Below are 55,387 nucleotides of genomic sequence, written 5' to 3' on the forward strand. Positions count from 1 at the left end.
ATTTACTCTTTTTACTCAAGTTTCCAGTGAAGATCAAGCACTACTTTATTGCTTTTGTCTGCAAAGTTTCAAGAAACGATAAACATGTGAAGAAGATATAAAAGAGAAATTTTTATTATCTGAATTACAATTACAACTAACTAGCTAAAAAACAAACTCAAACTATACATATATATGCACGCTAACGCGGCCGTATATGTACATACAATTACACCCGTATAAGAACATACACAAGCGTATATGTATATAATATACGCCCACATTGTCTTACTTGTTATTTTAATTTAGGTTTTATGAATTCTTTATTCAGTTATGACATAAATGAAATGTGAAATTCTTACGTAGTCTATTCCCTCTCGAATGACGAATCCTGTAATTTTAATTAAAGAGAGTATCTTAAAATTCATAAGAAATTTGCTTGTTTATGTGCCATTTCATTCTATGCTCATTTATACTCCAATAATCATGTGATACCAATTAAATTTTAAATGTACACCAACAAATTTTGAGTATACAATTTTATATGCAGTTATTACTATATAATAAACAGGCAAATTTTTAGAAAAGTTAAGAATACATTTAGTCCTTCGCTTGTGTAAGGTACTAATTAAACGCTTAAAAAAAACACAAGACATAATGTCATAACCCCTATTTTAGATACATGGGCTATAAAAGTTGACTTAATTTAGCTGGCTCAAGAGCCGGTCTAAATAAGAACACCTGTAAATAAAAATAAGTAAAAAGTGGGATATGATATGCATACTTCAACTAAGCATTTGATAAAAACAAATACAAACTTGTATTTTAATTAACAAGTTTTATTATGTTTTTATAAGATTTTCTTAAGGAAAAAAGTATGTGAAGTAGGTGGTGGGGTTCCATATATCCAAACCAAGAATACATCCTTCCGACAGACTCATACCCACGATTGGGTTGTCGTGAAATATAATACCACTATGGCAATAATAAGGTTAAAATGTCATCGTACCTTTTAAGCTAATCCAATACTAATCGAGTGTAGATCCTGCATTCATACATCATGTTGCGGTTGTTGTTGCCTTATCATATACACAGTAAATTTTTTATTCATAATCGGTTAATTATTATGTTAAGTATTTATAAATGCGCGTCACAAATATATCACTTATGGAAATAGTTATCTTTGCGTAGGGTAGTTCACATGGGTGGATTCACAATTTTCTTCTATTGGTGTTATTCTTTTTCATTTCAATAATATCTATCAACTTAACGTATAAATTCTCAGGTTGGTTGTTCGACACTTTAAACTTGTATAGTATGCTAATCTAAAAATATTTACTTATAACCTCAAGTCGGTTACTTTAAATATTTATATAGCATTTATAAAATATATTCAATATATACGTGTGTAAGAAACTAAGATAGGCAAGTGTAATTAAAAACATATATAAAATATGTGCCGAAGAATGCTTGAACTCATGACCTACCACTAATAGAGAGACAAGTGAATGAGTCGAGTAACTAACTACTAGGTCAAGAATAGTGAATGTGTACGTTAAGTTATGATAGCCATCTATTACATGTATGGGGTTGTCGAAATATATAATGTCACTCGAATTTCGAATGCAAAAAAGTAAACATGAACTTTTTTTTACCGGATCAATATGCCACCGATACCTAAAGGGTATGCCCATCCGTGGTTGTCCGTTGTTCACAGACTACAGTGGACCGAAACTAATAAAACAAAAGGTAACGGGGATCTACTACCCAGTTAATACACATTTTTTGGAACAACACTAATGCACATCTAAATATCTAATAACCTATTGATACACAATTGACAATTCATCATGGAGGTGTACATGAGCCAACTTGTGTATAGCTGGCCCATGGTTCAAACCGTCAGGAGTCAAGACACACTCATAGGGACCATTTTAGATTCTTCGTTTTTATTACTAAAAAGTTATTGCACACACCTTCAAAATCAACTGTTGTTTTCACCAATTTGTCCAAAACTATGATCCATCAATTCACGGACTCTTATTTTGTAGACAACAATTTTAAGTGCACATTCACGGATCTTAATTCCACTAAGGGCATATAGGTTTCAAGCACCTCTAGCTATACCGGGGCAGATCCAGTGTTTGGTCAGGGGAAGCGTTTACACACACTCAAGTCCATAGTTTATTTTATAAATTTGTATATATTAGGTCCAAAACCCAAGTGACCCATCCAAAAAAAATTTAGTGACCCATCCAAAAACAATTTAGTGACCCATTCAAAAGATTTTTTGAATGCTTGTGTAATTTGTAGCGTTGAAAAAGAAGCACTTTTAAGTGTTACGAATGAAACTGGACCGTTTTCAAAAGATGAAATCGCGTAGAGGTCAGTTGTAATATGTATTTTGTTTATCTTTAATGAAATTTATTGTTTACATTTCTATACGTAGTTTGTTTAATGTAAATTTTTTACTCGACCCGTTTCTGTTTGACCCGACCCATTTTTGTTTGACTTTTTTTAGTTAGAATTGACGAGTTCTAGGTTGAACCTTTTTTTGCACCCACTGGCTAAATTTTCTGAATCCGCCACTGTAGCTATACCTTTTGCGAAATGTGTATGTTATGTATACTACGGATATATATTTATATTGACATTGTACTTTTTCAAACGTCAACCCTGTGATACTTGAATTAAAGGGAAATAAACCATGATCAAACTTTGTGTCATTCCACGTGGAATGCATGATGAAACCTATTATTGTATACTATTGCTAAACCGTAAGATATTATTTATTATTAATCAACTATATTTATGAGTGCAAATGAAAATAATAACAAAGTAACATAACAAAATCATCTCCCTTAAAAACTGTAAATATTATTCCAATCAACCATAACTAATAGTCTAACACGATCCATTTGCTATATTCATTCCACGTTGATTCACATTCACATATTAATAGATGAGTATGCTTGATGAAAAGGAGTTTGCTGATATAAGTTTAAGGAGAAACTTCAATTATATCATGAAGAAAAACTTCAACTAAACCTTTTAATTTATCTCACATTGATTTTACACTTTTACTTCGACTTTATAGACATCATAGTACTAACGCGGCCCTAAAACTTTTACGTGTAATTGATAGACATCATAGCTCTTAAAAAGTAACCGAAGTAGTCAAAATAAACCTTGAATCCACCCCTATCAGTAACAACCATATCAATATCTATAACTATAAGAGGTTGCTTGGAAATCTCGGACTGAATTATTGAAAGGCCGCACTGATTAAGAGATAGCTTTTGAATCATTGGGATGTCTTTGAAACTTAACTATTAAGAGATTTCATAAACCATAAATTAAAGAAAAATTTCTCAAAATGACCCTTTTTAAGAGAGAGTGTGGAAAATAGCCATAAATTTCAATATATTCCTAAAATGGCCCGTCAAATTTGGACTGAGGAGACGAGATCTGGAAAAATCCTTAGGCCAATAAAATTTTGACAAGCGGATTTTTAAAAATATTGGGGGACCAGTCCATATTTTTCATTAAAAGTTTTTCTTAAAATACAGTCTTTTCCGACGGTCTTTTAATGTTTCCTAAAGGGTCCCCTCAACTTCCAAAAACATGGGAAATTGTGCAATCAAATCCAATCTTTCAAGATGCATTTAGGGTGAATTTGTATCAAGAAAACGAGTTAGTAGTTTATTTCCTATGTGTTGAAATCTAGTCCACACCTTCAAAATTTATTACTAATCCGTCTACACCGACAATATATTATGCGATTCCGTCTATTTCGACATGATCGTCCAAATAATATACATGAGTTATCTTCATCATCTTCCCATTAATACAACGTGCGGAACTGAACAATGCACTCGTTGCCGAACGTTGAGATTATGTTGCCGTCGTAATAGGATCCAACGAACCCGGGACCCATACCCATAACCTCCACTTGATCACCCCTCTTAAACTTCATGATTTGATTCAAGATTAGAGTTTGATGAAAATATGTGAATGGATTATTGAGGATTGAGGAAGATGATAGATATAATGTAAATATGGACGGACAAGTAAGAATATCCTACATACTCGTCTCCTTCGTACAAATTTTAAAGATTCGTGTCTTGAAAGACAAATTTGTAATTCCATGAGTTCAAAATTTGGACGGTCGAGATAAGAATCTTTAATAAACCGTCTAGCAAGACAACTTTTAAATATTAAGATTTCGTGAAGAATATGGACGGGTACCTCAATCTTTTTAAAAATATGATCCCCTTAGTTCAAATTTATCAAGTAAGTGTCTTGAAAGACAAAATGAAATGACACATTTTTTCATGTCTTTAAATGTGTAGGGGTTAGATAAGAAATTTAAATAATACGTCTGGGAAGAAAGCTTTGGAAAATAAATTTTAGTCCAAAAATATAGACGGGTCCCTCAATATTTATAAATCTATGGTCTTATTGGTACAAATTCACCCTACATGCGTCTTGAAAGACTGAATTTGATTGCACAATTCCCCATGTTTTTGGAAGTTGAGGGACCCTTTAGGAAACATTAAAAGATCGTCGGAAAAGACTGTATTTTAAAAAGAACTTTTAATGGAAAATATGGACTGGTCCCCCAATATTTTTAAAAAATCCATCGGATTTTTACACTTGTCAGAATTTTATTAGCCTAAGGATTTTTCCAGATCTCGTCTTCTCAGTCCAAATTTGATGGGCCATTTTAGGAATATGTTGAAATTTAGGGCATATTCCACACTCTCTTGAGAATTTTCCCTAAATTAAAAGGTGTTTTTTTATATAAACCAAACACACTATATTACCTCTTAATAAAAATACTATCAAACAATCCATAACTCTAGTAATAAAATATAGCTTTAAAACTCTAGTTGTTTGACTTGTTGAGTTGTTTCTATCACTTTTCCTTGAAAACCGTTTTAAGATTTTAAGATAGTGATTTGTCAGGCCCATATTCAGAATAATTAATTTGGCCCAAAAATTGTTGTGTTGAATGTTGATATTCAGCCCATGAGAAGACGTAAATTGCAAACCTACCTACCTAGCTCTATTCATGAGGGCCCATCATTGATTATATATTCTGCAATTATTTCAAAAGATATGGCAAAGCACTATAAAATCTTTGTATGTTTAATGCATCACTGTTGAGATATATATGTATGTGTTGGTAAGCTGAAGAAATCAATGAACGTATGATGTGGACGAGTCATGTTCAGATGATAGTAGTAGATTTTAAATTAATATTTATTTAATGAGATTTTCCATGAGAAATAATGAGGTATGAATGTTCAGAGGGAAGGAGTGGTTATGCTGGTAAGGATGTATGGTCAAAAAATGGGATGGTTGAAATCTCATCATATGATTCGAACTTGAGTAACGGTGTTTAGTGAGCCAAAGGCTTATCACATATCCAAACACCATTTTAAAAAACAATAGACATCATAGGGACGTGTTCGTGACATGAGCTTAACATTCGCTACGGACACCCACATTTGTAGTGAAGAACGGGACCGGACATGGTGGTTGGGCCATGGTTGGGATGTTTTATTTTTTCTTCTCAAGTTTCAAGAATTTAAAATAATTTACTTCGATATATAAATGTTTGTATTATTATATTAAACTTGTTAAATTATAAATTATAATACTCAAGTTCGAATCATATGATGAGAATTGATTGTTTTTGCAACAAAAATAAGTATACAAGTTTGTGAGTTTGTGAAATAGAATATTTTTGTGAAGGATGAAAGATTGATTAAGAAAAAGACTTTTAAAAATACAGATATATCACTAATTTGACTTCACATCATCCAAAACGCGCGCGCTCTCTCTTTCTCACGGGTTACCTTTCCCTTCTCTCGCTATTTCTTTACTTAGACCAATAATCCAACCTTGCATAGCTCCTCACTTTCTTCTCTCTTCACTCCCTCAACACAACCATTTTTGGCGTTCTGTAGCGATGGACTTTTGCTTGTCGCTATTCCCATCCTTCACCCCTCTCTTGCACAATGCAGTCATCGCCGGTGTCAGAGTGGTGAAATCCTCAACAATCATGTGTTTAAAGAACTACCAATAAGTATGGCATGCTAAAAAGTTATAAGGTCGTTGTAAGTATGATAACACTACAATGCAAATTGCTTCGATGGATCAAACAAAAATAAAGCAAAAACTAGTTTTAAAATTTTGGCGGTGATTAGTTAACGATCACCAATGAATTACCATCAATGGAACAATGTAGCAAAAGAGCCTTGTTCATTTGGACTCGGCATCAACATATGTCTCTGACCATTGACCAGCATGCCAATGCGAAACCACCACCAGTCCACCTTGCGTAGCTCACACGTCCCGACCACTATGGATAGCATTTTGAGGCCATGGCGAGAAACGAAAAGGGAAATAGAATACAACACTTAATCCAGTCTTGAGTACTACTACTATACAACAATAACCTATAGTTACAACAATGGAGTTTCTTATTCCCATATCTATCCATCTATATTCACCACTGCAGGTGCATAATATTATTCCTAATCATCCCAACATATTTCAAGTTTCACCTTCTTCCCCTCCACATATCATTTACAGAAACAAGACATGCTTATGCCTAGACTCATTTTACAGCTTCTGTTTATGTGCACATGTGCATTTTGCATGATTCTCTGTAAGTGTCTGAAAAATGTTTAAAAAACAATACATAAATAGTCGTATTTGCAAATGATCAAAATAGTTATGAGTGTTTTATTCATATGTCATACCTGGGCTTCTTTCTTAAGCTCTTTTATATAGTCAACAGCTAAATCCAACATGTCTGCCGTGTTTGTTTGCTGCAAGTACCACATTTGCAGGCTTTAATTATATGCATACAATGACGATAACAATAATAACATTAAAATTAACTTTTATAAAACTTTAATCTTACCTTGTCCATATTTGGGACAAGCTCTTGTAATTTCCTCATTCTTTCACTTATTCGGGTCCGTCTTACCTGAAAAGATCCAAAAAGAGCATTCAATTGTACGTTCACAGCATATGAATGACAACAAACATTTTACATACTTATGACATGATAAAAATTTCTCAGTTTGACACGAACCCATTTGACCCGTTACTCAACCCACCCGACCCGCCATTTTTCAAACATATTTATTTACCCTCTCGGCAATGCTTCTCGGGTGAGTAGCACAACCCCGCTTTGCTCGGCTCCTTAAGGGCACAGTATCCTGAAATTGCATTAATTTATCCAACTCAGCAGTTCTTGCAGGCAAACTCAAGTGATGAACAAGTGAAGTAGGAGGACGAATTCTCGCCACATCATTATGCTGCGTAGGAAAACTTATAATCAGGTTGAAAAAAAGCTAAAACAATCATCTACCATACAATTTTTAACCATCAAATACCTGATTTTCAGAAGAATTTAAACTTGACAGCTTACTATGATCACTTTCTCCAAACTCTTTCAAGAAACTATCCGATAAAATATCACTATCATCCCAAGAACTCGAACCAAAACCTCCATCATTAAGTTCACCTTTCATTTCCATAACTTTCGCCTCGTTTTCAGGGATACGAGGCAGCAAACCAGACGAAAAACCCGCGTCATTCTTCAACCTCTTTGTTATATTCCCCGCACGAGGTCCAAAATCATCCATCGATCTCATCACCGGGTAACCTATGAATAACATAATTAATTTCGAATCTTGATAAAGTTCTTGTAAACTGTTCATTAACAACAAACAAGAGGCAAGTTGAGCCTAAAAAAATTCAAATATATATATAAATTATATATACTCATATAGTTATATACCATCCACTTGCAGTAAGTAATAAACATCTAAAATCAAGATAATTGCTTTTGTTGGAAAGTACATGTATTTATCCTTTTTTATCTACAAAATCTTACCTAATTTAGGGTTCTATCAATTATCAAACAACTGTTCATACCAAATTCAAGACTCAAATAATTTTCCCCAAATAGTTTATTCAAGAGTATAATAATTGACTGTCCTGCTACTCAAAATAAAACAAACATACAGACAAATTCAATTATTGCAAATATGTAACAGAGAGAAAGTACCATTGTCGAGATCTAAGTGAGAGAAAAATCCAGCCGGTGAGCTACTCTGACGAAGAAGATTATTATTAATATTATTATTATTAGTATTAATATTATTATTATGATCCGATTGAGGTTGAAATTGAGTTTGATTTTGATAAACAACCGGCTGCTGCTGTTGCTGTGACTGTGAATCTGAATAAACCTCCTGCTTTACAGAATCCATTAACTGTTTCTCAAAACCCCCAAATTGGCTCATAATCGGGTCCGTTTCGGCGTTAGAAACCCTAGAATTGAAAAACGGGTCGGTATCGTCGTCTCCATACAACCCGCTGTTAATCAAATCGGAGAAGTAAGAGCTCGGTGCGGATCTGTATCGGGTCAACCCGGAGTTCATACCCGATTGTTGATTGTGGAGATTTGGATCCATTGGAAGTGAATTGAAGTGAAATTGAGTAGTATTTAAGAGATTGAAATGAAGGTGCTAGAAAGAAAGCAAAGGTAGGCTGACTTTAATGGTTGAATATGCAAAAATAGAAAGTTGCTAAAAATAGCATAGGGGTGATGATAATAAGAAGAAGAAGAAGAAGAAGAAGAAGAAGTAAGAGTGGGTGATGAATAATATTATGAAATGGTGTGAGTGCGAATGAGAAGTGAGTATTGAAGGGTGTAGAGAGGAGGAGGAGATTCAGGTGAGATTTGTGCACGCATGTGAATAGTGTTGGGAACTGAGGGTAAATAATAATAATACTATTATTATTATTATTATTATGATATAGTAAATCTATTGATGTTACTGTTTTACCGTTAAACCGTACTCGGTAAGGTTTAATATATAGTTTTTGTGGGTACTCGAGTACAAACTGACAAATAATGTTCACGTGACAGAAATTCGTTTTAAAAGGAGGATTCCTATACACATGTTTACATCAATCTGATAGGGTACCATCAGTTAAATAGACGGATTCTTCAAACGGTAGTTTAAAGGGTAGGATGTCAGATTATAATAGGCTGCTTTTCTAATGACCGTTTGAAGGTTCGTCAAACGATCATTTGAAAAGGCCCTTTATGCTATAGTAGTATAACTGTTTGTCTCCATATGGTACCCGTCGCCTCTCGTCACTCCACGCTGACTCTTTTAGAGAGAAGGTTGTAAATGTAATCACTGACTTAATTAGCATGATACTTGTTAGTAAAATATATATTCTTGATGGATAGCAATGAGTGAATGCATGGTGGTTTAGTTAACGCTCACAAAAACAACTATAAATCTTTCTTGTGTTGCTTTCTCTTTATCTTTCAACTTGTTTACTTATTGTTTTAACCTATAAGTTTTTCAAGAAATTAGTTGTGAATAAGCGGATATATTAAAAGATTGTCATTAAAATTAAAAATAACTTATTTAACCCTTCTAGGACTACAAGATTTTCACCACTTTAAGGTATCCTAGTTTCTTCCCAATTGAATGGTATGCATCATTCTCATCTTCATGATCTAATGATACTAACTTTTATAAAGTTGGTTCTCATGAGCATATCTCTTTATTGCTTTTCGATTTTCGAAGCTCTAACTAAAGTTATTAACACCCTAGAAAGCATAGGAAATAACTTTCTATGATCCATTGTACAAGTCTAATGATTAAGTAGAGTCCGGAGTGGGAAGTTTGAAATTAATCAACTTCACTTTTCTTGCTAAGTGGATGAGGAGGATGAAAGTAGAGGAAGAATCTCTTTAGTTTAATTGTATCCGAGTAATCCATAACATCTCTAATAGGGATTACATTAGAATGGCTAAGAAACATTATCCGTTACTTGGTCTAAGATTGTAAATGTTAAGAAGTTGTGTGAGTGCGTATGCCGTGTTTTATTTCAAGGATGTTTTCAAGAGAAAGGTTAGAACAAGTTTCAACATCGGATTCCAGAAAGGTACTAGGACTGGAAGTTTTCTTTTAAAGCTTTCTTTCCTAATTTGTATGAAGTGATGAAGTGATGTAATAGGAAATGGGCTTAGAGTGGCTTGGATTTGTTCTCAGTGAAACCTATAACATCGACGCCTATGTATGTTACATCTTTTGTGCCTTTGGTGGTGACTTTCATTTGGCTGAAGTGAGTGCCAATCAAAAGTTTCATGTGACATGTATAGACTTTTGCAAAGTCATCCCCTCAGGCTGAATCTTCATTATGGAAGTGTAAATATTTAATCTTTAGATTGTTGGTTCTATAGTACTGTTGAAGAATCGACCAACCATGTTTTTTCTTTATTAAAAAATGAAAGCAGATAAAAAGACAGTTTTAGTGTGGACAGCTTTGATTTCTCTGGTACAATCTCTACTAGGCAATAATTTGATGTGTTATATATTAGTCATATACATGCCGAAATGGAGGAGGAAAGTCCTACTAGCTCTTTGTTATTCTACTTGTTGGTTTCTGAGGAAGTCTAGAAACGAGTTGGTCTTTTAACAGTTCATCACAGCAAAGGTATTGAAAATACGTTAAGGTTTAAGCGCTCTCATGGATCAACACATGTGAAAGTGGAGCCATGGGGGTTCTACTGCAAGAACAAGCAAAAATCGTTGATTGTTGAACCATAAGTGGAGCCACGGGGTTGGCCGTTGGGTGTCTTATTTATTAAAATAGTTTTTTATCATTTAATATATATGTTATAGTTACTATTTTTGACATTTTTAATTACTTTAAGTGTAAACTTTTCAACAACCTTTCTAAATTTTAAACTTTAAAACAAATAAACAACTATATTTTATATAATTAAAAATTGAATATAAAATGTGGTGATTATGTTTTAACATATTTAGATGCTTTTGTCTTGTTAAAAGTTTTCTATTTTCTAAATGACATGTGTTTTCCTTTCATTCATTAAAAGGTAAATTAAAAGGTTTTTGATTTACCAGGTCATTAGAAAAAAAAATATCACTTTCAATTATTTTCTCAAGTGAAGAAATTATAGAATTGGTTTTTCTCATGAAGCGGGTCATTGTTTCAAACGAACGTGACTCATGGACAATTGGACATGAGTTCAAGACGTTACGAATGAAGATTGAGACTCTTAAATCTCCTATCATTCAGATTATTTTAGTTGGTACCATTGGATTTCGTTGTAATTAAACATTTTTTGTTGGAGAGCTAACCTAGATACAATACCGACTTTGGTAGCTATATCCCTTAGATGGGTTCAAATTAGCTCAACCTCATGCTATATTTGTGAAGAAGGTTTTCGTCTTGTAGGCTAGCTCACGAAGTTTGAATTGGAAATCGGCATGGCTACATGGTGTAAGTTAGTTCCTCTTTATGTTTTTCTTTGTCAATTGTCATGATATTTTGGTTATTATAAATACCTCCCACTCTCCCATATAGCCTTGTTATCAAGAAAAAAGATTCTATACACATGTTGGAGACTGGAGTCTTTGAAAAGGTTGAAATGAAAGAGTCTTCAAATGGTAAGGCTCTCACCCCACACAAGATCATCGAAGACAGTATCATTTCGATGGATGAAGAATAGAAGTAATTTGTATTCACTACTTGTAATATCTTTTTTGGGTTGCCTCTAGCAGCTTCTTAATTACTAGACTCATCCCTTTTCTAATACATACCACCCAACAATCTAAAAAGAATATATTTTCTCATGCTTTCGTATTAGAAAGCTCTTATAAATTATTGCCATGGTTTATACATAATCTTCTTTTGACATTTTTTTACAAATCATATTATACACCCTTCATCATCTCCTACTTCTTATTTCACTCCATTTAATTACATTCATCTAATTCTCTAAAATAAAAAATATAAAAATAAAAACTGTGAATATGGATCGATCAAGTTCACAGGAAAGTCAAACCGTACCCGAAGACAGAAGGCGTGGCCGGTTCAGCGACAGCTGGGTCGTCTCGGTTGAAGGTTTAATAAACAATCCAAAAGCTGAAGAATGGACTGCTGACATGTTCCTGATAGGTGATATCGTGGACGAGATCAAAATCAGTCATCACATATACACTATGGCGCCTTATAAGAACAGGGTCCAAAAGATTCAAAATAACTCGTACCTAAGGAGACGTGGTTCGAGTACCAATCAGGCCCAAGGACCATGGGCTTCGTTGACCAGCCGGAGCCGAATTGGGTCCTTTTACTATTCGTTTCTTCTACATATTTATTTTTTTCTTGTGTTTTGTCATGTTATTGTATAATTTTTCATGTTACAGTGAAGGATTAATATTTTCCTCACAGTTTTATTTTGCAGATTACAATAAAATGCACTGAGATTTTTTATAATACAAAACAAAATGCACAATACAAGTTAAAGAAAACTATAATGTTATATATATATTTAACAGATTTTTAAATAAAGTTAGCATTATACACTAAAGATGTGAGAAAATGTCAAATATAGATTTCAAAAATACAACCTTGTATAATTTGACTATGTGTAATGTGTTGCCAATTTGTCATTGTCTAACCACAAGTAGTATTTACACAATTAACTCTGATAATAAGAGTTATTTACACAAATAGTCCCTCTAATTAAAAAATAATTATATCTTTGAGGTCTAACGTTAATATATTATAAAACGCTAAGAATTTTAAGTTAACATAGCTCGTTTTTTATTTTTTTTCCATTTTTTTCTTTCTGAAAGGCCCGTTTTGCATAATTTGATCTTAAGTTTGTCTTTGCGTCCATAAAAAACACGTCACATAGAGTGACATTTGATACATGACCAACAGATTGGTGCTTAAACCATGTTACAGTATGTAACATCCAAATTTACATGTCCATAAGATATCTAATGTTAACTTTACAAGTGAATATCAAGGGTTGGGAACACACAGATGCACGCTTACAAAATGCTTGACAAGCGACTCTTTCTTATTATAAAACAAAAAACTCAAGACATACAAATAACTTTAAAATATAACTTGGGTTATATAGCCAACCCTTTACTTGGTCCCTACGAAACAACTACACCAATTGTATTCTATTACAACTACTAACAAATATAAGTTCCAAACCATGACTCAATAAAACTTAAATGATTAAAACAAACTGATAAAATTCAAATAAATAGATAATGATAATAATTAAATTAATTATTATCTTGATCTCCTCCAAGCCACCCCATGAGATCATACTCGAACCGCCCTACGTATTCTGGTGTTGCTCAAGTTTGACATCTAATACATACAAAGTAATATTTTATTTTATCCAAACTGAGACTTGACACCAACCCTTCAAAATGGGGCGGTGCCTGAAGTTATACATGTTACACCCATTAGTATGACTTTATGTTAACTACACCCTCAACTTTTAGTCATATTCAAACAGGAGTGTATGAGTATCATATTGGCGCTTATGGCTCTGCAGAGCTAATGATGAATTGTATACATTCATATAACCTTGGGTTGGCATATGGCCAGGGTATCACCATAGTGTTTATTTGAATAGTGTTCAACACGCCTGAGCAGACATATTGTACATATATGTAATATGTTGCCTTTGTTATGCAGGCTTGTACCCAAAACCATGCCAGTTTTCCAGTTTGTCAAATCTTGATCAATTGCAATCCAGCAATATTCAAGCTAGTTTATGGTTTATTCTTGACGCGTATAAACTGTTCAAACAACACAATACAAATTAGCATAAAGTCAACCTACGGTACAATCATCTTATGCAAGTTACAACTTTCTTTGAAATTCAATACTTACACCAAATTCCATTGAGGATCATATCCTTGCAGTAATATCCCTTGAAACCTTTATCGATTGTAGTCTCAGATTTTATCAAAAGAAGAAACTAAAGGGGTGTTTGAGATTGCATATTTTCATCAACTTGTAACTTACCAACTTTTTTAAAAGTAATAATGTAAGAGAGAAAAGTTAATAAATAACATTTTTGTAACTTATTAACTTATTGAAAAATTAAAAATAGTTTTCATAACAAATCCCAAACACCCCTAACAAAATTTCCGATGGGATTAGATATCTAAATACACAAATATTAAACTATTTCAATGTTCATCACAATTAACAAATAATAAACAAAGAATCACATAAATCAACCATTTATACAATTGACGTTCTGACGATTTAAAATCCATATTCCTTCAAATTTGAGCTTGATACATTGACATAGATTCAGTTCAATTAAAGGTCACTTTTCAATTTTACGTTTGAGAATGTTCTGCTAGACCTAATTACTTATCAGATTACATCAATATAATTCAATCCTGGCTTGATTAACCTTCTTTTTTCTAATCACAACTATGGGTTTGTAATAAAATAAATTGAGCCCAACATTTTGAACACGTTACTTTGTACAGATGCATCAATTTTAAAAACTCAAATAAAAACAATTTATTGTTTGGTTAAATTTAAATTTAAATTTAAATTGAATCCATAAAATCTTAAAATAAACAATTTTAATGACAGAATTACAGAAACTATCATTTATGTTTACATCAAATTTCAGTGGTTGTCCTTTATCTTCAAAAGTAACATAATTTGTATTTTATGTATCAAAATGTTTCACCATTTGTCCTTTAACAATAACTCAGTTAGTTTTTCTCGTTAAACGTTATCAAGATGTGGGCAAATTAGTCATTTTAATAATTTATTTAAACAGACATCTTCAAATAATTAGAAACAATTTAATTAAAATATTTATAAAAATATAATTATAATAATCAACCCAACCCCCCTCCCGTCTCCTCTTCTTTCTCCATTGCCACCGAGCTCATCTCTTGCAAGCCACCACCGCCGTCTTCTCCGGCAACAAAGCCCTCGCCGTTCCCACCGAAAACAACCACCACCACATCCGTCTTACACCCATATCTCCAACATCCCGTATACACCATCTTCCCATTCCACCGCCGGCACCATCTCCCACCTCCATGGCAACCAAAAACTCTTCTCTCTCATAAACCCTTTACAACCAATGCAACAATCGTCTCCACTGTCGGAAACCCAACGGCGCCACTAGGACCATGATTGAACCCTAATAATCGTTGCCAAAAACCTAATAAACAAAGACAGATCTGATGAAGGGAAAGTTGTGGTGGTGGTTTCCGGTAATGGAGATAGGTGGAGGTGGAAGACGGTGGTGGCAGTGACAGATGGCGTGTGTGGTGGTGGCAGTGACATTGTCGGTGGCTGGTGGTTCTGTGGATGGTGGTGGCCGACGGTTCTTGATAGTGGTGGTCGGCGATCCTGTTGCGGTGGTTGGATGGTGGTTTGGGTTTGTGTGGGTAAAGTGTAGAGAAGAGAGTGAGTGTGTGTGTGTATGCAGAAAGAGAGATGAGAATTTGAGTTAGAGAGAGAGAGATCTTTTAGGGAAAATTCCCTAAATGATCCCAAAGAAGAGAGAAAAGAAAAATCCTTATTTAAGTCAAGATTTCCAAAACAATCCAAAAAATATGTATTGAGGTGACAACTTGGAAAAATAAACGAAGAGATTTTTTAACCAATCAAAATCTGACACGTGTAAAGGTTCTGACACACCAGACGAGATTCCGACCATATTTTTAACTTAATTAACTTTTTAAAAAACCGTCTCTCCAGACGGTTTTTTTATGTTTCTCGTCTGGTCCGTTCAAATTATTATTCACTACCTTCTTCCACATCTTCATCTTCTTCTTCTTCATCTTCATCTTCATCTCCAAAATCTCCATTAATATTCAACAAGTCTCAAAACACCTCTCGAAGATGGTGTCTCCGGAGTACGAGTAGAACCACCTCTCGGCGGCGGAGGAGACTACGGAGATCTGCCCAGCGGTGACGACAGACTGTTTCTTGAAGTAGGTGTCGCCGGAGAAGTTGTGGACGGCGGCGGTAGTGTGGTGGGTGTTGGTGGCGCCAGCGGAGATGATGCAGGGGAGATGGGGCTGGTGGGGAAGTGGCTGCCGGAGGTGAGGAACTGGTTGTTGGCGGTGGTGATGCGGCGGTGACGGGTGGTGGAGATGAAGAAGAAGATGAAGATGATGATGATGATGAAGATGAAGATTAAATATGGTCTGTTACTCTGTTTATTAAAAATAAACTATTAGTGTGTTATGTTAGTTACAATAAATAAATTGATTGAAAAAAATAAATTAAGTTTGTTACCCAAAAATATTTTTAAAGCAATAAAAAAATATGTTATTGAACAAAAACGAGGTTATGTCATGCCATGAAGATTGTTAAATATCACTATTACCGGTTATTAATTAAGTTTAGTTGGTTTTAAGCTTTTAGCCTACAAAGGTTAACTCATGCCAAACTCAATTCATGAATGGAGTTTTTGTAAAAAGCGTAAAGGTAATAATAACTGTTACCATTTTTATTCTTATAATTATTTAAAATGATCAATGATTTATGTGGTATGATGTAATTTTGTTGATCAATGGAGGAGGTTATTGCATGCGAGATTGATGAGTTTGTCGAGCTGCATATATATAGTATTTAAAACCTTATTACATATTGATGTATATTATACAAAAAACAATAAACCTAACCAATGTTTGGTTTCCTTTGAAAACGTGTAGCACCGGCAAACACAAATAAGGCGTTTTCGAATCCGTAAAATGGGTTTTTCGATGTAATTTGAGCGTTTTAAAGGCGTGGTTCGTTTTGGGTCCCGAAAGTTCGTTTTCGATGTAATTTGAGCGTTTTAAAGGCGTTTTCGAATCCGTAAAAGGGGTTTTTCAAATTGAACAAGCGGGAATAATTTAGTAACATAAAATCCAATATTTTATATATTTGAAATGTTCGGGATATAAATCGGGTCGGTTTACATAAAAACAAATACAAGATAACCCGAAATTGACGAATGTCACAGATTGGGTCAGTTGTCCCACTCAATGGAACATTTCATTCTCATGGTTGTGCATGATATGGCTCTTGATTGGTTGGATAGTCTGGCATATAGGATTTCCTTGTCGTGGGCAGATACCGTGTTGGCCCTTTCTCATTGATCCATCGTGTGCTCGTATATAGTACCATGATCCCAACACGTGATTAGTCTTTTCCCTGACACATGTCAATTTGTGTCTTGTCACGACAAGTCTTCTGCTATGTCTATTAATTATAACTTGACAAGTCCCTAGTCCGCAAGAGATATGTATCTGTTGCTGTAGAGAGTATTCTTCCTGCGGGTGGATATTTGCGAAAGATCCTCCGTTTCGCGGAGGACCTACCATTTGTTGTATGGGTTATTCGTTACCCTACCTCCACACAGATTAATATATTTTATTAAATTAATTGTTAAATTTGGTGTTAACAGAAATATACATTTTAAGAACTTGCATATCAAAATCAATTTTGAATCAAATAGGTTCTAAAGTGTGAATTGTATGAATGTGTAAAGTTGTGCTTGGAAAGAAGAGTATAGATGAATCACGCACGGACTGAAAAATCAACTTTAGATTACCTTTTACTCCACAATTCTATTCATGGCCCATTTTTTATATTATAGTTGTTTGCATCTTCGATAAAAACACATTGATGTTTGCTTTTTTGTTTCCAATTGAAAGTAAAAACAGTTATTTAGTAGGCATTGTTTGAAATAAGTGACATGAATTATGTCATTGAATCCGTTCATCCATCTTTCATAGTGAAATGCTTCCAATCACATCTAAAGTTTATAAGTACAACTCACGTTCATTCATTTTTGACCGATTGATTCTGACATCCCATTTTGCGGTTAATATTTATATAGCTTCTTAAGAATTTTAGAGTTGTGTTTAAAAAAGCTTGGCGATCATAAGTTTGATTATTATTGTTGAAATATTCTTTTTACACCGGTTGTTACCGTTTTAGATACGAATAATAAGTGTGTCAGTCATGTCGTGAATACTAAGAATGACAACTGGTCGGATTTGGAACGAATTTAGGTAATTCTCAATCTCATACTCGATTATAAAAGTGTGTCTCATACCAAACCAAAACCAGACAGACATCTATTGGGTAGTTATACCCATCGGGTATACTAACGGGTTTCGGCTATATCCGTTAGTTTATTAAAAAATACTCGTTAGGTATACATGACCTAAAATCCACCATGCATCTAACTATTAATCAAATACATTTGGGGATGGCACGGGACAGTGAGACTTGTAGGATTTGGGAAGACGGTTAAAATATATGCATCATATATACTTAAACTAATTTAAAAAAAAAATCATGTATGGTATATAATCAGATAAACTGGTATATGTTATTAGGTGGTTATATCGTGAACAAAAATCAAAAGTGATCATATACACAATTACCCAACCCCGTATAAGTCGAGGATATTCCGAGTTTCAAATATTCTCATCGAGTTCATATTTATTGACATCCCTAATGAAAAATAATACGATACTTGTATCAATAAGGAAAGTTGGAGGCATTAGTTAACGGGTTAAATTATTTTATAAAGGGGACAAAAATGAGAAATATGAGAATAATTTGTAGTAAAAAAATCTCAAAAATAAATAATAAGAAAATCTTAAAAACAAAAAAAAGTAAAGAATACAACTAAATGTTTCTCTCGTCGCCCTAACTCACTAAAAAAGACACAATGTTGAAGAAAAACGGTCATTGTGTCTTTTATCATTGTACTTTTATTTTTATTTTTTTCGTCATTGATTGTGATTTTTTAGTGACATTGTGTCTATTTTCTCGATATAGTGTTATATTACTCAACATTTTGTTATATTTTGTCTGACATTGTGTTATATTTTATTTATTATTTTGTCTATTTTTTATTTATTATTTTGTTTTTTTTGTTTGTTTTCATAATTATGTATTTCTTTCTTGACACTGTGTCCTTTTTTCTAACCATAATTTGTTTTTGTTTTTTATTTATATTTTGAGTTAAGATTTTTTTATCACTTTACTTGAATTTTTTAGGGGTTTTGATGGTCGGGCATAAATCATGTGTATGTATGTTTTATTTCATTAATTTTAATTGTTTATATAGATCAAATACGATTACTTTGAGTTTTTTATGATTGCAAATGTTCGATGCTTAAACGAGCTAATCCAGAGCCATTAGGACGGCGATTAAACAAGCTATGAGATATAGGAAGCATAAGAGAGTGAAGATGGATGCTATAGAATGATTTGGAAAGAGTTTGGATGATAACCCCGAAGCCGGTGCTAATACTGAACGAGATGGGTTGACAGAAAGTGTCCAAGAAGTAAAACGGGCATATATTGGGCTAGAAAATGAGTTACGGGCCCATAATATATAAATATTGGGCTTCTCGGAGAGAGGAATCTAAAAATATGGTTTTCTAGTTTCACGCAACACGGTAAAATGGGTCTACTTCCTTCACGATACGCGAAGGACATAAAAGTCGTGAAAACGAGGTTCAACCTATTTTGCTGTTGGACGAACCCTAATCAAGTATCTCCACTTTCAGCCGTCTTGGAACAACATAGGGTAAATCCGTGATTCCCGGATCACCTCCGATTACCTCGAGGTTTGCGGTTTATCATCCCAAACCAATAGCCGAAACAATCGAGGAAATATGAGCGGCTAGTTCATCCTGAACATGATTTCAGTTCTTTTTCATCTTCATGTTATGTATTGAATGATAATTGAATTACACATGATAATCTTGCTTCTTGATGAGTTGATGTTTAGTATTATTGAACAATCAGTCGATTTAGGTTTATTTCAATCTGAATGATTAATTTGTCAATTGTATTGATACTTGTTCGCACAGGGTTTGCTGATTACTTGTGAATTAAACATACAACTGCTCTTAGTTGAGTCATGCTGACAAGGAACCTTTGGTTACTAGTGTCGTGTGTTAGCGATTGTTTATGCCTGTGATTAGGAGTTGTTAAGGTAAACAAATTTTGTCAATTGTTTATCAACATTGGTTAGTAACATGAATAGGTTGAATAATTACTTGCTTGAACCTAGTGTGTGATTCTATTCTCGTTAATTGCTAAAATCGTTAAGTGTTACATGTTCCAAATCTTAATATGCCAGCGTGATCAGCACTCTGAATGAAACTTCATAATCGTTTGTTTACAATTATTTTGAAGACAGTTTAAACAAACGAACGAACGCATGACATTGACCACATGCTCCTCTGGATTTGATACTTGGCTTGCTGTGTTTATAGGTAAAATTAGATTTTTGTATGATCGATACGACATAGTCAGCAGGGGTTTTTAGGCCACAAATCATTTTCACAATTCTTATTTTTGTGTCCTTTTGTATTTTAACCTTTGCCTTAGTTGATAATTATGTATTTTGATTGTTTGATATTCCATGCTTTAAAGCTAACGTTATAACTTTGAAGTCCATGGTCATAACAAAATTCTATATCTTTTGTCTTTTATGCCTCTTTAATCATACGGTCGGTCTAAACACTTATATACGAACTTAATTTTTTTTTAATTGACTTTTGGGTGTTAAAAGTTATGAAAAGTTGTATATTATAGTTCTTGAATCGAAATAAAGTGTACCCAATAATATATTTCTTGTATCCTAAAGCCACCCACTCCAACTATGAAACCAAAAAGAAGGCTATATTATATTATTGTGTTTGACAAATACTTCTGGGAATTATATTAATTCAATTGGAAAAGGGAAAATAATGCTTTTCCAGCCTATTAAAAAACAATATTTTACTTTTTATATTATAGGCTATAGTATAGTTTTCAAAAGTTTTACTTTTTGAATTTGTACTAAATTATATTGAAAAACCATATTTAAGGATGGTAATGTGATGCATACGAGTATCTTGTATCCTTATACCACATATGTGATTCTTCCTTTTCTCAAGTTAGGTTCTAACTCCTCTCTAAGACAACGTTTGATATGTAAAAATAATAGTATAAATAAAATGAATCGTTATGAGAGAATGAAAAAATACAGTGTTTGATTGGTCAATGAAATATATTAAATAACAATATATAAAATGATGATTAGTTATGAGACGATAAACTGTAAGACTATGTTTCAACTTCTCAATAGCAACCCATGATGTTTGTCTATCAACAATAATCTCATGCTTGGTAATAACCCACCAAGTTGTTGTTCAGTAGAATAAATTATCATCTGACAATGACATGACACGTCAACAACAACATAAAAAGCAAATGTGTCAATAATAGTAACCAAGCCCACCACACTAGTCGGATTTCAAGCGGCCCGCGTCGATGCATGGGTGCTAAGTGCAACACACCATCAAAATGTATGTGTGCACGTGTTAGGATTTTTCAAACGCTTTTATGTCCCCACATGTTCCTTGTTGCTAAAGCAATAATATTTGTAGAAAACTATAGAGAGGGGGGGGGGGGGGGGGGGGGGGGGGGTTGAATAGTTTTTCTTACCCTTAGTCTGATTTAACGAGCTAATGGCTTTGTTAAACTCTTTTCATAACTTATAATAATAAACACTTATAAGTAAATAGTTAAGGGTTAAAGATGACACAACCGGATGTATAGAGGTTCAAGTGAATGTTAATTAATTTACTCCACGTCCTCTCCTCGATCCCTCGATCAATAGTTTTCTTCACCATTTGTTTCCCTTAAATGATAGGGATTACCAATACAAACGTCCCACTGTTCAAAGAAAATGATCACCTTATTCACCAAGCACACCATGTAATTAGCTTTACAATTTCTTCTAATCTCACTACATAAATATAAAGTTCTATATCAAGATAGAGTTCTCAACCCAATACAAGACAATACTATATAAAGATAGTGTGTTCTTCTCTCATATCACCAACTAATGATGATTCTTCACTTGTCATAATACTATAACAACCTTGAGTGTTGACCCCTCAAATTACAAGTAAGATAGTTGGATTATAGCTTAGAAAGTCTCTTCTTTTTGCTATGCAATTTTAATATCCTCTCTAAATAATTGAAGCTTGACTAAACTTAAATAATGAAAGAAAATAACCTTGAAGTGTGTGTGTATATGTTGTAGAGCAAACGAGTGAATAAGTAGTTTGAATAAGTCTTCTATTTATAGCCAAGTATGTGAAAAACAAGGCTAAAAGATTGATGGCCTGAGGGTCGCTTCAGCGACAGTGGACATCCAGTCCACTTCACATTGGGTTTACCAATATGAACGTTGTGTGTGGTCATTGTCTTGATATTCTGGCTTCTAATGTTGACCAACACATATGAGAACATGTCCCAATCACTTCTCAATACAATACAACCTAAGTAATTCACCCAGTTGGTTAAACATACTTTATCAACTTCAACCGCTCCACATTTGAGTTTGACATTAACCTTTTGGTAGAGATGGTTGCCCAAATGCATGAAGGATTGTGAAAGACTTATCAAGAGTAGAACAAGTCTTTCAAATATTTGATATCTAAACAAATATGTTTATATATGTGTGTGTGTGTTTATAAACTTATCATAAGTTTCTAAAAACTAGCAACCTATCTTAGCTAAGTTGTCAATTTGTCTTCATTAGATAAATCTTGTAATTTTTCATTACCATGTTGATGTAGAATTCTTGATTTAACCGTTGGTAGACATGAACTTGGTAATCTTGATGTGTATTCTTGATTAAGTTTAATTAATTGTGATTAATGATGATCAATCAAGTGTTAAATGATATATGTGTGACATATAGTTATTAATGATGAACCAGAACTATTTTATGTCACATCAACCCATGATGCCGCCCATCAACAAACATTGACCATATGCCGTTGATAATGAATAAACCCTAAGAAAACATGAAGGCGGCTCTCAAACAGTTCAGTTTAATACATGTGTGCTTCAACCTTTTAATGTTCTAAAAATGTAATATCAAGTGAAATCTCACACTTATATATCTCGTCAAGGTTCCACCTTCACTATGTATGGAACAAGTTCCAACAATTTTGCCACAACTTTTATATACCAAGTAGTCATTCACATCTAACATGTGTTATGATTTGTTGTGAAACTCTCATCAAGAATATTGCAAAACCATTAATCACTAACTACGTTAATAATATTATTATTAATAATAAAATGTATAGTTACTTGTGTTTAAACCTAGAGTTTATAGAAATGAATTTTTAACTATCCATAATTAAGACCATTAACTAGGTTAACCAAACATATTCCCCTACCTAAAAAGTAGTTTCATTTGGGTTGAACTTGAAACTAGTAACCTAGGGAGCAGGTAAAACAAAGGGCAAAATAGTAATTCCATTCACCCACCATCACTACCACTAGAAAATCCATCTTCTTCATATTCACATGCTCCCATCCTTTATATTCCATTCCATTGATATTATTTATAAAAATGCCAAAATTCCCTCTGTTTTTTTATCTTCAATTTCCGATAATTATGTGGCCCCGTGATCTTCTTCCTCGTTTGTAAACCCTTTATTCCATCCCATCACTTAATTATTATTATTATTATTATTCATACAAATGACTACTGCCACTACCACCGGGGTACCATCAACCACCGATGCAAGCAGGCAGGAGATTCAAGCAGCTATTGCTAAAGCCATGGAGCTCAGGGCACTGCATGCTGCTCTGTTACAACAGACCAACAGCCCGTCACATCTCCGGTTGCCGGCGGCGTCACCTCTCCGGCGACCTCATCACTCTGCTCAGGATTACCCTGTTTTTACCCCGGTAAGCTTTTCTTTTTTACAGCGGAAAGTTGAGTACATATTAAATTAACGTGTTAATTGTAAGAATCAGGTATTGTAATTATACATAACATAGTATAATTATAATAATACGATGTAATGACATAACTACAGTATGTGTATATAGAAGTACACTACTTGATTCCCATAATTAGCAACCTTTTCTTTATTGTTATTATTTTATAGTTTTTATTAGCTAACATTTTTCGGTATGATCGGGTTTGACATTAAAAAAGGATGACGCCGTAGCTTATTGTCCGCTTATCCACCTCTATCGTAATTTAAAAGATGTTAGCTATTTTGAGATATGTGCAAAGGACAAAACAAAACTATGATGAACCACTACGCAATCTACTCTATTCAACAGACATATTGCTCGTGAAGTGGTTGATGTTTGTTATTTATCAAAATGCTTAATAGTTAATGCCATAAAAGTATTCAAACATACGTTTTCTAACTTTCTTTATAGATATTATTAAATTTTCTAAGTGTTAGTTGTAATAAATGTTTTATAGTTGATTTCATAACTATGCAGTCGTATGTGATGTTAGCAATAAATGTTAGTCGTAATAATATAATTGTTATGATATGATATTTGTTAATACACAATCAATTTTATTTTATATATATATATGCTAATTTGATTAATATAATAATAAAACTAGTAAGAGTTAAAAGGAGAATTTGTTAAAAAGTTGCATGATTGTTTTATATGTTACAATTCAAGTAACATGTAAAAGTTTTTATACGATTCTCGCAATCATCTACTTAGGGTGTGTTTGGGATTCCTTATTTTCCTCTCCTTATAACTTATGGTGGTTAAATAAGTCCTTTTTGTGTTAACAAAGTGTCTGGGAACACACAAGACCTTTTCCATTTCTCCTTATCAACAATAAGGGTTTTCAATAAGTTGGAGTTTGCTAACTTATCTCCTTATAGGATTAGAATACCCATTACACCCTTCCAAGTTCCACTCCCCCATTGCTAAATTATGTCCATTTTAGTCTTTTAACCAATAAGTTAAACCAAACACTTTTAAAAAAAATAACTTATTGTCTTATGTTAATCCAAACACTTTTTATGAAACTCCTTATTAAAAAATCACAAGACCTTTTTAACTTATCATAAAAAGGCCTTTTTACCTTAAATAAGGAATCCCAAACACCCCCTTAAATTTGGTTGCGTATACGAGATTTTATTCACACATGTCACGTTGATGCTTAACGTGACATATTACCTAACCAGTTTATTACTTTTTAGATTTAGATATAAACTAACACTACATCATATGATGAAAAATATCCATCTTAAAATTCACATCATAAAATGTGAAAAAATCACTTTTATTATTTATTTAAAAACTTTTTATAAACTACCTAACCTTTTCTGTAGCTTTTTATAAATGCATGCATCTTTTACCTTTCTCTTCACTTGTCCTATCTCTTTTATCTTTATAACTTTTTGGGCAAACTTTAATAATTCCTTAATCAATTTATTTATTTTGCAAACTAATATTAATTTACTCAAGAACCACCTTAATCAATTTACTTATTTTGCAAACTAATATTAATTTACTCAAGAACCACATAACACACTTGTAAGTACTAGTAGTGTTTCGCATATAAATCGAGAGTTAGAAAGGGGTTATGGTAAGCGATTACGGAACAACATTACTAATCAAAGTTAAAACAAAATGTATAAGTTACTCTTAACAAAATTAGTTACTCTTTAACAAAATCCATCATCTCTTAACACGGTTTACCCTCTGCATTTTCGACCAATCTATCTGGCATTCGATCAAACAATTAAACAATTTACATCTGCTAACAGAGTTATGATGATGTACCAAGATATCAAAGTTCTCCAAGTTGTTGGGATGAATCAAGTCTAAATGGAGATTTAAGATTCTTGTCTGGTTACAAAAACCCAAACACATCATCAAGAATCTTGTTCCCACCAGAATTAACCAGCATCCTCCCTCACACATACCCATCCGACGATCACAAAACCCTCACCAATCCCCGACCATCACCCGGAACCAACTTCTCTAGATCAAGAAGAAACAGCCTTGGCGATTTCACATCAATCTTGTCAAGCAACAGACACAAAACCACAACCGATACCAAGAATCATAAGCACTCAAACTTGGTGGTCCCAATGACCGATTCCCATTCAACGGTTCAATCTCAACCAAAGCCGAAATCGGGAAAGACACTTTCTTGGTTGTTTCCTCGGTTAAACAAGAAAAAACACAAAAATATAGAAAATACAGAAAAGTCTCCAAACCGGGTAGGATCAGAATCATTGGATGAAGCGGGTTTCAAATATTCGGGTATGATTGAGGCATTAAAGAAGGAACTAACCAAAGCAAATGAGAGCCGGGATGCAGCATTATTGGAAGTTTCTGAAATGAAATCTTCGGTAAATGATTTACAACAAAAGTTGGAGTATTTAGAAAACTATTGTGAAGAGCTCAAGAAAGCTTTAGATCAAGCGATGTTACGGATGAAAGATTCTGATGATTCCCGAGCCGTTAACATAAACAACAAAAAAATGCCGGTTAGTAATGAAGTAATGGTGGAAGGGTTTATGCAGATGGTATCTGAAGCAAGATTATCAGTAAAACACTTTTGCAAAACTTTGGTAGCTCAAATCGACGAAGAAGATACGGTTTTACTCAATAATATAAACTCGGCTCTTCAACCACACAAGTTATCTTTGAACTCAAAAAACTCAAAAGCAGTTTTATGCCATTTGGAAGCCGTTATAAACGAGTCACTATACCAAGATTTTGAAAACTGTGTGTTTGAAAAGAACGGGAGCCCGAAGCTTTTGGACCTGGAACAAGAACGTGAAGCACGATTCTCGTCTTTTTGTGCGCTTAGAAACTTGAGTTGGAATGAGGTTTTAAGGAAGGGGACAAAGTATTACAGTGAGGAGTTTAGTAGGTTTTGTGATCAGAAAATGAGTGGGATAATTACATCATTGAACTGGAACCGACCCTGGCCCGAACAGTTGTTGCAAACGTTTTTTGTCGCAGCTAAGTGCATATGGTTGTTGCATTTGTTGGCGTTTTCATTTAGTCCCGCACTCAGGATTTTGAGGGTGGAGGAAAACAGAAGCTTTGATGGTGGATTTATGGAGGATGTGTTTGTGGATAGGAAACGGGCTCAGAACCCGAACCGAGTGAAGGTCATGGTAATGCCCGGGTTCTACATGCATGATAGGGTTTTAAGGTGCAAGGTTCTCTGCAAGTATAAGACTGCTGGTTGAAGTGACAAACAGTAGTGTTAAATGTTAAGTTGACCATCTTTTGTTTAGTTTTTGTTGATGGGTTTATATTGATTGTGTTGTACCCTAGATGCTAATGCTGATAATTCTAATGTCGGGTTTGATCAGGATTATATGAAACGTGAATTGTAGTGAAAACCTAGACTGTGGGAACCGAGTGCTCGCGGTCAAATTGGGTAGCGTTTTATCTTAAATGATTCAAAACTATACTTCTTATTCAAATTTCGTTCGTTTTTAAAATAAATGAACATAAAAGAATTTCCCACTGAACTATTCACTAAACCATTCGGTTCATTTACATGCCTAAAGAAAATTGAACGAAATGCGAATTGTAGTAGTCAATATAAACAGACTTAGAATGGATAGAAATAACAAGAAGGCAACTTGCACAATGTTATAAAGGCTTCTCAAAAAAAGAGAATGACCTTTCTTCTACATATAAATAACAATAATGATGATAATAATAGTAATAATGATCGTTAAAATGTATATAAATTTGAACACCAAAAGCTAAAATTTTACCAAATCAAGACGTTGGTGAGCTTGGCGAAGCGCTCCACCAAAAGCTAACCGAAAGACTTGTAGTGAGTGACCGAACATAGTGCCACCATTTAGGAGGGATGTAAAGCATATCACCTTCCTCTAAAATGCAATCCATGAACTCAAGATCTTGGAATTTTGGAAACTCATTAGGGTCAATGTTGTCGAGGTCAACCTTCAGATAATAATAATGAGAATCAAACCACCAGTTAGAGGAAGCAATTTTAACCCGTTTATATAAAAACAAGTCGAATCAATCAAATAAAACGGAGCATGACATATAGGGGCATAAACTAGACATATGTTCCTGAGCTACTCGAGATTGGCTCGCCAAAAGCTCAAATCAAGCTGAGCTTAAACAAGCTCGAGCCGAATTTAACTTATCAAGCTCGAGTTGCCTCACGAGCTTATACAGGCTTATTATATACATATAACTTTTATTCAATATATTGAATATATACTTTTATAATAATAATTAAATATAAAATTATTATAAACATAACTAAATAATATATATTATGTTACGTATAAGAATGATTATATTATACAGAAAACAAGTATAAATGTATATAAGTTAAGTAATAAATAATAAATGAGCCGAGCTGAGCTTGAGCTTGAAAACTACTCACAAAACTCGAGCAAAAAAAAAGCCAGGTTCTCGTAAATTAAACAAGCCAAGCTCTAGCCTAGACAAGTCGAGCTCACCTCTTTTACACCCCTAATGCCAAATGGGCAGAGCAAGTTAAAAGTCAACCAAAATTTATTCGTGTGCATAAAACCTTTTAAATCACTTTCTTAAATAAAAATTAAGATTATTATTGTAATAATATTACACATTAATTATTTAAAAAGAGAATGGTTTTTAAGTCGGCCAGCGCAAGCTGTTTGACCTGTATTAAAACCACCCTTTTTGACCCGTCACCGTTTACCTGGCTGGAATTCTTCAACATGGATTCAGCATGCGGGTAAAGTTCCTCAGATAATGTAGCGGGATAGAGCCTAACATATTTCTTTCCAACAACCTGAAGGTGCAGTAGTATAATGTAATCTAACATTTATAAGATTGGTAAACATAAGTTGAGGTTATAACATACCTGAGCAAGAATATTATGATGAGGGTCATGATGTAACGGTGTAACTGTGCCAGCTGGACCAAACCAAGCGTTAACCGACTTCATTTCAGTTCCACCAGCAAAACAGTAGTCAGGAATAAGAATATCATTCCTTAGCTCTTGTATCTACACATATGAACAAAGATAACTAATTATTACTTACAATGAAATTAAATGATTTAATCACTAGTACATGCCTGATCAAACAAAGGATGCTGGGCTAAATAAGTAGGAACATCAGGACCGTTGGATTGAATTCTTTCAAGAAAATCAGAAAATGTTAGCATCTCTTGCTTCCAATCATTGCATAGATAGTTTTTTCCAACCTGCAAGATGTTCTACAATATATTTTTTCAGAATCTACACAATCTGCAACAAAAATCGGTCATTAGGAGAGCTTAAAGATTGACTTTTCTTAAGCATTTGATGTAAGTTTTTCATTTTAAAACCAAAAGTTAAGTTAAAAACAATATAATATCAGTTGATTGAATCTATACATCACCTCAACAGGAACAGTTCGGTATCCAGCAACCTTTTTAAGGTAATTCAAGTTATTCCACTTAGTCCTAGCTGGCCATTGAGTCATACAGTCACTTAACAAAACTGGAGAACCCGAGAGAAAATAGTCGCGCATAAATCCCTCTAACGAAAGTGCAGATCTCTTGCTAACAGGTTTACAAGACAATGACTTCTTGGGCAAGATTTGAAGGACCTACAAGTTTAACGCAACAAGTTATATATAACAAAACCAGTTTATTAAACACTATCACGTGCTATAACTTCAAGAAATGATTTGAATGACACGGAAATCTAATGAATCCAACTTTTTTACACTTGAAAACAGGGAAACCTAAGCAGTCTTCCTCATATCTACAATCTGTTGACTTTCAAAGCATCTCAGCATGATGTCAACATTCTTGCCATCTTCACTGTTTTGCTGATAAATATGTAATTCAGAGAGGCAAAACATTACTCAGCCATCAATGCACATACAAACAACAACAACCGTATCCATTAAATCCCACAAATAGCAAAACTATCTGTAGGGTCTGGGCAGGAGGGTAAGATGTAGACAAACCTTACCTCTACCCATAGGGATAGAGAGGCTGCTTCCACAGAGACCCCCGGCACCAGTAACAAACAGTTTACAAACCATCGAACCTAAAAAATATAGAGATAAGAAGCTACCAAAACACATAACAAAAGACGTGGTCGGGAGTAACATTAACATAGCATCATAAAACAAATATTTAGAATCACAAGACCAGTGTTTCATAATATCACTATTTCCTTTTTACAGTTTTGCCCTGATACAAACATCATAACAACACAATTAACAATTAATTAATTAATTAATTAATTAATTAATTAATTAATAATAACAAATGCAGTAAACTCAATTCCTCAATTCACATATAATTTCACACTCAAAAAAGTAATCAGAAACTCACCTCCTCCATATTAATCTCATTTTGATTTACTAGCAATTTAGGCTTCTCACCGCCATTAACCGAATCCTCCGAAACCCTAACAAGCGCATTCGCTCTCTCGGTCGCTTTCGCAATCGCCGCTTCCAAATCCTTCCGCAACAACACTCCTCCCATTATCAGTCCCATATCTAAAACCCTAAGCCCCTCTTTCACCTCACCATTCACATAATGAATCTTCGCAACATACAAACACGCCATCGAGTACGCGTCTCTCCACACCGGCAACACCGAGTGCCACGGCCCGGAGTGCAGCTGCTCCCACGCCATCTCACGCGCCGCCTCCGCGGCGCGTACGTCTCCGCACGCACCGAGCGTGGACATCCTCACGTACGCGTAGCCGCCTTCCTCGGATATCCTCTGGAGAATACCGTGCGCCTCGGCGTCTAACGCCGGAGTTTCGAAAATGTCGTCGGAGGTCACGGTGGCCATTGGTGGTTAGTTACGGTGGAGAAGCTTCGATTTATTTAAAAAAAATCGACGGAGAAAGAGAAGTTTCGTTTCACCGACTTTTTAAGTCTCCACTAGTGACTCACAAGTGCGTGACGTGTCCGGTTTAGAATTTTTGGTTTAACTGTTTATGTCCAGATATTATTTTAGATATTTTTCACTTTTTGCCTACGTGGCGTATGGAAATGTATAGGAAATAGGAAATTACGATATTCTCCCTGTACGGGTTTCCTAAAACAGGCAAGCATGAAGTTTGTTTTGGGCTAGGTTCGTATTTTGTTAAATGGTCCAAGTTCGGAGTATTATTTATTAATGGGCCAGGGTTTGATAGTGTACATTGGTTTATTGGTGCAAAAACTAGGTATTTTCAGGAACCGAAACCGGGTAGGAATTAAAGATGCACACAGAACCGGTTAACCGATTATTATTATTATTATTTTATTAAAAATCGGGTTTTTTCCGATTATTAACCAATTTGGCCTAACCGGTCAAAACCGGTTAGTAACCGACACGAAAAACCGGTCTAACCGGTTAATTCCCGCAAAAAAATCGGTTAGCATATTAACCGGTTAACTGATTTGTGCACCTCTAGTAGGAACCGGTTCCGAGTATGGTCAACAAAAGTTAAATCAGGTCGGGTAGGAATCGTTCCGAGTATAGTCGGGTATTTGACAAGGTTTTCCAGGTTTATTGGGGTTTTGGGTAGGGTCAGGTTTTGACAAGGTATTTCCGGTTTCGGTTTTGACGGGTCTAGGTTAGTTCTAGTTCCAGGTACAACTCTGGGAAGAAATCCTATACCAGGTCGTACTCACGGGTTAGGTACGTGTAGAAATAGATTCCGGGTCAAATACACTCGGCTGGGTCCGGAACCAGGTATTTTGTGCACCACTACATTGGTTCATAATGCAAATTGCAAAATGAGTATGATTCACTTATAGAATTATGAGTTCATTGTACTGAGTTATAATTGGAATTCAATGAATGATGGTGAAAGGGACCAAGATTGTTGTAAACATCATAAAAGTTTTTTAATAAAAAAGGCATCCCCTCAAAAGCATCCAATCACGTAGGGGGTTAGAAAGTTTGATAAAGGTCTGCAATGACGAACATGATAGTTATATCATTTGAAAAATAATAAAAAGATCACCTAATAATAAAGATCAAATGACACAAAATATATGACATTTGCTTACACCAATAGAATGATCAAACCCTTTTGGTTATTACTTATAAACCCGACTATCAGTGATGGGCCCAGGAATTATAGATGATGATTACAATAGTCACACATAAAAGTCGAGCGTGAGGCCTATATCCGTCATTTTGGGTTCATTATATACTTTTAGAATTCTTTTAAAAATGAACCTAAAATTATAGTGGTTTCCTACTTTCCTATATAAAGGATACTTTTGTATGCCTCAAAACATTGGGTAGTGCAATGTTTGTTTAATCACTGAATTTAAATATAAAAAAGTTTAGTCAGAAATTTGTAAAAAAATTAGGGAGGTAGAGAGAGAGCAATTTAAAGTGTGTCTAATTTCTATTTCAACAATACATTGATAGGCTATTCACTAGTCAAGATGTAGGGTACGGCCAATAGGGGGCTTAATATTATTTTTTTTTAAATAATCTAGCTTTTTATAAAGTACTCTCATATGTGCCTACGCCCTTTTCAAGCATATGTGCCTCCGCCTTAGATCCTAGAGGGTGTCAAATGACCGCGCACATGCAAATATAAGCTATTCTGTGTATAACGGGGTTACCCATAAATTTTATAATTCAAAGACTTGATGTATGGTTGAAGTCTCAAATATGGATACCATTTTTAGTCAACTTAGTTTGATGAGCATACGCTTGACACTTTAGCTCCAAAGTGAGATAAATGTTAGTTAAAACGAAAACTATGATTTTATATATAAATTTAAGAGATTTTCGTGCTAAATGGTAATCCATGAGGGGACTGTGAAATTTTTAATGAAAATTAACGATTCAAGAAATTTAACCTAGGAGACTCAATGAATCAGTTATGAGAGTTACATATAGGATATGATTTGATCGTGAAATGTCACAGTTAAAAGACGTCTAAGAAGCAAGGAGTTACGGTAAACATTGTAAAGGGGCGGCGATTAACAACTTAAAAAAAACTACAATGAGTTTCCCTGGCTTTGCCTTATTACTATTGTGAGCAAAGATGTGCGCTCATATAAAGGTTTGTTAAAAGTTGTTTATTAAAGATATATGATTTAAATTTACATGTATATGATAATCTTCGCAAGCGTTTAAACTAATTAATTGTAAAATATCTTAAATGTTGTAGAGGACCTTTGGCAACCCCGTATGTTATAAAGGACCTTTGTGGTAGCCTTAAATGTTGTAGAGAACTTTCTGGCATGTTGTTGCAAAGGAAGATGTTTTGTTACAGTAGTCACCAGCATAAACTGACTTATTTTAATATGCATTTAAGAAGAACTCGACCCTTTTAACAGCAATTGGAAAGGGAAGGCGAGTTAAAGGGCATCGAAAAACCATAAGAGAAGGAAGAGGTTTTATAGAAAACTGGTTGATCAGGGTAAAAGAAATACACTCAGATCCATTTGGGTCTATTGGAAATTTGGAATTACACAACGGGTCAATTTGGATCGACAAATTTAAACGAGGTAGAATGAGTCGGTTTAAGTCCAAATAGAAAAGCCAAACCCACTACCATTAGGCATTAGCCACCACCTATCCGTTGCCCGGTAGCCAGAGTGCCACCACGGACACAACTACCACCCTAAACAAGTCGCCACAGCCGCCGTCAATGCATCCTCCGTCAACACCACGTCAGCAGCACTGTTAAGGTATGTGCTGCTGCCTTCTCCAACACCACCGCCAGGATTTCCATTGCTGCCAATACCCATACCACAAGGCACAAGCCACCAAAATAAATACTAACGGACAACGGAGAAGGCGTCCTAAAACGACTCATTTCAACCCAAACTAATTTTAGTCCGAACCATGTTGACCTGCACCATTTTTTAACATGGTTCGTTCTAACCCGAACAAACTTTCACTCAAGCCTGTTCCGACCTAAACCCAGTGTGACCTAAAACTCAATCCGACCCAGTTGTTCCATGCTTAATTTAATAATTTAGATTGTTTGTGACTCATGAGCTAAACTTAATAAAGAACTCATTAGCATCACACATATAGGTAAAACTTGGTTCAATAGGAAAGTAATGAAGTCATCCTGCAGGTTCGACCGTTCCTTTAGCATTCATTCAAGAATCATAAACATGCAAAAGAAAGATTCATTTTCACAGAGACATCCATTCTACAGTATGCAACTGCTCGAGATCATTATTTAAGCATCAAAATCAGCAACAATAAAACTATTGTCAACAGCCTTACATTCTTATCAGAAACAACAGCTTAAATAATGCCATCACTGTCCTCATACCTGCATCCAAGAAAACGGAACTAATTTGTTAATGAAAACAATCTGAATTACAAAACTAGAAGAGGCAAGTCAAAATAGGTTTGGGTCAAAACAGTTTATTTCTTGTACAAAACGGGTCGAATTGACCCAAAACATACTTTGCACAAAAATGTGAGCTTTATCACAAGTATTTAGTGTCAAACAACCCCCCAAAAAATAAAATAAAATAAAAATAATGATAATCTTTCAAGAGGAGGTAAGTCAAAATGTAAACTTGAAAGAGCCCAATTTAAAAAGAAAGCAGTTTATGAGGCTCCTCCATACACCAAAATGCAATTTGAACAAATTTTGACCTTTTTCTCATAATTAGACAGACCAAAAATGTCACCTTTAAATAAAAATATTAAAATAAGAGAGACTTACAGTCAATCATTGAAGAACATTCTGAAATTTATGCTCCTAAATACTCCAAGATGTCGTCATTGCTAAGCCAATAATCAAAATCTGTATCCAATGAAGTCGTTCCATTAATTCCAAAATTAAACGGGCTACCGAATCCTCCATAATCTAGTGATAGACTATTGATTGATGATTCAAAATGGTTCTCAATGGGTCTTTCTAGCCCGTTATGAAATCCATCGTTTTGAAGATTCTGCAAACCATCAGCCAGGACTGCATTCGGGCTTTCGTTCTGGAACACGTTAATCGGCTGCTTCCCTGCAACCGGTGGAGTATGAACCATATATGGAACCAGATTATGTAATTCCAAACTTTGTGGCCCATGGTGGGCCCCGGTTGGTATATAATGAGATTCTTGAACCAGTGGATACAATAACGTGTCACTAGCCTCGGGTATTTGAACATCGTTTCCAGTTTCAACCAACAGAGGTCTGCCAGCTGTCAACGTATGGTTGTTGGGTATATTTTCTTGAATCGCGCCCATTTGGTTTATTTCGGGCACAATATCTTGTGGCTCGTATGATGCTATTTGTTGCTGAGGTGGCTTCGACGGTTCAGGTTTCCCCCTTTTAGGAACGTTGACACGAGGATCTTTAGATGAAACTGAGGCCCGCATGTTTTCTTGAACCGGGCCCATTTGGTTTATATCAGGCCCAGTATCCCGTGGCTCGTATGATGCTATTTGTTGCTGAGGTGGCTTCGATGGTTCAGGTTTCCCCCTCTTAGAAACGTTGACACGCGGATCTTTAGATGAAACTGAGGCCCGCGTGCTTTCAAGCCCGTCAACATCATAATCACTATCATAACTATTTGGAGGTCGCTTTTTATTAACACAACCAACTGATAGACTATCGGTTATCCCTGAACCGCCATTATCACCACTCGATTGTTGGATTAAAGATTCCTCTTGGGTCAACACTGCTGACCAAATTGAACCCTCTTTAGCAGTCATCTTGTCTTGCAAGCACTTTGACCGATTGACCAATTTTCTAACTTTAGCAATATTTGGTGACATGTGTTTAATAACAGCAGTTAAAACCCCAACTTTCCACATCTTCTTCAAATCATGAGGCTTTTTGTACGGTGGAGGTTGGCCCATTGGAAGCCCTAATCCGGCCCACCAATCTTCACCGCCAGTGGGCCACCACGGTGGCGGGAGACCTTTATCTAATGGAAACTTCCTCTGTGGTGGATCACAATGTTGCATTAAAGATGATAAAAGTGAGCCCAATGTTGCATCTTGTAAATCTTGAAGAATGCTATCTGAGTTCCCGTTTTGACGCCCAGTTCCTCGTTTAGATATGCATTCAGTCTCGTGTTTGGCTATGGCCGCAGGCCCGTTTTGGTCAAACTTGACTTTCTCTTTCCACCAAGCGCACAAGTTCTCCGATGAACCGCTAACAGGCTTACCCGTATCGGGAATGATCCCATAAACAAACCCACGGACGTTGCAGTCTTCTATAAGTTTCAACATGTACTTCAAGATCCCATCTTGAGCCCTAGACATCTTCTTTCTACGGGCCTGATCACTCGCTTGTTTAGCCTTTTGCTTGTCTAAAGCTTGTTGGGCTAAAATCTTTTGCTTTACTTTTATTCTTTTGAGCTTAATTCGATCCTTGTACATCCGTCTTTCAAGATCTTCAGCGTCAATTTCTTCATCACTTACATCTTTCTCTGATATATTCTCACACCTTATATCATCATCACCTTCGAAGTCTGAACCGTTCTCAAACCCGTTGGTATCAATCATAAGATCATCCATCGCTATTCAAATGTACGAAATCCAACAAATAATTAAAAAAAAAATCTCTCAGAGGAATTTCATCAAACACTTAACATGCACTAAACTCCTGGAAGCACAGATATAAACCTAGTGGATCGAACTAATCGAATCAACCGATGAACAAAAGTAAGTTTCTCTCAGAGGAATTTCGTCGAACACTTGACATGCACTAAACTCCCCAAACGAATCCTTACCCAAAACAACACAGAATTAAAACCCAGTTGACCAAACTGATAAAATCAAGTTCGCACCCTATAAACTTGAATAAAAAACACAAGAATCAAATCCAGGTTTGAAGGGGTATGCACCCGCCTTAACATCGAGCGGGGCGGGTCAACCCACAAGATATAGACAAGAGGCTTGAAATCAGGAAACATCTGCGCGTGGCGCATATCACATATGCGCAAGCGCAAGCGGGGCGGGTCAACCCACAAAGCCAAAACCTATGCGCAAGCGCATGAAACATCTGCGCGTGGCGCATATCACATATGCACACAACACACACATTTAGTGTGAGAATAAAGAGAAGACCTTGCGCATCCCCGGGATAGGCGCATAAAGGCCGCGCGTAAGCGACACACAACAAATGAGACAATAGTCTAATCCAAATCAGGATAAGGACAACCATGATTGTACTCATCAGGCAACCTTCCAGAAGATATCTTTTAAGGAATAAAGAATGTGCTGATGTTGACAGCTGCCAATGAAGGGTGGACAACTCAGCAAAGCCCATGTGCCACCACGTGATGGCACATGGGTCAGGTGAAATACCTTGGTTAGAGAATAATCAATGAAAAAGCACCAGGTGTCCTAAGTACACGTGGCGCAAAGCAATAGGAGGAGGCCAAAAAGGCCCTAATTGGGTCTGAGCCCAATCATTGGAAACCCTAGCACTATAAATACTAGGCAGCCTCCACAGTTGGAGGCAGGCAAGAAAATATATTCTAAGTCCTTTACTCATTTTCAGATCCTGATTATCCTCTCATACAATATCTGATTCTCACACCGGAGGGTTACCCCAAAGAGGACCCCTCTGTCCCTTTCTGAGGGGTAAGCTCACGGTGCTGTTCGTTTTGTAGGTGGAAGAACTCGTATCTCGGAAAACCATCGGTGATATAGCACACTCGTACCCGAGGAACGTTGATCGTATACAAGTAAGTCGATACACGCTTCTTCATTGGCGCCATCACCTGTTACAACGGCAACAAAACCACTATTTCATCAATTTTCTCTCTGAAAATCTTCACCATGGTTTCCGGTGTTCGAAACAACGATCAAGTTCTGGAGGATAATGAGCTTGAGGATGTTAATGAGGGACATCAGGTTCTGAGGGCGCCGCGTGACACTGCGCGCACCACCAGTAACCATCCCTTCAACACAACACCTCATAGTCAAACTGAAACTCCCCCAGACGATCTCACGTTCCAAAATCTGACTGGTGCAAAACAAAAAGGACCAATGGGCCCGGAAGTTGGAACCAATGACCCTAAAGAATGGCTCATAAACGAACAACGGCGTTTAATGGACAAATACAATGAGTTGGTAAAACACAAAAAGTTAGCCGATTTAACACAAAGGCTCGCATTTGATAAACAAACCATTCAGGGAACAACAAAAAAGACGCGCGCGCTGGAAGACGGTCATTCTGTTCACACCGAACAAGCTGATATTAGTGATGAGGAAGAGGTGCACAGCATGAAGAAGACGCGAGATACTCATGCAGGAGGTTCACAGCTTCGCGCACACATGCACATAGCACCTGTAGCCAAAGCTGATATGGATTTATACACACCATACAACCCACAAGCGAAAGGGCAAGTGGACGTAACCACACCATATAGGCCAGCCATCTTGGTAAAACATTCAAAATTCGCTGAGCGCATTGCGAAGGCTCCCATTCAACACAAAACCAAGATGCCAAGTGGTTTAGGCAAGTACGATGGTACAACAGATCCAGATGATTTCTTACAAGGTTTTTATAACACTGGAAACTTAGAAAGCTGGACGATGCCAACATGGTGTCACATGTTTGCTTGCTGCCTCACGGGTGCAGCGCGTGTCTGGTTCGAAAGCTTGCCGACATGACAAATCGATGGGTTCGAAAAGCTATTGGAAAAGTTCCAGGCTCACTTTGTACAGCAGCGCAGACACACGCGCGACCCCGATGACATCATGCACTGCGTACGCAGGAATGATGAAACCATTGAAGACTACATAACTCGTTTCAATCAGGAATCTCTTGCAATTGGAGGCATCACTGAACAACTCTTGCGCGTGACCTTTATACAAGGTGCGCGCAGTGATCAACTCCGCATAGCTCTCGTGAGCAGAGAAGGCATGCCAACCACTTGGGCTAAGCTTATGGAAGCATCGCGAGTCTTCGCGCGAAATGAAAAACAAATTTCCCAAGACAGAGCAAGAGATAAAGGGCATCAAACAGAAGCACCACACAACAATGAAAGGAGGGGCAAACAAAACTCCGTATGGTCCAGGTTGCAACAAACCAATTATTCTCCTGCAGAAAAGCAAGCGCAACAAAGTTCACCCCAACCCCAAAAAGACATTCTTAATCGCGGAGAAGGTGACAAGAAGGAAGGCGGCAGAGAGCCTAACAGACCTCTACCAAGAATATGGACTCCCCTCACCAAAACGCCTTCGCAAGTGTTAAGCACAGAGAATGTCCAGTTTAAAAACCCCAGGCCATTACTCCATAAGGGACCACCGAACAGTGGCAAATATTGTGAGTTTCACAAATCCACAGGGCACAACACCGATACATGTCATCATTTGAAGGATGCGATCGAAAAAGATGTGAAATCAGGCAAGTTGGCTCACCTGGTAAAAAATCCAAGACCAGAGAACGAACAACCAGACGGAGCCTCAGCCAGTAAAAAATTCAAAAGAATCTGTGTAGCTGAAGGAAGAAGGCAAGGGCAAGGATCGAGGAAGAGAAGCGCAAATCCAAGGGGATTGGCGCGAGCAACAAGTAATCTTTCCAAGAATCAGAGAAGGCCCGTCTATCAGCAGTCCTCTAGTCATCACTGCACACATCGCTCATTATGAAGTGTCAAGAGTCCTGGTAGACACCGGTAGTGAGTCAGACATCATGTATGAGCAATGTTTCAGGAAGTTGGATCCAGCAGACCAAGCAAGGCTCGAAGTTGTGAGTGCACCAATCTCGGGTGTCTCAAACGAAATTATTCACCCCGTAGGTCAGATACAAGCCAGCTGAAATTGTCAACTTCCTGGTCTTGCCCACCACTTCATGCCATAGTATGATCTTGGGTAGAGGAACGATTGCCCAATTCAACGCCATACCGTCACCAGCGCATGGCGCGTTGGGGGTCCCAACACCGACAGGAGTAACATTTGTGTACCGAGATCATTTATGCACAGTAATAAGTATACCTCGAGAGGGGAGAATGAAGCTTCTAGTGGCAAACAACGCGCCAGAGGAATGGATTCTCAACCCAAAATTCCCAGAACAAACAATCACAATCGGAGCTACGATATCATATGACACAAGAGTGAGAATGAAAAGATTGCTCACAACGCATATGTCAGTCTTCGCGTGGCAACATTCTGATATGACTGGGGTTCCGCGAGACCTGGCGCAGCACTCTCTCAACACATTCAAGTCCGTGGAGCCAATTGCTCAAAAGAAAAGAGTCATGGGAGACGAGAAGACAAAGGCCATGAATAAGCAAGTAGAAGATCTACTGCGCGCGAATATCATTCGCCCAATACGATATCAAACATGGGTAGCCAATCATGTGATGGTAAAGAAGAGCAATGGGTCATGGAGAATGTGCATTGATTTCAAGGACCTCAACAAGGCGTGTCCAAAAGATTGTTACCCCCTCCCAAACATTGACATGAAGGTGGACTCTGTGGTGCCATTTAAGCTCAAATGTTTCTTGGATGCCTATAAGGGCTATCGCCAAATTTAAATGGCACCACAGGATGAAGACAAGACTGCTTTCAGAACTGACAAGGGTGTTTTCTGTTACACAAAAATGCCCTTTGGTTTGAAGAATGCAGGAGCCACTTACCAAAGACTCATGGATGCAATTTTCAACGAGCAGATTGGAAAAAACTTAGAAGTCTACGTTGATGATTTGGTGATTAAAAGCAGGGAGGAAAAACAAATGCTCAAAGACATCGAAGAAACCCTTCGACGCCTAAAGGAAGTAAACATGAAGCTCAACCCGAGCAAATGCACATTCGGCGTGGAAGAACTCGTATCTCGGAAAACCATCGGTGATATAGCACACTCGTACCCGAGGAACGTTGATCGTATACAAGTAAGTCGATACACGCTTCTTCAAGGTTCAATAAACTGATCAAATTGGAATAAAAAAAAGGTTAATTTATTATTAATATTCTCCGGAAACGTCGAATAACGATGGTTACAAAGAATGATTGAGAAAACCGAAGAAATGGGTGGGATGTAGAAACGGATACCTGGGATCAATCAATCAGCTTCAAAAACATATAATAATAATGAAGGATAATTGAAACCCCATGCTATGGATAAGGGGATGGAAAATAGGTTGGGAATAATATTAATAATTAGAAATGAGTGAATGAATGGAAGATGCGGAGGAGCATTTGGATTATGTGCGTGTATAAAGCATCTGCGCCAGAATCGATTGGAAGATGGATTTTGGTGAGGGTCAAAAGACAATTTCAAGTGGCCGACGAGTTTTAACAAAATAATATAATAATTCAACAATTCAACTAGATTTTTGCTTCTATTTAAACACTTGCTAAACATTTTTAAATAGATAATTACTAGTATGTATTTTCTAATTTAATGCAGACTGAATATTTATTTGTCTTACTTCTTTAGTGGGGACTCGAGTTTAATCCTCTCTTGTATTATTTTTAGTGAAGTATAATAATGAAGGATTAAAACTAGGTTTTACGAGAATGTTAGTTCCTGAGTTTTATTTAATGAGAGAAAAGAAAGAGAGGATTGAAATAAAAAAGAAAGAAAGGGGGATGAAAATGTGTTACTTCATTTGATGTTGAGTTTAATGAAAATGTAAGGAACAGAAAGAAAATTTAGGAGTTAATAGGCAGTTAATATAATACACACCCATTTTCTCTTGTAATCCGTTCAATTTGAAATAATGAGTATGGACTTAAATTTTCTAGCATTTTGTCTTCTTTCTCCCCTGCTCTATTTAAAAAATATCTGAAACATGATTCCTTAACCTTTTCTTCTCATTTCCCTCCTCTGCCATCTTTAAATGAGACTCGGGAACACAGCGTTAGTTCGTATGCCGAGCCCACCCGGGTTTTCTTTCTACTGTGTGTTACGTCAGATAATTATGCTCTTGTGGTGACACAACTGTTAAAGGACAGTCGGCGCCGTGGATGTGGAGATGGATTCAGTAGAGATCGTTTTTCTGATAATGGTTCACACAGAGGAGATCATTAGACAGAGAAATTAATTTAGGGTTTTTAAAAATTAAAATAAATGGTTAAAAAAATGTATCGGATCATTTATCTTTTTCGTGTTATAAGACCGTCCGTAGTGGCAACGTTGCCACCTGCGTTTTGGAGGATAACGCGGGGGGTACAACCCCCCCTGCGTTTTGTAATTTTTTTTGGCTACGTTATATATACAACGCGAGAATTGGCTCCAATATCAAAAAATGAGCCGTTATATATTACCTTGCAGTGGGTTACGACCACGGCGGTTTTCTGGTTGCCATGGTTTTTGTGGTGTTGGACGGAGCATTGGACGGAGTTTGGCTGGTTTTCTGGTTGCCACGGCCGAAGCATTGGACGGAGTTTGGTGGTGGTGTTGCCATGGCTGCTGGTGATATACATATGGTGTGGTTTTAGGGTTTTGATTGGTATATGTAAGTATGTAATGAATGGTTTTTTATGGGCCGGTATTTAGTGTGTTAGTTTGGGCTTATATGGCCTTATTTTTGTTTGACTCGTAGTCTCATAGTACTCACTAGAGGTGTACAAATCGGGTTTTTCAAATATCCGGGTTTGGGTATGATCGGGTTTTGAAAAATCAGCTATTGGCAATATCCGGGTAGGATTAATGTAACTTTTATTTAATACAATATTATTGTTATTTGATTATTCTTATTAAAAAATTTAAAAAAAAACAAAAAGTGTAAAAGTGACTGGGCGTCACATGGCGCATAACGCCTGGGGGTGGAGAGTTATGACTACACCCTGTTTTTGTAAAAAACAATAACTCTGACTGGACGCCACATAACGTATAATGACTGGAGGTGGAGAGTTATGGCTACACATGGTCTAATTGCCCCCAAATAAAATAAAATGATTGTATATAGTTAAAAGGACGAGTATACCCTCGTGATTCCGGATAAACGGGAACCAAGTAAATACAACCAAGCAACCAACCCACGGGAGCAACAATGGCGTCCATTACTACTACTTTAGCTGCAGGTAGTTGTTTAGTGGCGCCAAGTGCTAGCAGACTTGTGACCTCCGTTTCTCCGGTGGTGGTGTACCGGCTGAGGAATAATCGAGGCGCATTATCATCATCAAGAAGAAAAGTACTTGTGGTTCGTGCTGCAAGAATCGAATCCAAAGGCGTTTCCCTAGGTGCCAGAGCTCCAGATTTTCAGGTTATCAGTATTATTATTTGATTATGATTCAATTTATTGTTATTATTAATGGCGGATTATTTATTTATTAACTTGGTGACAGCTGGAGGAGCCACTCACCGGAACTGTGTGGAAATTAGACGACTTCCAATCTTATCCTGCATTACTGGTACTACGCAAATTATATATAAATAAATAAATAATTATTCATGATACTCAGTTTTATAAATTATAATATTCATTCACCAAATGTCTTACATATTCCTGTTTGGTTTAGATTCTAGGCAAGCTTAAACGACTTCGAGCCTTAAAATAAACTCCTTTAGTAAATGATCAAGCCTATTATTTATATAATCATTATTTAATGTAATAAATGTCTAATTATATGATAAGAGTCAGGTTATCGTACAATAATCCTTAACGTACAAAACGTATGCGAATCACGCTCAAGGCAAAAACAAAACGCTCAAAGGCAAAAACAAGGTAAAATCATAATACGCTCAAAACAGGTTTCGTGAAGAAAACTAAAAAAATGATCGATTAAAGATCCAAATCTGTTTTTTTTTGGTGAATCAATGATTAATTGGGTATGTATTGATGATTCTGCGATGTTGAGATGTGATTTCATGGATCAATTGCGTGAATATAGGTATTTTTGTACGTTAAGGATTATTGTATTCTATCCTTTATCTATATTATAATATTTATTACATATAAAATTATGATAAAACTAACTAAATATTATATATATATAAAAATATAATTAAAAATATATAAAAACAAAGTTAAAGTGTATATAAATTAATTAATAAATAAATAACAAATGAGTCAAGCTAGAGCTTGAAATAACGAGTCACTGGCCGAGCTCGAACTTTAGACAAAAAACTCAAAATGAACCGAGCAACGAGTCGAGTTTGCTTGCACTTGGTTCGTTTGCACCTTTACCTGAACCGCTGAACGGATGAGCATAGTTATAGGTTATGACATCTTTGGCAGGTTATGTTCATTTGCAATCACTGTCCCTTTGTTAAGCACTTGAAAAAGGACATTGTGAAGCTTACAAACTTCTACGTGAAGGTAGGTTGCAAACTATACGTTTTCGTTAAGTACTGTGACCTTGCATATTTAACAATGTAGACTCTTTGTTCTACGAAACAGAAAGGACTTGCAGTTGTTGCAATATCATCAAACTCCATAGTTACTCACCCGCAGGTTCGGTTCACTTCAGTTTGCCATTTTTGAAACATATCAGTTTGATTTTCATATGAAAAACGATCATTTCTATGGCAGGATGGACCGGTTTTCATGGCGGAAGATGCAAGAAATTTTAATTATCCATTCCCATACCTATATGATCATGTATGCCAATTATTCTTTGTATAATAATTTCATACATACATTTATATATCTTTGAGGTATGTACATGATTTTATATATACTTATAAGCGAGCAGTCACAAAATGTTGCAAGAGATTATGGAGCAGTTTGCACACCTGAGTTTTTCCTATTTAAAAAGGTACAATAATTAACAATAGCCTCTGAAAAATTAATTATGATCATAACCGAGCACGGGTTGGTTGCAGGATGGGCGTCGACCTTTTGAACTCGTTTATCACGGTCAGTTTGATGATTCTCGACCGAGTAATAATGTTAGTGTCACGGGGAGGTCGGTTACGTCTTTTAGAACGATAATTGATAATCTTCTATATTATTTAGTTATGTTTCTCTTAGAATAAACGGTTCTGTATATTGTAGGGACTTGAACTTGGCAATAGATTGTGTTCTTAGTGGACAACCAGTACCCACAAATCAAAAACCAAGGTATCTGTATATGTTGTTGACTTTGTGGTTGTCACATATGTTTCATTTCTGTTTGAAAATATTGCACAAATTATTCATGTGGCTTGACCATATTGCAAATTTCGTCTAAACATATTTGAGAGCGTTGCAAATATAGTCCCTGCTGTAAATCATGATTAGGCTTTAATGGAAAAGTGATGTCATGTGTTATTCATGTGAGGGTAATTGTGTCTTTTCAAATTCGAAACCTGAACAAAATACACTTTCAAACTCCAGAACTCGTAAGTCGACTTCATCAGTCATCACTTTCGATTATGCACTAATCGAAGGTGATGAAGTAGACTTTAGGAATTTTGGTGTTTGAAAATTGCAAGAGGATTTTATTATAATGACACAATTACCTTCACTTGAAGGGCACATGCCATACTTCGCCATTAAAAACCAAATGGGTTAACCGTGCGGACTAAACTTGCAGCCCTCTCACAAATGTTTGGTCTAAGTTTGCAGTTTTTAAATCTGGAGACCAAACTTACAATGTTGTCAAACCACGAGAACCATTTGTGTAATCAACCAATATTTTCAAAATTTACTCTTCTTGACAGCGTTGGATGCAGCATAAAATGGCATCCCGGGGGAAATGTTTAAGTCGGGACATATTGTGCAATGTAATGAAGGTACACATTAGGTTTATTTTACATGTTGTAACCTTTTTATTTATTTAAAGCAAGCGATTTAAAAGGTGATTTTACCTTATCCTATTTTACGGGTTTTCCTTTTTAGTTAAATCTGCTAGTTTAACTCATTTGATTCTTTTGTTTCATTGTAGCCTTGAGATGTTGGGTAGATAAATGGTGTATAGGTACAAAATTTCATTTGATGAATTAATATTGTTCAAAAATGCCCAAAGAGAGGGGAAGACTTGTAGTAGTACCCCTAGTACAAGTTACTTTGTGATTGATAACTCAAATGTTTAAAACATATGTGTTGGTTATATATTCATTTATTGAACTAGTACATTTTATTTTGCATTTGTTTGTGTTTGAAGTTTTACATCCGTAAAAGGAGGGGGGGGGGGGGGGTAGATTCTGCATGAGAGTCATTTGCATGGCCTTAATTTCTTTTCTTTTCTTTTTGTGGGTTCAAATTTCTTTTTGGGTTATTTGGTTTATTAATATCCGGTGACAAATTTTTCATGTGGTCGAGTCGGGTATTTGATCCGGTGATAAGGTGTCTATGCTGTATCAGAAATTGCATATGTTGTTGTGTTCAAATATTGCAAATTGCATATTTTAATTCAGAAATTATGACTTGCAAAAAAGAAAAAAAAAACTATCTAAATTTATACAGAGATATTACTCTTTCATTTTGTATAGTAAATGTACTAAACAATATTAGCTTTTTCGTAATGCACATGGTGTGACGGTAATGTATCTTCCCTTTATCATAAATGTCAATAGTTCAAAAACCATGCAGTTTATGGTGTTTTCGCCTTTAAATAGCTGTTTTCGCCTTTAAAATAGCTCTGGGGTTTTGGCGGGTTAAAAATAAATCCAAAGCAAAAAACTTGGCGTAACTAGTGTAATTTAAATTTGATTCGAAATAGTACCCCTAGTAGATAATGGTGTACTGCACTTTATATTTTGGCTCTAGTTTCTTGTCAGAAGCTATGTGGTTTTTAATAAAACATCTGAAAAGAGTGTAAAACCGAAAGAATATATGGATGTCCCAACATAAAAAAGGAGAATAGAATCACCACCTCAAAATATTTCGTCTCTTTTGTTCAAATTTCAGTTTATTAGTCCGCTATATTTCAACAAAATACAAGAATAATCATGAATCAAAGTCTATTCTGTTTACTTTTGAGATGGTAATATTTGCCATTCTAAAAAAGTTAAAAATTTTTGACCTTGACAAAGGCTCCTTGTTTCGTCCCAGATTCTAGCATGGCATCCAAAACCGCAACATCTCGTGCACCTTCAGCATATGAACACCGAGCTTCAGCTTCAATGTCATTACTATTCTGCACACAAGTTTCTAACATATTATACATATACATATACACATATACAAATATTACATAAACAAGTATTATACATAAGGGTTGAACGAGTTAAAAACAGTCCAAAGCTTACTTTTAATGCTTACAACATCCTAAAGCGTTTTTATTCAGAGATTTAGAGTGTGTTAAGAGTAATAATACTGTTTTTGATCATTAATACATTGACTAGTTATAAATACTTTAAAAATGGTCAAGTTCAACCCGCCCGCTCTGTTTTGACCCATGCTAAAATGACTCATTTTGACTAACACCTGTTTCGACCCGTTTTCCAACCAGCCCATCTTTTCACCTCTAGTTGAAATAGATACTTGCAAAAATTCGATACATGTATATGTGTATAGGCTTGTAAACAAAACAAACAAACACGTATAGAGTACGCTTATAAACCGAACAAATGATTGAACACGAACAATTAGACCGAAAGAAGTTTTCTTGTTAGTGTTCGTTCATAAGAAAATGAACAGTTCACGAATGTAAATGAACATAAAAGAACTAATTGCCTAACTGAGCGAACACGAATTAAAAGTAAACATGAACAACAATCTGTAGGGCCTTAAAAATTGATAAAACCAATCTAAATTGCAATGGGTGATATTTTAATTTCATAAAACTAGAGTAAACTGTAATGGACCTAAATTTTTTTTCATGAATATACAAACGAACGAGACATGTGCTGATGTTCGTTCTTTTAACTCAAATGAACAAAATACTTGCTGTGTTAACATAAACAAACTTTCCATTAACTGCACGTTTGGTTTGTTTACAGGTATGTGTGTGCAGGGCCGCCCGTATGTAGAAGAAGCCCAAGCTAAGGCTTTGGGCCTCCAAGTTTTTGAGGCCTCAATTTTTAAAATATTTATCTTTATTATTAATATAAAAATATAATTTAAATATAATGCTAAGTTTGGCTGCTCTAGTTCAGTGGTAAAGTTCCATGCTTGTGTTGTGGAGGACCTACTATCGAATCCCATCTTCACTATAAAAAGTTTCTTTTTCTTTTATATTTTTTTATCTTACCATGAGGGGTAGAAAACTAGAAATAGTAGTGCCTGTAATCCAAAATTAAAGAGATCAAATATTTTCTTGTGTTCTAATTGCAATTGTTTTTTCTTTCTTTCAAAATAAAGGATTATAAAGCATTTCAAGTTATTTTTTTATAATAACTTAAGCATACATAATATATAGTTTTCAATTGTAAAAAAAAATGTTTCGACTCTAGAAGCTAAAATGCAATGTCTATTTCTCTTAAAACTAAGATGATATATGAACATTATAATTGTAAATGCCTATGTTGAAAATGTCCAATGTGTATGATGTTGTGCACAAGATGTTTTTGAATATCGTCCAATCAAGTTACCTTAATGTCGTGTTTCAACAAATTTATATTTTGGTTGGTTTCTTTTAAGAAACAAATCTAGAGAAATGAAAATGAATCGTTTTTATATCTAACGTATTTATTTTATTAACTGTGAAGCAGAATTAATAAAACAAATGAAAATTACAATACCAATTTTTTTATTATTTTTTTTATTTTTGTAAAAGGCCTCAAATTTTTTATTCGCTTTAGGCCACTAAAATGGTTGGGCCGCCACTGTGTGTGTGTGTGTATACACACACATATACATACATAATCATATATATAATACCTGAAGAGAGGCCCTTGAGATGTCACTTAGAAAAGCTTTGAGCTCTTCAGTGACCCCACTGAATGGATAGAAAGTGCTCTTTGTTTCCTTATTGGCATTAAACAGTGTAACCTGTGCAAAGTTTAAATTAATAATTAATATTATATAAAAATTGTACACTGCAAAAATTAGACGATTCTGCATTACCACGTAACCATGTTGTCCGTCTTTGTTTCCTCTCTCAACTTGCACGGTCCCATTTAAACCAACAACTCGCCATATAATCTGTAATATATACACGGAAAATAATCTGAATTACATTTTACATTCAATTCATAGATAACAAAATAAATAACAAAAAACGTAAGAATTTGTAACCTTTGGTGATTTTGAGGACACCAACATTACATATACTCCAGAACATCCGTTCTCAAGTTGACTAGAAATGCAAAAAAGAAAAAAAAATGTCATTTTAAAATCAAATTTCAAAGGAAAAATGGAAATGATAAAAGAAGGGTGTGTGTTTTATGAGTGTTAACTTACAATAAAGATGAAATGGTATCTGGTGGAGGTAGGGTTGTATCCACATGAGATGTCATAGCTGACACTGAAGCAACCTCACATCCAACAAGCTGACATATATTCATGTTAGTGTTGATATATATATATATATCTTTTTCCTTTTATTTATGTTTAGTATTTTATAGTTAGGATAAAAATACCATTCTTAAGCCTGCAATGTAATGTACACCCATGTCTAGAATGAATCCTCCCTGCCACACATGTAGAGATAGAGAGTATAATTGGAAATATAATGTGTTCCATCAATATCAAAATTTTATATATAGGCATGTGCATTTTTATTATCAGAAACTTTCTATTAAGCATTATTTGAAGGGGTTATTAGACTATTTTTCTGTCCTTAGGCTATGTGTAATGGGGCGTGAATTTGGGCGCGAAGGGGCGCGAACACTGCCCCCCGGGCGATTTTTGGGCGAAAAGGGGCGGGGGCGGGGTGTTTTTATCGCCGTGGAAGAAGAAGAAATATTATTATTATATTATATGTATGTGTGTGTATATATGTGTATATGTATATGTATATATGTTGTGTGTGTGATATATATATGTATATGTATATATGTTGTGTGTGTGTATATATATGTATATGCAAAATGAATCCTAGAAACAAACCGAACCAACCGAACCACCCATTCCCTCCTTTCGGTCAACATCATGGTTCGCAAAACCATCCGAACGTGAACTTACAATGGAACCCGATGAACCTAAACCAACCGCGCTATCCGTTTCAATTTCCCGACCCGAACCTAAACATGTACGCCAACCGAGCTATATGTTTTTTTTATAATTTTAGTTATGTATTTTTTTTGTATTTCTTTTTAATTTTAATGCATTTTTATTTAATTATTTGAAGAAATTGGTTTTTATGTGATTAGTTTAATTATAAAAAGAAAATAATAAAAAAGGATACTGTGGGCCCAACTTGTAGCCCCTACACCATTACACCCCAAAAACAAATTCGCCCCATTTGCTGACTGGCGCCACGTGTCACAATTCGCCCCCCATTTGTAGCCCCTCCACTACACATAGCCTTATAGCTATGTGTAAAACAATTCTTTTGTACGCAATACAAAATTCTTATAGCTGATGCAAAATTGCATTTGATTTCATAAAACAATTCTTTTGTAGGCAATACAAAATTTCTAAAAGTTACCCACTTTCTGCACATCAATCAAAACACATACGCACTAATAAAAACCTATAGAACAAGTTATGAAGTCAAACTACATCATACAGAAATGAGCTTACATATTTCCTGTTTTTAGCAACTAACTTTGAATTGTGCACATAATAGAAATCAACTTACATCTTTTTAACTGATTTTATACCAATTGCAAATAACGACATCTTACTGGTAGATGTGATCTTATTTGTCATTTTAGAGTATAGGTAAATACACAACTTTTTTTTCAAAAGCATTTTTTCATATGTGCCATCTGATTCGCAAGCTGACATGGCATCAACTGCTTATATCAGGCAATTTACGGGTAAAACGAGTTACAATGAGACTGATTGCTAATATTGGTCATAATTTGTAACTTGGTAATTTAGAACTCCGTTTCATTTCAGTCAAAGTTTCCCAAGTTTTACATATTTAAAACAAGAAAACCACCCCCTGTACATAACCTACTAAAATTTTGAACTGACAATAAACAAAAAAAAAAAAACAGTTCATTTAACTTCACCAATGACCAGTATGACTATTTGCTTAGTAATATGATTTGTAGAGTTTCTAAATAAAGTTACCACATACAAAGGTTAATGTCTTACAGTAAAATTGCGCCTCCATGAACTTGAGAAGTAAGGATTTGAACTGTTCATTGAGCCTTCTATGAGTACTTGCACACTCATCATATCTCCAATTTCAGACACCAACTTTCTGCTCTGTTAAGTAAAAAATAAAGTTTCTCTAGCAAGATCTCAATGATACAAGTGAAAACCAAAAGTTCAAGATCAAAGTACCTCTACAAAAGCAGGCTCAAATCTGTAATTTTCTGCGACAGCCCATATTTTTTTAGCAGATTGATTGTTGCAAAGAGAATTATAGCCTGATAATGCAGTTTCTGCCTCACTTATAGCTGCAGATGAAATCATAATAGAATAAATAAAGTTAAAGTGTATTAAATTATTATTAATATCATTCAGCATAATTGCTTTAACAGGATCTCACTTACATGCAGCAGCTGGTTTCTCTTCAGAGCCAACATTTCAGTGAAAGAAAAAACATGCAAGGAAGCAAAAGAAAGAAGATATAAGTTTATTCCATGCAAAATGAATAGAAATAACTAATTATTTGCTTGAGTTGAATTTAGGTTACCTTGAAGAACATGCTTTCCAGCCTTCAGAAGCTTTAGTGACATATCCACCTGCACGTAACAGTAGCATTTGATCATTTTGAGTTGGAACTTTAATAATCACCGGTTCTGCTTTGTTAATTTTGAAATTATAAAGGTAACTCCAAAAGAATGGATTCTAACTTAGAGATGGTGCTAGTATAATGGCAAAATTTTTGTTAGTTGTTCTAATACAGATAGGGCTGTAAACGAATCGAACCGAACCAAACCAAACCAAATTAAAGCGAACAAGGCCGTGTTCATGTTCTTAGCTTTCATCGAACAAGCGGATGGTTTACGAAAAGCTAACCGAACAAAGCTTCTTGTTCGTGTTCGAGTTTGTTCATTAAGGAAATGAACGTGTTCGTGAACGGTTCACTAACACTAATGAACACAAACAATGTTCCATTTGATTTGGCTAACCTAGAAAGGTCGGTGTCAACGGTTTGGTCCGGCTACCAAGTTTGCATTGGTGTTTTTTTTAACATTCTTATTCATATGTTAATTTTACACATAAATTAATCACATAATACTTATATAAATATTTTTGTTGTATAGTTAATAATAACTTTGCTTAAATCTATACGATAAGATTAGAAAAGTCACTAAAAGTTAAAAACCTATAACAAACAAACACTAACGAACATAAATGTGACAAACACATCACGGACATAAATGGACTAACATGGCCTCTGTTCGTGTTCGTTCATTTAGTTAGTTGGAACAAAATTCCTTGTTCATGTTCGTTCATTTATTTATCAAACGAAAGAACATAAATGAACTTCGGGCCGAACATCGGACATTTACGGCCCTAAATACAGATGGCAATTAGTATAAACTAAAACAGTATTGATGTGAAATGTCAATCATCATCCTACAAATTACACAGAAATGAACCTGAAATTGGCCAGCAAGAGCAACAACGACTCCAACAATATCCGGATCCGAAATAATATCATCAAGTCCGTCATCTCCGAACTTACACTCCACATTCGGAAACACCTTCCGAGCAATGTCCGAAGCCTCGCGTGACGATTTCTACACAAATTTATTATTAATCACTAAATCAAACAACACACTACAATTCTACACACTGAATCGATTAAATTACGCTAGTTTAGTTTGAAATAAATAATAATACCTCAGATCGACTCCAGATAGCTTTAACAACCACGAGGTCCGAGATCTCAGCTAGTCTCGGGAGGTATTGAGATTTGACGAATATTCCGGCACCGATAATGGCGATCTGAGGTGGATTTTGAGCCATTATTAATATTATTGACGGTGAATTGTGCGTGAATTCAAGATGGAGAACAGGATCACTAGATCAGTAGCCCGTAGTTAGTTACATGTGTAGAGGTGCACAGACCGGTTCTCAGGTTAGTGGTCAACGGTAAAATAATATGTTAGACCGGTTAATCTACTCGGGTGCTAACCGGTTTCGAGACAAGAAACTCCTACCCGGTATAACCGGTTTCGGGTATAACCGAACAGTAAACCGGTAAATAACCGCAAAAATGGCGCTTAAAAACTAATAAAAAACCAAATAACGGGTTCGGTTAACTGGTTTGTAACCGGTTTTGGAGATCGATAATATAAACTGGTTTCCAACCGAAGGTTAGAAGCGGGTATAAACTGGTTAATGGTGGATCGATACTAACCGGTTAGGATTTTGGGTAGGAATCGGTTAGGAGCCGGTTGACCGTTTTGGTTGTGCACCTCTATCTTAAAAAGTAATTTACGCAAGTTTTTTACCCACCCGTTGCTCTGGAACAGGTTAAATGCATTGCATATTCAAAAGGTCTCACATTGCGCCGGATACGTAGTGGAGAGTCGGTTGGTATTGGTTTGATTCGTTATGGTAAAAATATTGTGCAAAAGGTTTCATTATCAAATATGAGGGGCTAAAAAGTAAAGATGTGAGTTAAAAGGACAAAAGTTTCGTTACCAAAGCTGATGGATCAATTAGTAAATATGTGAAACTAGGTTGAGAGACCGAAAAGTATACTCAGAAAACTTGACAAAAGTCTAATGAACTAAAGTTTGTAATTATATATATATATATATATATATATATATATATTAATTTGTAAGTTACCGTTTACTCACAATTCTACATTGTTCATAAGAAATACCTATAGGGTTTTGACAAGTGTGCAAAGCACCACTACTTCCAATGTGACGGTTGCAATTTATTAGTTGTTTATAGTAAATAGTAAATAATATGAACTAAATAAATTACTCTATGTTTACCTATTAGTTTTGTGCTTTCCACTTGGCGTGTATACCACCCGTCCTTCCTCTGTACTCTCTATACTATAGAGTGTGGACAAAAGTTACAAGTCTCTTTGCTAAATGTATTGCTTTGTGAACTTACTTAGTTGTTTTTTAACGTGGTTACTTTAGACTTTTAGTACACCCGTCCTTCCTCTGTACTCTCTATAGAGTGTGGACAAAAGTTACAAGTTCCTTTGCTAAATGTATTGCTTTGTGAACTTACTTAGTTGTTTTTTAACGTGGTTACTTTAGACTTTTAGTTACTTAGTTGTTTTTTAACGTGGTTACTTTAGACTTTTAGTTAAGGCTTTGTTGCCTTTTCTTTTTTGCTATTTTTTTCCATTAATTCTTAGTTGTTTTACTTTTGTAACTTAACTAAATTAATTTTTAATTATAAAAAATTTATATAATGATTATATCTTAGATAAATAAAAAAAATAAACGAAGTAAACACATGTCGAAGTTATTTTTGATATATTAAATTACAACTTGATTTTGTTGGTTTTTTTCTTTTCGGTATTGTAAAAAGCCTAACCGATAGCGACCAAATTCGTGTCGACTCACTACCATAATGGCTTCGATTTTGCCTTTTTTTGGGTTTTAACTTTCGCACCATAACGAACGTAGCCGCTAAACATCGTTTTAAACTTTTTATATTTTTTTTTTCATCTTAAGACTAGGTTATAAACCCGTGTATTACACGGGTTTTAAAAGTTAAATCTCATTCATTATCTTATTATACGATTCTGGTTCTACAAGTTGCGATAATCATGTGGAAAAATCACATCAAAATCGTTGAAAAGTCTCAAGAGCTGAAAAATTTTTAAAAAATTGCTCCTAAGTATATTGTTGTATTAGTTTCAACATATCTTGCTACTGAACTAACAGTTGCAAGAGTTTATATCGGTAAAAAAAAGTACCAGAGGATTCAAAATGAGGGTCTAATGATATTAAATTATTAACCATCTATAACCAACAAAAAATAAACGTGTGTTGCTTACTTCATGTGTTTTTTTTTCTAATTCATGCCTTAGATTATAAATATAGAAGCAAGAGCAACGACATAGTTGGTAATATTGGCAAAGAAAGTGTCATACTAATAAAGTTATAGCATTTTATTACACTTTTTTTTGGTTTCAAACATGTCATCTTATTAAACTTTTAATTTTAGATGATCTTGACACATTTTACTCAACTCCAACGACATACAAGAAACTAAACAGTTATAATGAGTTTTATATTTGTGTGTAAATGTAAAAAAAACTGTGTAAAGAAAACATGTTCGGAACCAAAAATAATATTTTTCTTAAAATAATCAGTTTTGACCCTAATTTGTATGGACCAAACTGGTTCTTTGTGTTGCGTCTATTGACACGACTCGTCCCTTTTTCTAGCTATAAGAGAACACAAATAGCAAATTTGACTCATTTACTTAAAGTGTCGAATACAAGTTTATCTTTCTCGAAATGTTCTAAGTCATACTAATGGTGGGTTTGTTACAAGTGAACCTTGTTAAGACCCATTACGTAAATCAAAGTAAAAAACTGTTGCAAAGATTTTATACGCAACAAATAAGTATCTCACTGAAAACCAAACCATCATTCCTCCCATATATCAATCGATTTTGAGATTTTTGTATAGAAGATAGAACACAAACAAATCATAATAATAAACAACCAAGTTATAAGAAACATATTAGTATTTCGAACACCCTACTCATGATCTTACTCATTACAATGATTTTGTATAAAACGGGTTTGCAACATCGATAAATACAACCATTTTCTTATCATTTATAATAGTCAAGTATATTTTATGTTCTTAACTTGTAAACTTAAAAAAAAAATGAGTGTTGTGCCTATAACAGACAACACAATGTCATCACCACCAGGATACTCTTCCAAGAAGATATGAATTT

General features: G+C 35.3%; 5 protein-coding genes and 1 pseudogene across 9 annotated transcripts; 2 read left to right on the plus strand and 4 right to left on the minus strand.

Moving 5' to 3' along the window:
- Positions 1–6,379: 6,379 nt before the first annotated feature.
- On the minus strand, positions 6,380–8,562 carry LOC143620297 (transcription factor bHLH130-like). 4 transcript variants are annotated; one of them, XM_077091998.1, is made up of 6 exons: positions 8,072–8,562; positions 7,395–7,666; positions 7,149–7,316; positions 6,917–6,982; positions 6,753–6,821; positions 6,380–6,666 (listed from the first exon to the last, which is right to left on the minus strand). In XM_077091998.1, exons 1-6 carry the CDS (start codon positions 8,478–8,480, stop codon positions 6,613–6,615), a joined length of 1,038 nt encoding a protein of 345 aa, XP_076948113.1. In that variant the 5' UTR covers positions 8,481–8,562; the 3' UTR covers positions 6,380–6,612. The 4 variants fall into 4 exon arrangements, with proteins under 4 accessions (XP_076948113.1, XP_076948115.1, XP_076948114.1 ...); XM_077092000.1 differs by having other exon boundaries at positions 6,753–6,843; XM_077091999.1 differs by having other exon boundaries at positions 6,380–6,843.
- A 14,623-nt stretch (positions 8,563–23,185) lies between these two features.
- On the plus strand, positions 23,186–27,048 carry LOC143620298 (IRK-interacting protein-like). Its single transcript, XM_077092002.1, has 2 exons — positions 23,186–23,637; positions 25,485–27,048. The coding sequence occupies exons 1-2, from the start codon at positions 23,428–23,430 to the stop codon at positions 26,925–26,927; spliced, it is 1,653 nt and encodes a 550-aa protein (XP_076948117.1). The 5' UTR covers positions 23,186–23,427; the 3' UTR covers positions 26,928–27,048.
- Positions 27,049–27,335: 287 nt separating this feature from the next.
- Positions 27,336–30,785, minus strand: LOC143620299 (lysine-specific demethylase JMJ30-like). Its single transcript, XM_077092003.1, has 6 exons — positions 30,049–30,785; positions 29,100–29,309; positions 28,795–28,923; positions 28,580–28,723; positions 28,415–28,507; positions 27,336–27,660 (listed from the first exon to the last, which is right to left on the minus strand). Exons 1-6 carry the CDS (start codon positions 30,514–30,516, stop codon positions 27,472–27,474), a joined length of 1,233 nt encoding a protein of 410 aa, XP_076948118.1. The 5' UTR covers positions 30,517–30,785; the 3' UTR covers positions 27,336–27,471.
- Positions 30,786–33,549: 2,764 nt separating this feature from the next.
- Positions 33,550–36,481, minus strand: LOC143620300 (ETHYLENE INSENSITIVE 3-like 3 protein pseudogene; annotated as a pseudogene). The gene is made up of 2 exons (XR_013151317.1): positions 34,376–36,481; positions 33,550–33,973 (listed from the first exon to the last, which is right to left on the minus strand). The product of XR_013151317.1 is annotated as an ETHYLENE INSENSITIVE 3-like 3 protein pseudogene (transcript).
- A 6,104-nt stretch (positions 36,482–42,585) lies between these two features.
- LOC143620148 (uncharacterized) lies at positions 42,586–45,603 on the plus strand. The gene is made up of 10 exons (XM_077091900.1): positions 42,586–42,817; positions 42,900–42,965; positions 43,793–43,873; positions 43,955–44,008; positions 44,087–44,155; positions 44,250–44,312; positions 44,380–44,462; positions 44,552–44,617; positions 45,199–45,270; positions 45,423–45,603. The coding sequence occupies exons 1-9, from the start codon at positions 42,605–42,607 to the stop codon at positions 45,239–45,241; spliced, it is 738 nt and encodes a 245-aa protein (XP_076948015.1). The 5' UTR covers positions 42,586–42,604; the 3' UTR covers positions 45,242–45,270; positions 45,423–45,603.
- A 541-nt stretch (positions 45,604–46,144) lies between these two features.
- Positions 46,145–52,536, minus strand: LOC143620149 (dehydrogenase FPY6-like). The gene is made up of 12 exons (XM_077091901.1): positions 52,334–52,536; positions 52,090–52,230; positions 51,177–51,225; positions 51,034–51,051; positions 50,822–50,937; positions 50,630–50,743; positions 49,003–49,053; positions 48,824–48,912; positions 48,659–48,719; positions 48,488–48,565; positions 48,302–48,412; positions 46,145–46,616 (listed from the first exon to the last, which is right to left on the minus strand). Exons 1-12 carry the CDS (start codon positions 52,457–52,459, stop codon positions 46,488–46,490), a joined length of 1,083 nt encoding a protein of 360 aa, XP_076948016.1. The 5' UTR covers positions 52,460–52,536; the 3' UTR covers positions 46,145–46,487.
- Between the last annotated feature and the right edge of the window lie 2,851 nt (positions 52,537–55,387).

This window comes from Bidens hawaiensis, unplaced genomic scaffold (assembly GCF_021521415.1).
Source record: "Bidens hawaiensis isolate Kalapana, Puna unplaced genomic scaffold, B.hawaiensis_p1.1 tig00002553_1, whole genome shotgun sequence".
NCBI classification, from domain to species: Eukaryota; Viridiplantae; Streptophyta; class Magnoliopsida; order Asterales; family Asteraceae; genus Bidens; species Bidens hawaiensis.

Coding starts and splice junctions, on each gene's coding strand:
- LOC143620297 (XM_077091998.1), bottom strand. CDS start 8,480: ATGGATCCAAATCTCCACAATCAACAATCGGGTATGAACTCCGGGTTG. Junction 6,983..7,148: donor CGAGAAGCATTGCCGAGAGG/GTAAATAAATAT, acceptor GGATCTTTTCAG/GTAAGACGGACCCGAATAAG. Junction 6,822..6,916: donor TTGTCCCAAATATGGACAAG/GTAAGATTAAAG, acceptor TGGTACTTGCAG/CAAACAAACACGGCAGACAT.
- LOC143620298 (XM_077092002.1), top strand. CDS start 23,428: ATGACTACTGCCACTACCACCGGGGTACCATCAACCACCGATGCAAGC. Junction 23,638..25,484: donor ATTACCCTGTTTTTACCCCG/GTAAGCTTTTCT, acceptor ATCTGCTAACAG/AGTTATGATGATGTACCAAG.
- LOC143620299 (XM_077092003.1), bottom strand. CDS start 30,516: ATGGCCACCGTGACCTCCGACGACATTTTCGAAACTCCGGCGTTAGAC. Junction 29,310..30,048: donor ATGAGATTAATATGGAGGAG/GTGAGTTTCTGA, acceptor TTAAACTTGTAG/GTCCTTCAAATCTTGCCCAA. Junction 28,724..28,794: donor AGCATCCTTTGTTTGATCAG/GCATGTACTAGT, acceptor TCATATGTGTAG/ATACAAGAGCTAAGGAATGA.
- LOC143620148 (XM_077091900.1), top strand. CDS start 42,605: ATGGCGTCCATTACTACTACTTTAGCTGCAGGTAGTTGTTTAGTGGCG. Junction 43,874..43,954: donor TTACAAACTTCTACGTGAAG/GTAGGTTGCAAA, acceptor TCTACGAAACAG/AAAGGACTTGCAGTTGTTGC. Junction 44,009..44,086: donor CCATAGTTACTCACCCGCAG/GTTCGGTTCACT, acceptor TTTCTATGGCAG/GATGGACCGGTTTTCATGGC.
- LOC143620149 (XM_077091901.1), bottom strand. CDS start 52,459: ATGGCTCAAAATCCACCTCAGATCGCCATTATCGGTGCCGGAATATTC. Junction 48,720..48,823: donor GATACCATTTCATCTTTATT/GTAAGTTAACAC, acceptor TTGCATTTCTAG/TCAACTTGAGAACGGATGTT. Junction 46,617..48,301: donor TCTCAAGGGCCTCTCTTCAG/GTATTATATATA, acceptor ACTTGTGTGCAG/AATAGTAATGACATTGAAGC.